The 72,089-nt window shown below is 34.5% G+C and overlaps 1 protein-coding gene across 2 annotated transcripts; it reads right to left on the reverse strand.

The window, feature by feature from the left end:
- Positions 1 to 18,500: 18,500 nt before the first annotated feature.
- Positions 18,501 to 53,402, reverse strand: LOC145689970 (uncharacterized). 2 transcript variants are annotated; one of them, XM_081764375.1, is made up of 4 exons: positions 53,009 to 53,402; positions 39,817 to 39,912; positions 33,273 to 33,997; positions 18,501 to 20,390 (listed from the first exon to the last, which is right to left on the reverse strand). In XM_081764375.1, exons 3-4 carry the CDS (start codon positions 33,827 to 33,829, stop codon positions 18,959 to 18,961), a joined length of 1,989 nt encoding a protein of 662 aa, XP_081620501.1. In that variant the 5' UTR covers positions 33,830 to 33,997; positions 39,817 to 39,912; positions 53,009 to 53,402; the 3' UTR covers positions 18,501 to 18,958. The 2 variants fall into 2 exon arrangements, with proteins under 2 accessions (XP_081620501.1, XP_081620502.1); XM_081764376.1 differs by lacking the exon at positions 53,009 to 53,402 and adding an exon at positions 52,208 to 52,698.
- Between the last annotated feature and the right edge of the window lie 18,687 nt (positions 53,403 to 72,089).

A 72,089-nucleotide genomic window follows, 5' to 3' on the forward strand; every position in this document is an offset into this window, starting at 1 on the left:
ACATGGACAATATACCGATTGTAGATTGGGTCTTAAGTGTGATAGTAATGCATACAATTGTATCAGGCGTATATTACTACACGCTAATGGGAGAAAGAAACGGACGTGGATGAGTTACTGGATCCGGCGTCATCATGGACACGGGATTTATTGCACTCTTTTTTCCAGAACTAAGAATACAAGGCTCATTATCGTACCAAATTTTGTTTTCGTTCCTTATCCATTAGTTCTTTTTCGTTTCTAACCAGTATTAACGTTCATTGCATCCATTTCTTATATGCAAGAGTGCATAAAATTATGTTTACTAGTATGATATGTCACAAAATAATAGGAGAGGTATCAAAACGGATATCACAGGAAAAAATAGATGTAGAAATGAGAAGTTCCCATCCTATCTTAGATTGTGGAGAATATAAATACTAACGTGTCTATACAAAAATTTGCTGAAACTACAAAATGTTGGTACTCACGACTAAAGCCAAACCACAAGTTATCTTCCGTAAAATAAAAGAGCTTGGGCCAATGTTAGAAAAAATCTTATCTATAGCATATGTACATATGGGAAATAGAGAACCATATAGAGCCAAAAGAGAAACAAAATGTAAAACTATCAACTCAGTTATTTTTTTTTTCACCTGTCAGTTATCCAGGACCGCAGTTAGGGGTTAGTAGACGGGGTACGTGCCCCGGGCGCCGGATTGAGAGGGTGAAAAACGAAGATTTTTTTTACTGTAGCTATATATTTACGTTTTACGTTGGGGAAGGGGGCGCCAAAACAAGATCTCGTCCCGGGCGCAAAATAGCTTAGTTACGTCCCTGAAGTTATCAACTCTCAGAGTTTAATGTCCCTTGCATTCTTCATTTACAGTTCTAGATCTGTAGTTCTATAGTGATTCATCATGCTGAATTGAAGTCTAAAATCAAAATTTCGTTATCATTGTTGCTTTTTCAGTAATACAGGGTGTTACATAAGTACAGACACATGTTCAAAAAAGTTCTCTGAGAATGAAATAGTGATTAAGAAGTTACTGGTTTATATTATGTTTTGTAGTGGGTGTCTTTGTTGTCTCTACTGATACATAAGCAGTCGCCTAATAACATACTGGTTCATGTTTTTCTTGATTTCTCATTCATGAAGACCTGAGTTTTAAGTAGGGGGCCGCGGTGGCTCAGTGGTAGAGCGTTCACCTATGGTGCTTGGGGTTGCGGGTTCGATCCCAGCCCTCGCCAAGTGAACTTTGTGGTGGACAAACACCGTGTGTGGGGGTTTTCTCGGGGTTCTCCCGTTTCCTCCCACTTTCTTCATTCCACCATTTCATTCATTACTCATCATCACCGTCTCCTTTTTAGCCTAACCGGCATAAGCGTGGGACGTAGACCTCAAAGATTTTTTTTTTTTTTTTTAGTTTTAAGTAAGTAGAAGTAACAGCTTAACCTCACAAGAATCAAAGTTAGTATTAGATTGGATTCATTGGAAGAATAAACACTGGTGGAAAATCTTGTTAATCTCTGAAAATCGAAACTGATAGTGTTGCAAGATATTACATTGGAAATTTCCTTTTCTAAATATACGCCGTGTTGTGTATATATGTATACATGAACTTAGGTAATTTCGTCACCGGAAATTTCACCACCGGAATTTTTGTCACAGTAATTTCGTCACCGGTAATTTCGTCACCAAAATATTAGCATGTAGGTTATTTCGTCACCAAAACATTCACTGCTCTTGTACCGTTCTGTGAATCCAATCTCTTGGACCTTTCTCCACGTTTAGTGAGTCAGGTGAAAAAAAAAAGCAATGCTGTATACGAGTTGAGTTTCCGAAAGTTGTCTTTAAAGTGTGCATTTCCGCTATCTCGAAATCCATAACCACAGTTACAGGGTCCGGGTATTCACTAAATTTACTGCACTGATGCACCACCGCACAAAACAGTTCTTCATATGAATGTTGTGTCTTGCTCTGCATTAAGGCATACACCTAGTAAAGGATATTTTTTTTAAGGAGCCATTGGAAAGTAGTCCATCCACCATCCATGTTTCACTTCTCAATAGCTCCATAAGGCTATATTTAAAGGAAATTGTTAGAAATATTTACAGTATATGTTTTTCTTCCTTTATATGAATTTGCTTTCTTGACATATATATCCAATAACAATTTGGCCAATGTTTAATCAGAGTTGAAATATTGAAATATAACATTCTTCTTTCAATAGCTCCTAAAAATGATCACTCTTTTCACATGACTCAGTTGACGTGGATGAAGGTTCAAGAGTTTGGGCTCAGAGAACGGTACAAGAACGATGCAAATTTCCGTCTAGTTTGCGGGAAAATGAACGGATTGGCATATCTTCCCATATTTGTTTGCAATTTTCTGTTCTGAAATTTTGATATTGGCGAAGCTTAATATTTGTAAATAGTGATACACCCAATAGTTCCCCACGTTGCCTTTGCTTTTAACATTTGCTGGAGCTGGCACTATTTTCTTGCACTGGTGCTTGCTCCTGCGTCGAGTACCCGAAACTTAAATTTTGCAGAGTTCAACGTCAACCGAATTGTTTTCCAAGTTTGATTAAAATAACGTAAGTTGTTTAGGTCATTTACTTTGCCTCTACTTAGTTCAAGAAAAATGAAAAAATAACCATGACAAAATTTCCTATTTGATAATATTTCTGACAGAATCACTAAAAACTTTCATCTCATATCTCAAATACGATATACAAAATATGTAACTATTTATTTAATAATAATAATAATAATAATAATAATAATAATAATAATTATTATTATTATTATTATTATTATTATTATTATTATTATTATTACTATTATTATTATTATTATATTTCGATTTGCTTCAGTTGAAGATTAAAGAAAGCAATTTCAGAAACGGTTTCTATTCATTCATTGTACTTGTGTTATGTTCTAAAAGACACTGGTGATGAAATTATCATGACAAAATTTTCGGTGACGAAATTACCTATATGGTAATATTTTGGTGACAAAATTACCGGTGACGAAATTACCCTGACGAACTTTCCGGTGACAAAATTACCGCCGCCCATGTATACATACCGTATATGCCGTCAATATTCTTAATACTTAGCAGTGTCATGTACTTATGGGACACCCTGTATTACTGAAAAACTATGCCTGGTAGCGAAATTCTAATTTCAAATTTGAATTTAGAGTAGTGAATTATTACATAAATATGACCCTTGTGAAACTGTGTTATTATTTAAGATTACTTTTTTCCACCAAAAAATCCTTTCGTTTTTTTCGCTCCGTGGCTTTTTGGTGGTGTCCTAAATTCAGTATGAGGACAGATTGTATTAAATTTTGCAGAACTACTCCTAAAATTAGGCCAAACTTACAGAAAAGTCGAGATTTCGTGGAGGGGAAACCGAGTGTCCAACACAGCATACGCCCCTGACCTCAGGCAATTTTCAAGAAATGTGTTATTTTCTTCCTCAACTCCCCTCAGCTCTAATTTTTCATGTACATCTGTAATTTTGTCAAATTAATTTCGACTTGAGAGCATCAAAGATGGATTTACGAGATGCTTACATATTTCACATTAATTACTATATCATCTATGAGGTTTCCATATATATATATATATATATATATATATATATATATATCTGTGAATTCATGTGCCAGTGTTATTTTAAATTTGTATACAAGCCTAGTATTAATACAGGGTGTCAAAAATCAACTGAAACTTCGGGAGATGAGTGTTTATATAAAATCAAAGTAAAACGTTTTAATACATATAGGTCTTAAAACGAGTTCTTTCAGTATTATAAGCCGAAAAAGAATTAAAACGCCCTAGCTTAAAAATAATGGGACTTTTTCGCAAGCGGTTGAAAAAATTAGGCAATACCTAGTATTCCCTCTTATCTAAATACCCACGTTTCACAATCCCCTGATATCAACGTAACAATTTGTAAAAAGTAACTTAGTGTACGAGGATACACTTTTAAATACTAATTGGGTACTCTTTTCGTGGATACCAGAAGACTGTTCCACACAAATAATTATTACTAGCGCATACGAGTTCCTGCGAAATCCGTCGAATCACGTGCGATAGACTCCATAACTTTTGTGCTAGAGTGTTTTTAAAACGTAATTTTCCTCATTTTTGGCGGATTATAAATTTGAAAAGAAACATTTTTTGACCCACAGTATGTTCATCAAAACTTTTTTTTTTTCATTTGATATAAGAAATAACGTTCCAAACTTAGTAGGTTGATTTTTTGACACATTGTATATTAAGCTGGGTAGTATGTGGAAATAACATATCGAATATTTTTTTAGGTATACTGTATTTCAAAGAACCAAACCTATTTCAAAAATACAAGGGTGGGGTGAACTGTCCCCTTTTGCTCTCTGCTGCAGGCAATCATAGTCGAGAGTCTCATATTCCATATAAACATTATATTTTTTTTCAAGTGAAGGGCAAGTTTTATTTTCGTAGACAGTCACAGTAGACACTGGATTAAGATTCAAGGCGGGCATTGTTTTGCTCGCAGCCTTTGTCATAAAGAGCCTTCAAAGTTCTGAAAAGAAAACTATTTTTATCTTCATACCAGAAATGAGCACGCAGTATAACGTATTGTTCCATCTGGTGGAGTATGAACCTTTGAGATCTAGAAAGAAGAACTTGAAAGTAACGTTATCGAAGTATTAATCTAACATAAATACGATGAACATTCTTTCTTTGCCGACAGGAAGACTTGGTGATTCATTCCGGTGGCACTGACAGAAAGAACTAAACTAAAAATACACCGATGACGAATTCCATTAGACATACAGAGGTAAAGGTTCTTTACATTGTACCTTCCCTTCCCATCCGACGTGTTTGGGCTAACAAAGATAATGAATGAGAGTAGTACAGAAAATGGGAAAAATTGAACGTGACTCTGTTGTTAAGCCAAGTTCGTTGTTTAAAACTAGCTTTAGTCTGTGTCAATATAGCAGTAAATCTATTTTGTAGCATGTATATAACACGTTGGCCGCCATGTGCATAATTCTGATGCACAAATAGTGGGGTGCTAAATACCCCGAAATATGGCTTGGCGGCTAACGTGATAATAATAATAATAATAATAATAATAATAATCATAATCATAATAATAATAATAATAATAATAATAATAATAATAATAATAATAATAATAATAATAATTAGTTGTTGAATCAAACAACTCAGACACAATTGCTTTTAATAGACCCAGTGAATAGGCCTATAGGTATTGTGACAACTTAAGTAACCTGGATTGCAATCAGGAGCGGATTAAAGGCGGAGCTAATGGAGCCCAGGCTCAGGGGGTCCCCTAAAATTCCCCTCTTTAATACTAAAATACATCAATCAACTTATTATAGTATAGGCTTCAGATCCATGCTAATTTCTTTTACCGCTCGCTAGGCTTGCGGTATCGCTAGAGTTAAGTCTTCTTCCACCAGCTTGGGCTCGTGCCTGCAAACATCAGACTTTCGTGGCACCGCCGGGCGTGGATAAATAAACTGATTGATGTGATGAATAAACAAATAAGTTCAAACATCATTCACACAGAAGACCTTCAAATTCGGAACTTTGATCACAGTGTAACCTTGTACAGATTTACTATTTGTATATGATTTTTCTCCTTTTACTCTATTAGTGCTTTTACAGGGACTGTTGACCATATGGCTCGTATTCGGCATTTATGTGTTACACTGAAGTATATAGGCATTTAACTGTTAATAATGAATGTAATTAAACTAATTATTGTAAACTTGGAGCACATTAAAATGTTACAGCATACTCCTCGGTGTTTCAATAAGCCTATGAGGCTGTGGAAGACAGCAAAGAAAAGTTATGCGCTGAAATTATTTGTAACATAGGGCCCTTTGAAATAGTCGGCTGCAGGGTCCCAAAAACCTTAATCCGCTCTCAGTGCTATGCACAGAGACGTACGCAAGAATTTATTTCGGGAGGGGTCCAAAGCATTTCGGGGGGGGATGTCCAAACACAATTTCAGGCTAAATTATACTAAACTTTGTATCTAAAATTAGACTAAATTTACAAAAAAGTCCGGATTTCGAGGGGGGTTCCGGACCTCAAGGACCCACCCCGTGCGTACGTCCTTGGCTATGCGCACAAAATATCCACTTTTATTATTTTTTTTTTAGAAATAAAGGGGACCGCGGTGGCTGTGGTAGAGCGTTCACCTCTGGTGCGTGGGGTCCCTGGTTCGATCCCAGCTCGCGCCAAGTGAGCTTTGTGATGAACAGACACCGTCTGCGTGGGTTTTCTCGGGGTTCTCCTGTTCCCTCCCGCTTTCTTCATTGCACAGTTTCATTCATTTCTCATCATCACCGTCTCCCTTAGCTTTGGCGCATAATTCTGGGACGTTAAACTAAATATATCATTTTATTTCATTTCATTTCTTTAGAAATAAAGCTTGACTTTTCGTGCCTTTCTTTCAATATGTCTGATTTACAATTGGCAGAGAACATAGATTTAAAAAATCTAAAATAATGGTTGCCAAATGTTTGTTGATATTCAACTTTTGGTGAAAAAAACTTAAGAGATGCAGAAAGAAGATATTGTAGTTATGACTTTATATAACACCATATTTATAAGTGAAGGACGGAACATACTTCGGATACAAGCAACTTTAAGGACGAATGAATGAAATTACTCTTCATTACGAAATTCATTCTCAAGCAAACTCATAATTTCAGGGAAGCTCAGGCCCCATGGGTATGGGCGTGATCTGTACGATCATTGACTGTTTGCATTCAACAAGTAGTGGCGTAACTAGGATTTTTAAAAAGGGGACTGAAAAAACATTTTGGGGCCAAGGTACCCAACACTCCAAAATTCCATTGTTTTGGTATTTTAGGTTTATCTTTCTTTAATCAAGAACATAACACAATTTGCGAGCATTTGGGGCAAAAGAATTGTGGTTACTATTTCAGTCTTGCACATTTTTAGCAACATAGTCATGTTTGTTTTATTCTTTATTAATTTAAAGCTATTGTTTCTCAAAATAACTCGACAAGATTCGAGACGAGACAGGGTCCTTTCAACAGAAAAAGATACATTTTTCGAGGCATCACTTTACACAACATATTTTCGAGGCGAGACAACCTCTAATCTTGTCTCGTGCGCACCCTATTTGCACGTAATAATATTAGAATACAGTAAAAAAAGAAAATATTAGTTACCTTATAAAGTAATCAAACCTTAAAAGTCACCTATTTAAAATTTGCCCTGTGAAATAGTTCATATTTTAAGGGGGCTATTCATATAGTAACAGATTATTAATAATCAACGATCAATTACTCTGTGAAGATGCTGAATTTTAAGGTGTGTGTGCACCTTCTGTTGCATTTGGGTGCAAATTCGGTAGATTTTCTTAGTATCCTCTTTTCTAGAAGTATGTAACATAGTGAAATTTAGCTGGGCTTGTAAGAAATTGGGGAGGCTTGAACACCCCAAATTAGACCTAGTAACGCCGCTGCCAACAAGTCACCAGTCACGAAAGACAAAGGGAAATATTTAATTTAATAATAATAAAAAAGTTGAACTGTGTAAATTTAGGACTATAATTGTATATGTAAATCATTATAAATATAATTATGTTTTATATTTAATTGAGCTTTTCTCCCTATCGCGGAACTTATGTCCGGTACGGAATCGAACCCGGATAACCCAAAGATCTCTGCTTCAGATAATCGCTGGGTAGAAATGTTCTCCTTCAAATAAAATGAAATGAAATATTCAGTCTAACATCCCATGATTATGCTCCGAAGCTAAGAGAGACGATGATGATGAGAAATGAATCAAATGGAGGAATGAAGAAAGTGGGAGGGAACGGAAGAACCCCGAGAAAACCACCGCATACGGTGTTTGTCCACCACAAAGTTCACTTGGCGCTCCTTCAAATAAAGTACAGCTACAAATAAAACATTTTCTACCCTAGAAGAAAGAATCTCCTTTACATTGTTCCGTCCATTAAATGTACATATTAACAATTACTCTACTGAAACCATCCCTGTAACTAGTGATGTGAAGTGGAAAATTTTCCGCTTAAAACTTCCCATTTCTGAAAATTTTCCATTCTAAACAAATATTCACTATCAAGTATTAACTCCACATTAAGCCATGATATTGATTGAATCCATGAATAGAAATATGACATTACAGCAAATTATAATCTTCCAATTTTCTAGGTACTGTAATGGGAAAATATATAAATATTACTGACAAGTAAACCTTACGTTTGGGTGAATCGAGTTGCTGACTGAGACACATATAAGAAAGTAGTACTAAATGTGGTCAGTATTTCAGTGAAGTTTTAGGTGCGAAGCTCCAGGGGTTTAGGAGATACAGCTACCAGAACATCACATGGAAGTACAGAATAGTCTTCGTACAGTTGGAGGTAAAAGCTCTGTAAGACCTCTTGTAACAACAAGAGGTGAATAACAAATATATGGGTACATATTAGGACTAGGGAGAAGTCAAATAGTAAGGGTATACCTGACGGCGGCCATCTTGAAATCCGCCATTTTGAATTAAGGTTAAGTTTTTAAAATAGGAATAGGGTCATGTGATACATGATTTAAGGCGCAAATTTAATCAGAAGAACAATGGTGATGTTAATTTTGATTTACACGCAATTGGTAAAAAGTTACAGGGAAATTAAATATTGTTGCAGCATATGTATTAGTCCTTTACCCCACCTTGTAAATTTTGTGTTAATGATAATAATTAAATAAAAAGCGGGTGGATAAATATTAGGTCTATGGTAAGAGTTGCCTTGATGGTGGCCATGTTCAAATCCGCCATTTTGAATCAGACAAAAGTTTTAAACAAAACGCATAACAGTGACACCTTATTAATAGCAAATTTTACCATAACTACAACGATATAACCATTTTTGCTTTATCATTAACCAGCACAAAATTAAATGGATCGCTCCTTACGACTACTGCTTTGACGGAATTGTTAACGACAAATGTGTCAAGTGTAACTCGATTGCCTTTGTCAGGTGTGCTCACTGTGAGCAGAGCATTTGTGCAAGTCATGCACTCTTTTTTGAACTACATACTGATTGTACTAATTGAGGACTTTTCTGGAAGAAAGACCCAAGTTCAATTATGACTCAATTCCACTTTTATCATTTTTCCTTAAATTAGGAACTTGTTTATGCGATAACAAATGCTGGTTAATGATAAAGCAAAAATGGTTATATCGTTGAATTTATGGTAAAATTTGCTATTAATAAGGTGTCACTGTTATGCGTTTTGTTTAAAAGTTTTGTCTGATTCAAAGTGGCGGATTTGAACATGGCCGCCATCAAGGCAACTCTTACCATAGACCTAATATTTATCCACCCGCTTTTTATTTAATTATTATCATTAACACAAAATTTACAAGGTGGGGTAAAGGACTAATACATATACTGCAACAATATTTAATTCCCTGTAACTTTTTACCAGTTGCGCGTAAATCAAAATTAACGTCACCATTGTTCTTCTTATTAAATTTGCGCCTTAAATCATGTATCACATGACCCTATTCCTATTTTAAAAACTTAATCTTAATTCAAAATGGCGGATTTCAAGATGGCCGCCGTCAGGTATACCCTTACTATATGACTTCCCCCTAGTCCTAATATGTACAAATGTATTTGTTATTCACCTTTTGTCATTACAAGAGGTCTTACAGAGCTTTTACCTCCAACTGTATGAAGACTATTCTGTACTTCCATGTGATGTTCTGGTAGCTGTATCTCCTAAACCACTGAAGCTTCGCACCTAAAACTTCACTGAAATACTGACCACATTTAGTACTACTTTCTGATATGTGTCTCAGTCAGCAACTCGATTCACCCAAACGTAAGGTTTACTTGTGAGTACCTGGTAATAAACCTAGTATTGATGATACAAGAATTATATGATAGAACAAGCGAGTATCGTTCTACAGTATGAAACTACGGTAAACTTCCAAACTAGTAGAACTGGAAATAGTAGAAACCTGAAGTAGTTTATTTCTACCACTTACGGTTTAAATATTAGGTTGTCGAAGGAGATGGGACCTATTATTGAAACGACGAATCGTTTTCCGAAAACCGTTTCTCAATAGCTCTTACCGTTTTTGAGTTATGACCAATATTGTTGAAACCAGAAGTGGTTCAACATAGCTTCTGGTTTAACTCGAAGATTGGTGAAAGAGATGGAACCTATTCTTGGGATGCTGAATCGATTCCCGAAAACCGCTTGTCGATAGCACTTACCGTTTTAGGTCTAGGAATATCAATATTGAGACCAGAAGTAGTAGTGAATTAATACCACTTCCGATTTTAGTGGAAATACAGGAGTACAGGTGGTTTGTCCCCTTAAGAATTAAATCGATTTCTGAAAACTCTTTATCGCTAGCTATGTTTTATATTCGTTTATGAGTTATGAATATGTCTGTTGAAACCAGATATGGTCGACTTCTACCACTTCCCATTTAAGTAAGATTGTTGAAAGAGATGGAACCTATTCTGGCAATGCAGAATTGATTCCCGAAAACCGTTTGTCGATAGCTCTTACCCTTTTAAGTTTATGAAAATAAATATTGAAACCTGAAGTAGTAGTGGATCCTACCACATCCAGTTTTAGTAGAAATGCAGGAGTTAAGGTGGTTCCATTCATATCCACCTATTTCCGAAAACCGTTTGCCGATCGCTATTACCGTTTTTTACTCGTGGTCTTTAATTTGAAACCGGAAACTTTCGATTTCTACCACTTCCGGTTTAACAGATTGACTGCCAAGGTGATTTAAGGGTACCTGTTAAGTAGGAGGTTGTTGAAGGAGATGCAACCTATTATTGGGATGCTGGATCGATTCCCGAAAACCGCTTGTCAATAGCTCTTACCGATTTTGATGTGATACCTGTTGACAGACAGACACACAGACGAACAGAGCCGTTCTATAAGACTTCCCTTTCATATGCATAGCGTAGTTTGGAAATCTAAAAGTAGGTATATAGCCAAAAGCAGGAAATATCTTTTTATTTGATAATTAAATATAAAGTTATTTATTGCGGCTTGCAGCTTTGTACTTTTCTTATATATATATTTCTCTTAGAAGAAGAAATAAAGCTTTTTCTTAGTTACAATTTCAGAATGAATGAATATATGAATATTTATTAGTTTCTCTTCTGAACGAATATATGAAAAAATAACATCATTTCCTGAGAACTTCTAGTATTTTTAATGAGTTACTTTCGTTAAAATTTGAAATTTTCGGTAGCCAAAAACTTGCAGTAGATATTTTTATATATTTCGTAATTATTGTTTCTATAAAGTGAAAAATATAAATACAGAAAAGTAATAAAGCTATGAGAAACATCTTGTCTTCGCGCATGAAAAGGGTATGAAACTGATAGAATATTGATATGACGATTTTCTGTGAACGACGATTAATTCTAAGAAAAAAACTACATTACATTTTCTAACATATTTTCCAGAAATGAAGAATTGCAAGATAATTAATTTTATGAACCCTTACCCTCACCCTCACCTCCCTCACACTCTTCCTCAACTGACACCCTCACCCTCCATCACACTCACCCTCCATTGACGCCCTCCACTCACCCTCCCTCACAGTCACCCTCCATTGACGCCCTCCACTCACCCTCAATTACTTTATCGCCCTCACACTCACCCTCCATTGACGCCCTCCACTCACCCTTCATTGACGCCCTCACACTCACCCTCAATTACTTTATCGCCCTCACCCTCAACTACTAAAATGAGGGTGAGGGCGGCCCTCATGAGGGCAAAATGAGGGAGGATGACCATCTCTGGTCTAGAATGGGGTATAGACTGGTTAGTTTATCGAAACATATATATGACATATACTTGCTGTTGTAATTGGATTTACCCTGCAGCCGAAGACGTTAGACGTATGGGCTCTTTCCTTAAACCTGTTTGGTCAAATTCAGAAAGATGTGGACGATGTGAAGGAACTGGAAAATGAGGACTTAGATTTCCATCACAAGGAGAAGGCAGACGTATCAGAGCTGATTGTGCAGATCGCTTGAATATCCTTGAAGCTTTGTCAACATATTTCGACCCCCTTGATTACAAAAGCCATCCACCTACGGATTTGGTTACTATTATTAGTGGTCAAACTGTGCGTGAGAGTGCACTAAACGTAGAAGACACTGCTAAAGTGGGAACCCAGCAGCTGACTAAAGTTCCTGTGTTTAAATGGGCTGGAAGTTTTCACCAAAGTATTCCCAAGAGAACTAAAACAATGTTAGACAGTATGAAATCAGCAAAACTAGGCTCAAGTGATAAGTGACCACAGTGCTATTTATGCTCTTATAATGCGTCTGCTCGTATCATCTCGTGATATTAATGTGGATAATGTGCTTGACTGAATTAGAGCGTTCCAACTGCACTGTTTAATGAGAAGGGAGAAATGCGAGAACCCCAAAAAAGTGTGCTTCAATACAAACTTGTAGTAATGAAATCACGAAGATCGTGCTACCTACAGTCTCCATTGGGTACTGGCTTCTAAAGTATTCCCTAAAAAATAAAAAAATTAAAAGTTGATAACTCAGGGCAGAGCTCGTATCCTGCTTAAGCATAAATTGATAGTAGTAAGATAAAATGAGCGATCTGATATGAGGTGCTTCAGTGGTTCGGGGATTTTGGTTTAATTATACTTACTTTTGTGCATATACTTGCATATATACGACTGGCAAGCTGACGATTCAAAGGATTCGCACACACACAAATAAAGAAGAGAATTTTACCTTGGATGAACTTCTATTTATTGAATAGATATATGTATGTACGATGTAAACGAAAAGATATTAACAATACACAAAATTTTTACTTTATGTAGCATGAATGCTTGAACAAATGAAATTATACACACACAAACTGAACGAATGAAATTGAGAAAAATAAAACACTTAATATCACGGAAATATACGTAGATATGTATATGGTAGGTAGATGAAAACACTAAGAATATAGCCCTTTAGTTATATTTGTAATAACTTGCACTAAAGCACTATTCACGTTGACGTTGGGCTTTCACTGCGCAGTAGGGGCAATGAGTGTGGGATTTGGAGATAACACCAATTTCCGACGATGCTCCGCAAATCAGAATATGCTGTACTTTAGGAGATAATTATTGGAACATCACTTTGTTCACTTTTCTTGTTCATACTGCAATAATAGTTTTACCACATACTTAATAACTTTACATTGTCGTCCTATATTAATACGTGGGTAAGTTTATCCGCAGGAGACTTTTCGTTCCTTCTTCACCTAATGCTAAGCTCCAACTCCTCGTTTCTGCCAACACTTGGGGAAAATCCCGATCATCGTGCCTCTGGTTGGCAGTATATTGTAAAAATGAATAAGAGAAATACCGAAGTTTGTATATTTTCACATAATACTTATAGAGTGGTGGTAGATTTAATAGCTCTGGCAACACATGTTTTAGTTTCGTGGGAACGAAAACTTGGAGTTTGCAATTAAACAAGTATTGCAGACCAACTTTGAAGGTTCAGTCCATTACTGATGGATTTTTCACCTTATAGTTTGATACAAAGCAGTTCAGTAAAAAATGAATGCACATTGGCAATTGTGTGGCTTAATCATTGTTTGCGACTCGTGCAGACTGTTGAGTACTGTTCCCACGATAGGTGGGATGATGAAACGTTAATGCGTGGGAATTCAACATTCAACGCGCACTTGTTTACACTGTAACAACTTTGTGATCAAAAAGATTTCCAAACTTCAATATTTGTTGTTATGAAAAATATATACAAAACAGTTTTAGTAGCGAAAACCATGAGTTGGTAACTTTACTCAGGGAAAGAAAAAAAGTTTGCTGTTTTAAAGCACTCTGCTAATGAGATGAGTCCGGTTCAGAAACAACGATTTTTTTCTTTTATTGTCAGAGGCGATAAGAGTGAGAAACACCTGCGGGTAAAGAAAGAACAGTTTCTCACCAGCTCGTAAGCGTTAAGAGCCAAGCAAGAAAAATAACTTTTTTTCCTTGAATAAAACAATAATTTTGCTTGATGAATAAAAGTTAAAAAAAATACATAGTCTGTTCAAAAGTGTAACCTTGTGGCCATGCTGACGGTCACAATCACTATTAAGCACCCATCGAACTGTCATTATTGACTGTTGTGAAATGTTCTGGCATCTATCATGGCCAGCACATCCGGCTACTATAGAAGAATATGCAAAAAAAAAAAAAAAAAAAAAAAAGTTCACAGCAACAGTGGGAAGTGAGCTCAAACAAGCCCATATTCTGCACGTAGTATTCGATAGATGCTGTGAGGACAGCATCAAAGCAGCAGCACGATGGAAGAGACAAGGCAATATAAACTTACGTTATCAATTTATTTACCCAAAAGAGCATTCGTATTGACGTCAATGAATACGAAAAAGCAACTTATTTCATTAATCATGAAATCGCTAATAGACATTAGCATAGATGAATCTCATAGATTGGTTATCACTGGACCACAACCATCCCCCATTGAAGTCAAGCCCATATTCTGCACGTAGTATTCGATAGATGCTGTGAGGACAGCATCAAAACAGCAGTACGATGGAAGAGACAAGGCAATATAAACTTACGTTATCAATTTATTTACCCAAAAGAGCATTCGTATTGACGTCAATGAATACGAAAAAGCAACTTATTTCATTAATCATGAAATCGCTAATAGACATTAGCATAGATGAATCTCATAGATTGGTTATCACTGGACCACAACCATCCCCCATTGAAGTCAGAGCATGACTATAGGGTGAACCAACAACACGAATAAGCTGACTTAAATATGTTACACATAGTTCTTAGGTAGGTTAAATATGTTCCTGACCAATTTATATGTGTGAAGGGTGATGATACGGGTGTACTAGTACTGCTTGCATATCATGTATATGTTCAAATTTTAACTATACCAATCGTAATAGAAAAATGCGTTGAATCCAGAGAAATAATTGACATAAATTAAGTTGCAAGACTGCACAGGCCGTATAAAGTGAATATTCTGGCAGCCCATGCTCTTACTGGTTGCTATACTACTTCATCTCTTGCTGGGATTAGCAACGGCCGAATGCTGAACATTCTACCGAAGTTTGAAGGAATACTTGAAGCAGTTGGCAATTCCAAAGCTGAAGAAAGTGTAATACATTTGTAGAGCAGTATGATACATTCATTGCTCAGTTATACAAGTCGGGAGAAACCGTTACCAAAAGATTACGAGCTCGACTCTGGAAGAAAAAATGGTTACAAAGAAAACCACAAGTCTGTAATCTCTTTCTAAGCTTCCTTCAATTGTTGGTGCACTGTAGGAACATTATAAGCTCACCTTCGAACAGCCATATGGAAATCAGCTGAACAAACTAATCCTCCTGATCTAGATCCAAAACATTTCGGATGGACATTTCTGCCATATGCTGCGGAAGAATGTTGCCCGCAAATACACCAATAGCGCCTGATGTAGCAAACTTAATTAGCTGCTTCCGCACAACAGGATGCTATCGTGGTTGTGGTTGTCTTAAAAGTTCATCGAAATGCACATCGTTGTGTACTTGAAAAAATGAGTGTATAAATGGACAAGAACAAACAGAAGAGAGGATGAAGAGGAGTCCATTGCTTTTCCTGTGCATTGATTCTGATAAAGGTTTGTACTGCGTTTTTCTTTTCTCCAAACAACACACGTTAATGATTTCAACAACATGTAAGTATGCAGATACTGTTGGGGAAACATAGTTGGTTTGTTTTTCGTTTACTGTACTGAGTGAAAAATTAAAATTAGACGATAGGAAAAATAATATTCCATTTTACGAAAGAAACGTTTTTCATATCGCTCTTGCAATTGTAGCTTTCCCGAATAATCAGTTTTCCTATGATTATAGAGTATTCGAAGTGACATAAAGAGTATATAAAAAAATTCCATATACTTTGCATAGATCTCTATTACTCTTCTTTTTTATCACTAAAATTCGGCACAAAATACGAAAAAAAGCATAATACGTGATAGTTGGCAAATATGACGTTCAAAATAGGAAGAAGCATTTTTACACTACGAACACGTTTAAGGCAATTCATAGACAAACCGAAAATAGTGTAGTATAATATGTATATGTTGGAAATATGTTTAAATTGTTCAGAAAGTGTTACTTTTGTACTAACCATATTCAAAATCAAAATTTGTACTTCCCAATTCCCTTCTACTGATTGTTTGACTATTATTTACAGCTCATATGAGAGTTTAAGGATTGTATACTTGCAATATATATAATACTTCTCTTATTCTTAACATTTTCTATATGAAAGTTTTGTAAAATAAAATAATATGTATAAAAATTATTTTTGTAAATTTTATTGCTAGTTGGCACCCCTGACTTTTGTGAGAAAATTATCAAACTACCTTAATTGGTTATTAGTATGGTTATTTATAACATATCAAAGAATTGGCATTTTACTGCCAGTAGGATATGAGAGAAATGAAACTAAGCGGAGATAATCCAGTAATCTAAGACAGAAAGTAAGAGAACAAGGCCCCCCCTTTAACCTTCTTTGCGAAGTTTCCCCAAAGTTCACAGAGTGGCACTCATCATGTTCGAAATCAGCACCTCAAAATCATATAAGATCAGCTGAAAAACCTTATATACGTAAAAAAAAAAAAATCATGGTTCATCAGCTTTTACCCCGGACTATATACTGAAGATTAATTCTACACAATTTTATCTTTAAATTACAACTTTGGGCAGAAAGGAAAGTTCATTGCACCTTGGTTAGCTCTCACGATAAATTTTAAACTACTCGTCAGCTCAAAGTGTGTGTTAAATTGTGTTGCCCACACACCTTCAATATTGACTACTGGAACATGTTCATGGAACTATTTCCTTGTTATATTTTGCGTTAATTATAATGAAACTATAAAAATTCTATAAAAGAGAAAAAGGAGAAAAGAATGGATAAAAAATCTTCGTTCATTTCGAAATTGTGTATGAATTTTGATGCATGTACCACGCATGGTAACGTCGGCTGAAGCTTAATCACACGTTTTTTGCTCCTTGTCAAGAAAGCTTACCGAAGGAATACGTAAAGAAATTGAAAATGATTTTATCGTAGCAATTGGCAGAATGGAAAAAACGTTAGAACAACATTCGACTTGTAACTATGGTTTATTTAATGTAAATTTTGAAGCGGTGTAGCGAGTTATGACGCAAATTATGCCACAAAACGCATCAGAATAGCTGAAATAAACATAATAATTCAATGTTTAATTCTTAGGGAGACATATGTTCTAATGCAAAATCTGTCAAAAATTTCAAATATTGTGAATTATCTATTTATATACCTCTGTTTCTTGTAGGCTGCCCTCTATTGCATACTTAGTTAGATATGAGCTCGATCGTCTTTATTATAAGATAGTATATTGGAGGGTCGATTAGTCTCTCAACAAAATATCTCGAACTACCGGAAGATTTTATAAATATCTAAGTTATAATCTAATATAACTATGGTGAAGAGCGACGAAATTTGGTGGCACTCAGTTCGAAGTAGCAGAAATGTAAAAGAAGGTTAATATATACAAAGACAACTTTCAGCAATTTAGAAGTGTGGTCGCATGTTTTAATAATTCAAAACTGTCATCCTCGAAGTATGCCATGCCTGCCTGGATCGAATTTAAAAGCAGGAAGTCAAGTCACAAGCAAAAGAATAGAAATAATTAACTTCATTTTCCTTAATTGAACATAGCCGTTAATTTCCTTAATAGCCGTTAGTTTTAGTTTACATCAAATAATTTTAGTAAAGGGAAGAATAATCCTTGTATCTCCATATAAGATTGAGAAAAAGGAAGAAAAGCACTTCGTGAGCAAAAAATTAAATCCTAGTACTACCTTTTTGAGAATCTGAAAACAACCATACCTATCTGAACTGACGCAACCTTTCTAATCATATTTTGAATTGGTTTATCTCTTAACAGTTTCATATTATCTCATATATTCGATTATTTATTTACAGTATTTATTATTTTACAATATATTACGCTTTTTAGCCCCAACATTCTGATTCGTCAAAACGTATGCATTCAAAGTTTCTATTATATCCTGTTACTTTTTTTTCCTGATATCTCAATATAATTTAGTCAGCACTCACAACAAATGAAACGCACTTCTGACAAGTAGACTTTTCCAAGAACGTTAACTCTTTTATGTTTCGTAACAGCTCATAAGTAACTTTTATTCTAGAGTAAGGAAACGATGAAAATTACTTTCTTTGATATCGATGAACGTGTAGAGTGCAAACATTTTAGTAAATCTTTTCTTTTCACCACTGCACAAATTTTATTTCAATATAGTTTCCAGGTTGGGAAATATATATATATATATATATATATATATATATATATATATATATATATATATATATATATATATATATATATATATTGTTCTAACGCAACTATTATGGACTGTCTTTTGCCTACATCGTAATTCTTCATCGGTAGTAGTGATTACCATTTCAAATCTAATGTTATTTCCAAAAGAATTCTGCTGGAACAAAATTGGTTTCGATTTTCTCCTTGTATGTTCCCTTCTACAGTCTGAGTATGTAATTAGTTCGCCAGCAGAGAATTAATAATTGCAACATGAGATGTATTTTACACATCTGAACTGCTTGCAGACCTAGAATTCTATATGATGAAGTGTTTATTTCTATTACCAGGTTTGTGGTTTCTTGCTTCCTAACCCACTATATTTTACCCAAGTTTGAAAATCATAGGATAAAAGCTACAAAATTAACAATATAGACAAATATGCCGACGAAAATCCTAGAATGTACTCAGCATCCAATATTTGTAGACATTTCTGTATTTAATGTATACTATATACTGAATTCAAATTACTCACATCAAGAGTGATTCTTGCTGTGAGTTCTCAGGTTAAATTTGGTCAAAAATAATCTTCCACATTCTAGACATTTAAACTTGTACTCTCCTCTATGAGTCTTCATATGCTCTGAAACACCATATGGTCTGGTAAACCTTTTCCCACATTCCTTACATTCAAAGGGTTTCTCAGTACTGTGTACTGACATATGATTCTGAAGAGCAATTTTCTGGATAAATTTTTTCCCACACGTATCACATCCGAAATTTCTTTCTCCTTTGTGGATTTTCTCATGTCGTTGTCTAGCAGCATACTGAGTAAAAGTCTTTGAACAATACGAACATTTGTATGGCCGTAAACCAATATGAATTCTAACATGCCTTTTAAGATTATGTCTGTCATAGAAAACTTTTTTACATTCATTGCATATGTAAATAGAGTCCTTGATATGACGTTTCATGTGGTTCACTAAGACACTTCTAGAATTAAAATATTTCCCACATTTATCACACTTAAAAGACTCCTCCTTAATGTGTAATTTTGCGTGCTTATTAAGATCCGTCTGCAGTTTAAAAGCGCCACCACATTTACTACAAATATACTTCTTGTCTGTGGTATGTCTTCTCATGTGCATATAGCATTGGCTACGTTGTGCAAAACATTTACCGCAAATATTGCATGCAAACCGTTTTTGTCCAGTGTGGAGAATCTTGTGTTTTGTTAAGCTTCCAGGCTCAGTAAACTTCGATTCACATATTTCACATTGATACCTTTTTTCTCTGGAGTGTACTACGAAATGTTTCTCTAAATAACTTCTTTGAGAGAATGATTTTCCACAATCATTACAACAATACAATTTCATTCTTGTATGATTGTTAAGATGTCTATTCAAATAGACGATGTTGGAAAAACTTTTTGGACAGTATTCACATAGAAAAGATTCCTTAAGGCAGTGTTTACTCTTCATATGTAGTTGTAAGTGGGCTTTAGCCAAATATCCTTTGCTACATATATCACAATTAAAAGGTCGCTTTTCACTGTGACTATATCTATGCGATTTCAGATAATATTCAGAGTTAAATGATTTGGAACAAATGTCACATCTGTATTTCTGATAATTGATATGCGAAGTCTTCATATGTTGAAATATGCGATATTTTGACGTATAAGATTTTCCACATTCATAGCACTTCACAGGTTGACCATCACTGTGTACAATCTTCTTGTGTTGATGTAAACTCTGTTTTGATGCGTACGATTTTCCACAACCTGAACATTCCCATGGATGATATGGAACTCTATTGTCAACAATGTTACCTTTCGGAATATTCTGTCCTTCGATAGCAATGATATCGCTGTTTCCAGTTATCGATTTTAAGTGACTAGTGCTCGTGTTATTTTCAGTGCATGTTGAGCGATGGTCTTCAACTGATTTCAGTGCTTTAGATGTCCCCCTGAAATATTAAAGATCAAATTTATTATTCTTACATTATTTCACAAATCATTTACTTACTTCCGGTAAGGAAATTCGAAATAGTACGTTAGAAAGTAAGTCAAAACCATGCAAAACAAAAAAAAGTGAATAAAATATTATAAAAGTTCAGGGACAAATGCAAACATAATAAAAATAGTAAACAATTTGGTATGAAGATGGTATGTTGGATTAAAAGGGATAACAAGAGAACAAATGTATAGCAAATGAACAAATGACGACATACATAGAACAAACAGATTGAACTTAAGAAGTAAATACGAAGATTTTCAGTAATCGTACATTATAAAGTATATTTCTAGATGTCAACATGTGCATCATTACTGGTATACTCTCCACCGTAATATTTTATGTAACCGAAACTTATTCTTTCTTTCTTTCTTTGTTTCGCCCCTACAATGTATATTGGAAAATAATTGTGTACGATTATATGATCATGGGGTGTTACTACTGTTAAATATAAATAATGAAGGACACTACTGTGTTATTATTTTTTAAAATTTATTTTCCTTTTTAGAGTAATGATATCACCTGAAAGTGTTTGAAAATTTTTACTGTTGTAATAACAATGAACATACGATATTGCAGTCAATTGTACTCTGTTTAGCCGAAGGGTACTTAACTTGGACAAGAGAAAGTTAGGCGACCAGTTGGTGTTATTCAATTCAGCTCAATCATTAACATACATGTTCAGTTTTAGTATGTTGAATTAATGTTGTACTATTGCCTTCTTTCACACAATATTACATACCTATATATTTGTCGTTCAATTAACAATTTAGGTCATTATGTCACACATTGGCTGACCTACACTTAAGAAACCTTTAAAATTTAGTACTCAAAACGTAAGTTGGTTTAAGTGTCATTCATTATACTACCTCGCACGAGGCTTCTAGCTAATTGATTTACATTTTGATGGATTATACAATTAAACAGTTTTCCTTTAACTTAGTAGCTACACTGCCTAATGATGAATCTAAACTATTATATCAACCATTTACTAGTAATGCTTGTCTAAAACGGAAATTTCATGTAATATGTTTCATATAACAGTAACGTATTTTAAAACTTGGAGCAAACGAAAGCAAAAGAACACTTGGTACAATTCCGTTTATGTAAAAGTACCATAACTAAGATTATAGCTACATTTTTTCGGTAAATCATATTAGGTCCCTCATACTATAAAAGAAACTTAATAGAACTACACCAGCTTAGCCAATAAGAACTTTATAGTTGGCATAAATCAATGTAGAATTTCTAAGTAACATATTGTAGCAATGATCTAATTTCTTATACTAAATGAAGTCTGCTATGTGTGATTGCTAATAGTAGAAAAAATACGTCACCTGTTACAGTTCTCTTAATATGTATATAATTTTATGCCATTGGTCGCATGTAGACAAAGGAGAAAAATGACATATTAAGTATATGACAGTATATCATTGCCGAAAATTATTTAACGAATGATGATTTTTTTACAAGGTGGTAGATATTTTTACTCCAGAAGTTTTGTTTTACTCCACTGACAGAAATCACAGCATAAAATAAGTTGCCTTTTACGAGTTGAACATGTATGCATTTCTGTGTGAGACAAAATAAATATTTATTTTCTTAGAGTCAATTTAAAACCGTAAAACACTCACTACAATGCTCAATATCCTATTGTAAACTGAAACACTAGAACACCTGCAATTAAGGCCTTCAGCGATTTTCATAAACTAAAGATGATAGTACCAATAAAAAATACCACCAACTCATACTGAGGAAAGCATTAAATAATCATTTTTTTCTTGGCAAGTTCTATCAACTAACTAGTTCAGCACCAAATAATATGGTTTTCCTATTTTTGAAAAACTGCGAAATTTGTAAATTGTTTAGTGTGAAGTCTTGAATTTGATACATTAGCAGATTTTTTAAAGCTATAAAGTGACTATTTTGAAAACGTTGAAGAGTGCATATATGTATATACGGTCCAGTATGGTACCAGAAAGATATTTAATTACATGGGGCAAAATATCTAAGTTTATAGTCAATATATCAGAATTACAGATGAATTACAAATAGTGAAAATTTTATTCCATATTTGGTCGATTCAGTTCATTATAAGTAGGGACACTCATCTGTTCCCTCAACATAACAATCATAATTTATTGCTTCCGTTGATCGTCATACAAAGAAATTGGACATAAGTTATTACATACGTACTCTCCTAAATTCACTAATTTACCTTATGTATACTATTTTGAACATATTCTTCAACGGAGTAAGAGAATTTTTCTCTCAAGTACCTTTTAGGTTTGATTTTAAAGCTGTGTACAGAAACTTAATTTTTTAAACATGATGGAAGTTGATTGTATAATAGAATACCTTTGTGAGTAACTGATTTGTACATTTGTTCTGCGTATACGCAAGTGAATTTTTTCTTTAACTTTTTTTTGTTGTGTCTGTGAATGTCTCTGCTAATAAATTCACTATTACATTTTTTCAAATATGTTAATGTTTCGAACAAATACATTGAGAGAAGAGTCATTATTTCAAGTTCCTTAAAAGTATTTCTGCAAGGAAAGTTCCATTCTACTTCTGCTAGTATGATTACCACTTTCTTCTGTAGCCTAAAGATCACAACACTTTTAGGTGCACTTCTCCAAAATATCAGACCATATTTTATAATACAATGAAAGTTTGAGTAAAATATATACTTAGCTGTTTTTTTTATTAATCTTGTCTCTTACACATTTAATTGCTTAACAGAGTTTACTTAACATACTCCCATACCAGTTCTCAATGTGTCTCCCAGTTGAATTTATTAGATATTTTCATTCCGAGAAAGGTAGCAATTTCTTTATCTGTAACTATTTTATCTATTCTTATTATTGTACTACCTTTAACGTTATGAAAATTTAAGGCACATGTTTTATTTGCATTAGTAATTAGGTTATTTTTATTCATCGAACTCTAAGGTTGGTTCATTGTTATTTAGCAATTTGAAGCTAATTCGTTTTTATCTTTCCCACAAACTATTACATTTGCATCATATGCATATAAAGTCACTCATGAAATATTTATATGTTCAGAATGGGACGCGGCACTAGTCCTAAACGGCCCAAGACCTGAAAATCATTTCGCGGCACAAGTTCTAAACGTCACTGGACCCAAAAATCCCTTGTGGCACTACCATCGCGTCCGTGCCAAGAATAGTGTCAATCTTTTAGTCAAAGTTTTTCATATTACGGAAGCAGATTCTAGCTTAGTTCTTACAATTCTATAAATCCATATTCTATCGCTCTGAAATAATAAATAAATAAAACCTATTGTCCTTTATTGCTGATTGCATGATAGCATTTGTGTGGTAACAAAATATTAACAGCCTATCAAATTGTAATTCCTGGATCTTTCATGATGCCCTTTTTTTATTCCCACACTATTGACCTCGTATTAATTATATAATGATGTGTTTAATTATATACATCATAAATTTTGCTTTCTTTGCGCTGATTTGAAGTAAATTATTTTTACACACATTTATCATATTCAACTCTTTCTGGAGCAAATAGTTGTCCTACTCGTAATTAACTACTCTTTACTCATTACCGTTATTAACAATGGTATGAGCTGTTATGCGACTAACAAGGTGTAACCGTTCGAATTATTTATTATTATTAGTAATAATAATAATAATAATAATTCAGGTATGCTACATATTTTATACCTGAGCCTTTATTGTATGTGAAGTTAAAATCAAATGTTATGTCACAGGCTGGCAAATGATGGCTTAACAGCCAAAACAAAGTCTTGGTCCCCCAAGTGAAAGTTAGTCTGCGTTTAATAATAACAGCAAATTAATACTGTTTATAACAGAATGTGAAAGTAACACTTTTTACAAAATTAAACTACGTCAACATGTTAAAATACTTAAAAGAACCTAATGAATCATCCACTTTGTACTCCCATTTGCTTAACTAGACGAACCCAGACCTAAAGGAAAAAACTTTTCTGCCCAAATGTCATAACCACTGGGAAATTTTAATACTATAGAAATTGACACTCTTAGAAATGTAATTTTCAAGACGTTGAAACAAATATTTTATTACTTTTAGTTAAAACTTGAAATACCGAGTTTCAAGAGCCCAGTTTAAGCAAATCCTTCTTTACTTCATAAATATTTTCTGAACAAATAATGAGGAATTCGAACATTGAATAAAGTGCACCCTTTGTTCTTTTCCTTTTATGTGTTGAATTTTCAGTTTCGTATGTTTGTTTGCTTTACAGTGGAAAGTTTATATGTGAAGTTTCATTTTACTAGCTTCAGATATTTACAAGATATAGTACTCTTTAAAAAACAATTTTACCCCACCCTTTTTACAATACGTATCTCAAAAAAAAAAAAAAAAAACTTATATCCTGCTTTCGTAAGAAAAAGACTTTTTAAAATTAAAATTTACCGACTCTACTGTTAGTAGTATGCCCAGAAAGTCACTTAACTCTTTTACATAAGAATACAGAACATAAACAGTCAAACTCACGAACTCTCATGAAGAGTTTCCGATTTCTTTTGACTTGACTTATTCGTACATTTCCCACACGGTGTTGTTTTAAATTCATGCACCGTCAAGACGCTGGTTTCAAAAAGGTAACAAACTGAAAATATAATAATATATGTACGTGTGTAATATGTATATAGTTATTGTCTTATTGAAGTTTTCCTAATTTGGAAATATACCTTTGGTTTGCTTTTAATATGTTAAAAAGCTAACTTCCCAAGAAAAATTGCCGGCCACATCCCTAAATGACTATGTAATGGTTTCTTCAAACATATTTTGTTGCATATTACATTAGTAATTTAGCGTTATTTCTTGATTTTTTTCTGGCTTATACATATCAGCTCTATCAAAACACTGTAAAGGGTCATCTTTCTTTGGATCCTGGAACCCACGAAAAATGGACTCGTTCAAGAACGTTGAAAGGAAAAACGAAGGAAAAATACATGTAAAATAATTGTTTATATTATTCAGGTTAATGCTGTTTATTCTCAAAATTGAACTGTAAAAATATTTATTCCTATTTGATATTATTTTCTTTCTCGATTTAAGAAAAAGGAAAGTAAAAATTGTAAAATCAATAATTGAAATGCTCAAAGGGTTAAACTGCTGAAGCTAGAAAAGAATTGCGTGATTGGGGGCGTGGCTTCTCGTTCGATGAAGGCTACGTGGCAGCGGGCTTCTCGTTGCTCGCTGACTGTTGCCTTGTTGGATTTAAGAGAAAGGATCGGATTGCCTTTCTGTCTATTCGTAGTAGTTTGAATGTGCCTCGTTTGTAGTGATTCTAAAGGGAAAATTCACGAGTGTTTGGTTGTTAGTGCCAGTAAAGACAAAAAGAAACTTTTACTAGTGCTCATAATAAGAGATGTAGGGCGGTATTCAGAGAGAATTCATTAATCGAAGGTTAGTCACAGACTAGTTAGTAAGCATACTAAATGTTTACTAAGGAAGGTGCATTTTTTGGTATTCAGAGTCTACTTTGAGTACAACTATAATGTTGTTTTGGGTATGATTAACTTATAGAACCCTAATGCATCGGTGAGTAAAATAAATGTGGCAACTACGGAAAAGCAGATGAGCGCATGCGTAGTTTGTAAAAATGAAAATACATGAATTACGATATACGAAATAATGTGTCGCACGCTAAACCGTAGGTAAAAGATTAGTCTCTGCTCTAGATTAATTAGTCAGATGTGATTAACTTCGTCCGATACCATGTCCTAATCAGAGTCTCTGAATACAATTTTGATAACCATCCGTTAGTCAACCCCGTAGTATGGTGTTAATCAGAATTCAAAACGACTCCGCATAAGGTCCGATATGCCTAGTTTTTGTGCTTAAATGTGGTGAAGTTAATTTGTTAAAAAACGGCATTCTCTAAGATTGAGGAAAAAGCCGGATCAAGGAGCCTTCTCGGGGGACTCATTTTAAGGCTCCTGAAGAGTGAATTCAGAGTATCTAAAAGTGGATATTCTAATTGTTAACATCTTCTTGAAGTATTTTTACATTTGAGACGTGTTTCTGTGAAGGTTTTATGCCCACAATATTTTTCACCCATGAGCTCCATTATTTGTTTGCTCTATTTTCGCCAGTTTAAACTGGTTTCACTTTTGTTTGTTGAATGTTTCTAGAGGAACCTTACATTTGCATAAGATTTCCACCTCTTGTTTTTGGAAACTGGTAGCTTGTGGTTAGTTGCTTCTGTGAAAAGTGGGTTAAATTACGGACAAACTTCCGTCTGGTATTGAGCAACCAAATTAACTCGTATTAATGGTTAAGAAGGTCCGGGCGAAGGAGCCCAGTTGAATGTGTGACTGGTACGTTATTAAAGGTAACAAATCCTATGTTGTTTGATTGAGGTGAGTTGAAATTTTCTATTTATAGATAAAGTAGTTGTGTCACGTTAAATTATGTGTATGTGGGGTTGTGTCGTCGCTTCTCACTGTTGTGGTTAGGAATCTTTTTCGCTCCTAATTATTACCTTTAGTATGGTGACTTTCGTGGATGCCAATTTAACCGGAATTCCTGACCGAATTTATGCCGTGATTGAATGCGATTCTTTATCGTGGAAAAATTGAGTATCCAATATTTCCAGTGAATCTTTTTCAGGTGTATTTCTTACGACAGAGTATTTTTGGTAATTAGAGTTGTTTGGACCCGTAAAATTATGTCTCTTCAATATTCATTTATTCAGCAGTTAAACCCTAGAGTAGTAAAGATATTGAATTGAGATCTGGTTCAAATAATTTGTCTTTTGAGAAATAGAAAAGAATTTGAGAGAAAACTGATTTAAATTATACAGACGTTTGAAATATTACGTAATTTAATTATATTAGTAAAATTTATAGGAATTTGACTGAATTGACTTCAGTTTGAAACTTTATAATTATTAAATTACCAGATTTTTTACGTTATATTCATTCTTGCTTATTTAGAAAGCGAATATAAAGTAGGAAATTTTCTTTGATAAGGATTCTAGTAATTGCTGCAACGAAAGAATAAGATATTTGTTGTTGCTAAAATCTAAAACTTTGCATATATTTGCCTAAGATATTTGAATTATTAAAAATTAAATTCATTAGATTGTTTCATTAACAGAGTTGCCGAATTATCATATTGTTATTGAAGTGTATCTGTATTATTTTAACGCAATAATATACATACACAGCCACACATTTGTTGCAATAAAATTGTTATTGCTTATTCGAATTTTGAGTATTTGTTTGACTAATGATATATTTTTTCCTATTTTTTCTGTGTTATCAATTGGAAATATTGGATCAAAACTCCGACTTAGAAATTTGAGTTAGGCGATCTGGTCCGTCCTTTCTAGACCTTTCTATTAGGGTTGACTTACTTAGTTCGAATTGACAGTTTTTGAAATAATTTGTTATTATTATTATTTTTATTTCTGAAAACTCTCGGTTCAAATTATATTCGGTTTGGCCTGATGGAAAGGGGCGTTACAACACACTTTGTAATATAGTAACTGTCTGCATTCTTAATATATAGTCGGTATTTAGTGTTCAGTTGTAAAATATTTAGTGGGCTTTTGTCCCAATTATGCAAACTTTGGTGGGCTTTTGTCCTATCTTTGGAAAGTCGGAGTGTGCTTTTGTCCTTCTCTTAATAAACTACACTCCACAGAGTATACATATATTGCAATTCTGAATGCTCGCTTGGATTCAGAAGAGTCTGGTAAAATATGCTTTTTAAACATTTTTATTTAATTCTTTTTTTAGGAATTTGTCATTGGATTCTCGTATCTTCATTTGAAAGAAACGAATTTCTTAATCAATTATATAATTAATTCCTAGAATGAATTAGGTTATATAATTTAATTCATATAGCTGCAGAATAGATAGTGATAATAATAATTTAGTAGTACAAAATATAACTGTTACCGTTGGAATTAGCTACGCTCGTAACATTATTGCCAACTAATTACCGCATCATCGCAATTTCGTGTAGTGATGGCGAATTTCAGAACTAAAGCAGGTAACTGGAAAAAGCACAAGACCTAATAATCGTGGCACTAGTCCTAAACGGCACAACTTAAAATTTAGTTCCAATGCCTATATTTTTAGGACTTACGCCGTTTAGGCCTTGTGCCGTTTAGGACTTATGGATGTTACCCGTTCAGAAAGATTATTTATACGAAGGAGAAAGAGAAATCTTGAAATGAAATATTTGTTTTACATCTCACGATTTTGCCGGCCAGGCTAAAGCAGACGGTGATGATGAGAAATGAATGCAATGGTGGAGTGAAGAAAGTGGGAGGGAACATGGTGAGGGAAAGTGGGAGAACATCAAGAGAACCAACGCACATGGTGTTTGTCCAACAAAGTTCACTTAAGGACGAGCGAGAACTGGTCCTAGAAGTGATCAATGTTGTACTCCACGATTAATAATTTCCTCACTTAACATAAAGGGTGTCCGTTAAATAGGGACGAATATTAAATGCTATAAAAGTAATATAAAATATATAGATCTTTTTTATAATCACATTGAGTAACTTCTCCCATTTATGTATACATATACATTAGGTTATTTTCTCACATTTATGTATTGAAAATTGTATCCGGCATATGACCACTCAAGGCTGCACGGCAATGAGCAATGAGTTCATTGAAATTTGCGATGACGCGTTCACAAACATCTGGTGTGAAGCCGTTAATAACCCTCTTAATTTCATTTTTCAGTTGTTGTATTGTCTGTGGTTTGTTTACGTATACTTTAGATTTTACAAATCCCCACAAGAATAAAGTCACAAGGGGTAAGATCGCATGATTTGGCAGGCCATTCCTGATTTCCTTGGAAAGAGATAACTTTTTGAGGAAGCTGCTCATTCAGCAGACCAATTGTTTCACGGGATGTGTGACAAGTCGCACCATCTTGCTGAAACCAAAAATCGTCATTTTCAATTTCCATTTCATTCAAAACGAAAAAAAAACCCTGAAAACATGTGTCTGTAACGGTCGCCGTTCACAGTGACGCCATCTCCCTCATCGTCTTCAAAATAGTACGGGCCAATCACTACTCCTGTCCAGAACCCACAACAGACAGTCGTGCGTTGAAAATGCATCTGTTTCTCCACAGTCACTTGCGGATTTTCTGTACCCCAAATTCTGCGGTTTTCCTTATTGACGTACCCATTGAGATGGAAGTGTGCCTCATCTGAGAAAATGATTCTTGTCGTGAAGTTCTCGTTTTCCGCTTGTCGACCCAATACCCATTGAGCAAATTGGTCTCTCTTTCCATGATCTGTAGGCTTCAACTCTTCTGTAAGTTGAATCTTGTATACATGCGTTCTCAGATCTTTTGATAGGATTTCATGCAGTGAACTTGGTGATAAATTCAATTGTTGAACTCGTTGGCGAACTGATTTCATGAGGCTTACGGTCACACTGTCACGCACGACGGCTATGTTTTCTTCTGCTCGAACAGAAAGCGATCTTTCAGTTTGCTTAACATTTAGCACTGACCCCGTGGTCTCAAACTTCAAGACCAACTTCCGAACTGATGATTCAGTAGGAACAACATTTCGTCCAAGTGTCACAAGCAAATCACAAACGGTTGCCGTGGGTCTTTCCTTGTTTTAGTAATAACTTTTAATCAGTTGGATGCGTTGCTTTGTTTTCAAACGCTTCATGCCAAAATAGACACCAAACAACAATGCTCACCACACAGGCTATTAATCGGAAGGATAGAGTATAACAAACATGGTAAACTCACGGCTACCAGCCGTCATATGACAAAATGGTGCGAAATTCAAATTCGTCATTATTTTCCGAGCACCCTTTACATTTCCTATTTTTCTTATTGATTATTCCTCTGATTTTAGTTAATTGCCTGCGATCTTTAAGATATGATTTTAACTATTTATTTACTAGTCGTCTAATTCCATACCAGCGAACTTTTTCTAGCAATATATTACGATTTACTAAATCAAAGGCTTTTATTAACTCAAAAGTATTCCTACTAATTCCCATCCAGCAACTTTCTACAGGTTTAAAAAAATGAAAAACAGCTGTCTCAGTATATTTACCTTCCAAGAAACCACGTTGTGTGTTCGATAAAATGGAGTATTTATAAATGAAATTCATTAGCAGATTGAATATTATTTTTTTCAGATTTTTTCCTATTATGGGTATCAATAACATCGGTCTATAGTTTTGTATTTCATTATTCTAAGAGCTTTAACAAGATGAGTAACAAATACTCATTAAATTCTACTCATGAAACATCATTAGATCTGAAGTAGATGTGATCTGCATCGTTACTCATTTGCTTGCATGCTTTCAATGAACCTAACTAGCGGGCAGTAAAACAGAAGTATAACATCTTTGTCAAAATATATTTTGGTACGGCAAATTGATTTTCGCACTCAGATACTGTATTTGATCAACGCATTTTTAAACAGTAATTGCAGCTTAAACATATCCTAATACTAATATTTAGTATATCTTATACCTTTAAAGGAAAATTTATCACTCTGCTGTAATACAAGGCCAGTAGCTTCTCTCGAGAAGAACCACATCGGTAGAAATAAATATTTTACCGCTATCAAGTACCAAGAAAACGCTCGGGTAGAGACAGGAAAATTTGTTTCCTTTGATTTAATTCAGCACAGAAATAATTACTTCTGCAAATTTTCGTAACTCGAATGCCATTGGTTTGGGAATAAATTTTCTGTCCTTTAGAAGATGTTTTTAAGCAAAATTGTATACTTCTACTTCAACTCATTTCATTCTTAATCATACTTAAGTTGAACTGTAATTAAACAGCTTATCCTCTGCTATAAGATTATTTCGATTACTCGTGAAAACAGAGAAAAGAATGTAAAATTTCCCGAAAACTATCTGCGTTCCCTGGATTAATTCACTTGTAACCTGGAAACTCTGCCTATGAGATAAGCAACCAAGAACTAAAGTATACCCATTAGCATTTGAAAGAAACTGTGTGAAGGTTGTGCTCACTGTTACAGTAGTACTTGAGAAAAAAAGTGCATCTTCAATTCTAATATAAAAAATAAGAAATTGAATTTAACAATGTGGGAAATAATATTAATTTATAAACGTTCCACTTGGAGTCCTCTACAAGCTATACCGTGTTTAATTTTCAGTTAAGTAGGGTTCCTTTAAATACACGTTATTCGTAGACCCTACCTAAGAGAAGGAAGTAATACAGAAATATTTTTAAAAAGTCCTTAAAATTTCAGGTTTAAAAGTCCTGTAAGTTTTAAGTTTGAATTCTATCAGTACCTAAGAAAAAATAGTGTTGAGACTACATGAATTATTTTCGTGAAAATTTCCCGAGGAGGTGGAATTGATGTTGAAAGTGGAACACTCACTGGAACTGCAATTCTCGCATCAAGAACTGAAAATATAACTTTTCGCTGTTAATGAAAACTATAGTATTCTAAGATATATTAAACGTATCTCATGTAATAAGAGAATAACATCTGAAAACTAACACTTTTTGCGGGAATAATTCGAAAATTTCCACCTGCTAATTCCGTGTTTTCGGTAATATTCAAAATGGATTTATACCAAAAGAAAGGCCACTTAACGCTGATCAAATCAAGGTACATTCCAATTAAAACTTATCAATAAGCGTTATCTTCTATTTTACTAAATTAAATTTTCTGCTTTTTCAATTCAAGCGACAAAATAATTTGTTTTAATTGTGGACATTATTAAAACAATGAACCCAACATTCTCCAAGTACTTTTGAATTGTAGTGGGGTATTATTTTAAAGAAAGTTTTACAAAGTTATAAGTAAATGAAATCACTAACAGATTTTCTTGGAAAATTTTCAAAAGATTTCCTCTTATACTTCACTTTAGAATAATTGAAATTAACTTGTACCGAAAAAAATGAAATTTTGAGTTTTACGTCCCACGGTTATGCCAGTTAGGCTAAAGGAGACGGTGATGATAAGTAATGAATGAAATGGTGGAATGAAGAAAGTGGGAGGAAACGGGAGAACCCCGAGAAAACCCACGCACACGGTGTTTGTCCACCACAAAGTTCACTTGGCGGGAGCAGGGTTTGAACCCGAGACCCCTAGCACCAGAGGTGAACGCTCTACCACTGAGCCACCGCGGCCCCCAACTTGTACCGAAGTATAAGCTATTTGTTTGCAATTTAATGATTCTGTGTATTTCTGGTTTGTTAGGTCTTTAGTTATATGAGTCTAAGTCTACGACTTCGCGAAAGGAGGAAGTGGAAGTATATAATACATATCTGTATCAAACCAAAGGCGGAGTTGCAAATACCTGCATGAACACATATTTTACATTTGAATCAAATAAAAGTTCTTTCATTTTGTCCCGATCCCAACATTTGTTTGTAAGATAAATATTATGCACTTTATCCCAACAAACTTTTTTTCAAGAGAATTATTATGCATTCCATCCCAACAAAATATATATAAAAAGAATTACAAAATATTTTAAGTCACCTTCCTAACCTGAAGACGATGTGACATTTTTAACAGATGATACTTCTCAAGATCTGCCACTGATTCACACTAAGTTCAAGCTGTGTAATCTTGAACGACTTTTCTGAAAACCATTAAGAAACTGAAACCACTTTATCATCTTCAGTAAAACTTAACATTCCTTCTCTGCTATTGTTTACAGCGGAAAATTGAGACATATCCCCCTTCAGAGTAAAACGCAATTTTGGAGAAATTTTGGAACTTTCTATGATCCCTAAAATTTATGTAACAATTTACTAAAAACGTTAAGTCAGGTTAACCCTTATTACTTAGTTTAAATACTGTTGCCGTCATGCCATACCTTTCTGGGAAAGAATCCGTCAAGACTGCATCATCATCTGTAGTTTTAAATTTCTCCTTAGCTCTCAAGTCACCCATGGATTTATTTTCAATCACTGAATTTTGAGAAGATCGAAACTGTAGTAAAGATATCTTGATCGAATTATCGCAACTGAATTCTAATGGAAAGCTTAAATTATTAGTTCTGTCAGTTTCTCGAACATTTCTGCTTAGCAGGGATACATGTTGATCTGACGATATTTGGCTTCTCATTTCCAAATTTCTACTGGAAGAATAAGTTCTATCATAAGCAAAGTTTCTCTCATTGTGATTAATGAAAAACGGAAAATCAGTATTAGGGACAAAGCACTTCAAATTCTTCACTTCAAATTTTGTTTCGTTTTCAGCAGACGACGAGTTATTGTTCCTATTTTGGCTGTCAACAGCAAAGATCTGCTCTATATCTTTCAGCTCTGAATTTTTAATCTCAATGTCATTTAAATTTTCAGGAGTACATTGAATACTTAATTCAGGAGGAAGCCGCTCACACAAAACAATAGCTTTCTTAGTGAGAAACATTTTGTTTTCTGAAAGAAAATTGAATTTTCAATACGAGAAATAAAAACAGTTCGCTCAAATCTGTACTGATATATATTTTCTAGTGAACAGTATATCCAAGCGAGATATCAATTCACGTCTGTAAAACTTTGATTGCAGCCAGGAAGTTCCTCTATCAATTTCATAAACCTGCAAAAGATAATTATAATAGTTATTTTCAGACTAATGGTTCAAAATTGTTTGTTGGAACGTGTACATACTTTAGTAATTTAAATATTAGCGTTATGACTGCAGCTTCCTCGAGGATAAGCAGTTAGTGTCCACACCTTTGTAGGATCAAAGGAACTCATGTGTTTCGGATTTTACGTTAACTGGTAAGTTCATGTCTCGTATAGTCTCGCTGCTCAAAGAACGCTACAATGAAATAAAAATAAATGATATAATTGAGTGAAAAGTGGATTTATTGTCATTGAAATATTACAATTTTAAGTAAATGTTGAAATTTCTACCAATTATCTAAAGCAGAGTTTGCAATACAAACCTTGTAATTTTCCACATTTGTAAATAATATTTACATAAACGTTGAAACTTTAAAGACATCAAATTTACTTTTATTCCCTAACAAAAATTTCAATCTTACTAAGAATATAAAAATAAATGAACATACTTAGTGGAAAAGATTATTAGCTGGGCAGACAGCAAGCATCTTAATATACGGACATAAATATACAATAAATATATAAATAAAAATAAAAAAATAAAAATAAGTGTCGACCTCGAGAAATATACTTTTTTTTCTAAATCCAGAGAAAAATCTTGTAACAAATATACGCTTCCATGACATTTACCCAGATGTACAGTATATTTTAACCTCCATTTATTTGTTCGTAACATTCTCATTTTGTGAGAGAAACGCAAAGACAAAACCTTCTGATTATTTTTTTTCCATTCGCAATGAAAACATACCTTTGATTCAGCAAAGCAGCTAAGAGCGTCTCCAGACGTTAGTTTCTAGTTAACTGTAGAGAAGACACTGAAAGTGTATGGGAACATTTTATCAATAACAAACTGTAACTGGCAGAAACTTAAATCATCGATAACACAGTCAGCTTTGAAAATTTATTATATTCCTTGAACTGTTTTTTGTGTATAGTTAACGTAAAACATCTATCAATTCTTACTTTCCATTGTAGTCAGTTGGAAATATTTATCAAAAACGATGAACAATGAGAAATCTTTGTTGAAAGTTACTAAAAGAGGTAAAACCGCGTAGTAGCTTACAGTGTTACTCGAGCTAACACCAACCGGCCGGAGCTCATGTGATTCGGATTCCACGTTAATCAGTAGATCCACGTCTCATATAGCCTCGCTACTGTACGTGACGTTAAACTAAAAATCAACTCAACTCGAACTAAGACCATACATGTAAGAGCGAAGACCATAGATTCATGTATGTGTTTTTATATGTTGACAAGAAATATTTTAATAAGGCTATTACCAAAACTTGAATCTGCCAGTTTTAATGATAACGCTGAGAAACTTTGTACTTCTCATGGACAGTGTATCTCTGTTTTCTTCGATATAGATGTCTCGTTAGGCAGTTATTCATTACAATATAGCGCAATAACGCTCAGCTTTTATATTTTATATAATATATTGAAAAAACGGTAAAGCGGCAATTAGTGGTTTTTCATTGCGGAAGAAGGTCAATAATTTTCCTGCGTTCTACACCAGTTGTATGTAGCGAAATCTCCGTCGGGCTGTTAAGACAGTTCTAATAGTCCAGCCACCCAGTTTCAAGCTGCTAGTAGTGAAATTCATCGTAGTCTTGAATAATAAATTTCCCTACGCCAGTGACCCCGTAAATTATATTCCTTGCCAATTGTTAAGTAAATGTCAGTGTATTCAAGTGATTCGAAATGTGAGAATCCATACTAAAGTAGGGAAATTAGTGATAAAATATAAGTGTTGCAATTATTTCTAATCTTAATAACAGGCTTAGTGCGTGTAAGTATTCATGTGTTATATTTTTATATTCAGTTTCTGTGAAAATATACAATATTGAGTATACAGGAAACGAATTCGAATTTCTTTTATATTGTTGTTGACATTTCACTCACATCATACATCGTCGCACGTAAGACATTTACCGTTTCGGAGAAAATAGAATCTTGGAATTTCCATATTTAAAATTTGTATTGACAGATTTTTCTCTGTATTACGAGTATTAAAAATATTCAATTGTCCGACCCCTTAAGATATTCTTTTTTTTTTCCTTTAGCATACTAAAGACTACTGAATCGTTCCCAAACAGAAATTATCTTGACCGAGGAACGTAATAATTACTAAACTAAGAGGCCATCTCTCAATTTTAAGGCTACTAGAGTAATTTGAGTTTCACGCTTATTCAGAATTCTGTTTCTAAGGACTGGAAAGTAGTCAACGATTATAACCCGCAATTTTAGCAAACGATCTTGACACCAAATTACAATGATATAACATTTGATACAAAGATAAATCATCAAATATGTTCTAATTCCATGCACACAATTCTTACGTATGCAATCTCCTCGTAGAACAAATGGCCCGATGTACATTCCAGTGTGCTTATCCTGGATAAAAATTAAATTAGTAGTCCACAAACTACGTTAAGCAGTAATCCTGATTTCAACTTCAGGCCTGAAAAATTATTTTCAAATTCCACCATGCAATCAACCCAACCATTATATAATTTCTAAAATCAAGTATTTGAATTCTTAGTTGACGACTTCAAAATCATGTTCCTGCTCCGCTTGTGTCGTTCTCATGTACATATTACCATCTGGAACGTTCCTTTCTAATCTGTGCTTTCTTTAGCATTACGTACAACTATTTTCATATTAAAAGTTTTCTCATTTACCATAGGCTTTGCGTTCAGTGTTTTCAGTATTCTCAAAATTTGTCAGACTGCACACTTAATAATATTCTGTTCTGTAACAAACTATATTCGTAGTATTGAAATATTACTCAGTATTTGAAATTAAGGTGTACTTTCTGCTTTTGTATTTCAGTCAAAAAATATCTTAATAAAATACTGTTTGGTTCTCACTCTGCATAATTTACTGAAAAAACAAACTTATTTTTTAAATATATTTTTCAGCAACGCTCAGTTTCTATTTTACGTGGGTCACTGTAAATGCTGAATAAGTTGGATTACATAGTCCATTCTTGTCTCCTCCTCCAATCGCCATATATTATTTTGTCCTTACGTTTTAAACGAAACTTCACTTGTTATAATATTTATAGATTGCGAATGAGTGGTCGGTCTCTTCATTTTACCTCAATTACTTCATGTAATTTCAGAAGCTTGGTCTAATTGACCCAGTGGGAAGCTTTCTGCCAGCCGATGAAGCACAAACATAATTCTTCGCTTACGTCGAGAAATCGTTCTGGTATAATTTTCAGAAACTCAACAGCATCTCTCGTGCCTTCTTTTTCCCCGCAATACAAATTTAGCTACCTCTCCAGCTGCTTCTTCAGTATGTGCCCAATAATATTTCAATGTGGGAAATAAAGCTCATGGTTCTAAGATCACTGTACTACTCTGCTTGACTTTTCTTGAGAATGGAACATTTTAAATTCAAGAAAATGGTCTTGTCATTCTAGAATCAGGTAGATCATGGTAAAAAGTGAAGTTAGTACCTTCGTTCATTGTCTCCGAATCCCTTGAGGAAATTTGCTGGTTTCTCCTCGTCTCCAGTAGCTTTCTTCCTTCGTATATCTTTGGTGGATTATGCAACTTGACTTTTCAATATAGTCTGTCCGTTTTCTTCATCGTTCGCTTCTTCCTGTCCTTCGATCGCAATTTCTTTGGTTCGGTTCTTCTGGTCACTGAGATCCTTTAGGTAATACTCACTGATTCTAAGGTTCTTTGATGGTAACTGATTTTATGACTTTTCTGATCTTCGACTGCGAACTGTGTACAATCTCGCTAACTTTCCCTCCTAATTCTTGTGCTTTCTGATACATCAAATTATTTCTGCCGCAAAGCTAAAGATTTATTATTCACATCTGTTCCATTTACTTTTCTTAGGCTTGGTCGGTCCCTCTTCTCAATTCGTTTTTTACCCTTCTGTAGTCCTTGATGATTGTAGTTTTCACCTTTCTTCGTTCCTCTACCTTCTTAAGTATCGCTTCAGTTACCGATATTTTCCTCAGTACTTTTTCCATACTGCCAATGTTGTTACGTAGTGATTCTAGTATAATGTACTTTACTTTTAAACAACTATTTTCTACACTGCCTACAATACTGTATATTACACGAAATTTTTCTTTACTCTTTTCTTTCACATCACTGTTCATATTTCCTGGTCGCTCTAAGTTTCATTTTCAATTTCTCCTCTTTTTTTTTTTCTTAAAGAACTTTAACCTGATTGCCTCTTTCGCCACAAGAAAATTATGATCTTAATCAATGTTCGATCCCGGTAGTGTCTTCACGTGTCGTATGCTATACGCTACTTGACAAGAATTAATCGATTAGTTATCTTTATTTACTTTCTGGACTTTTCCACGTGTAAAGCTTGGTTATGCTTTTGTTAAGCCATACATTCGTCACCACGATATTACGTTGCCTATAGAAGTCGATAACCATCTGGCACCGTGCTTCCTACTTCATTCAAATGATTCCATCTATTTATATATAGGTTCGTCTCGGCTTACGCTGTTGAAATTTCCCATTACTATGGAGATAACCTTACTTCTTCTTTTAACAAGCAATATATTATTAATCGCGTCACAAATTAGCTGTACTTCACCACCACCATTGTCGATTGCTGACATATACACTCATTAAATTATACACTGGTTTTCCACTTAGTTTTACCAATAGGGAACACTCAATGCAGCATTCCACTTCAGTAACTCTTTTTGCAATTTCATTCATAATTGATATCCAAGACAATTCCCGGCCTTAACTTCCGCCCGAATAGAATGTTGTGTCATTTTCTGGTACTGTCTTACCTGTTTGTGAGACTTCAATCTTCAATTTTACACAAGCCCACAATGTACATTCATTGCCAAAATGATTGGCGCATATGTATAACTGTTTTCGTGTAAGAGTATAATTTGACAACGATTTTGCAAGGTACTATTAATAGTGATACTATGTGTACAATTGGGAAATTAATATTTGTGGTAAATTTCATAGGAAAAGAATTATAAATACAAAAATTAGAATGAGTAAAAAAAAAAATGTTGCTGAATGGTCAAGGAAGTTTTATTTTAGTTTTATTGTTCTTATTTACTGCTCTTTTCACACAAAATTTACCACATACATATCTTTGCCGATTATACACATACTAACATTACTACATAAGAAATATCGGGCGAATTCGTTATCAAATTATATTCCTACAACAACATATTTATAGACATGCAACAATAATTTTGGACATGAGTGTAAATTTTAGACTATTGCATTTTTCCTTTTAAATTTCCAACTTTACCCGCAAGTCGTAAATCTCGTACGTTCCAGGTTCCTGTGTTGAATTGAAGATCATTTTCTTGTTTGCTGACACTACCCGGAGTAGGACTCATCCAACGATCCGAATATGGGACTGTTATACATACAGAGTGTTTTAACTCAGGAAGAACCACCATTGTATTTATTTTTCTTCTTCCTTCTTGAGGATAAAATAATCTGGTAGTATTTCCATTTCCTTTCCACTTCCCCTTGCTGTTGAGCACTTTGTGGTTCATCTGCCTTCGTCTTCGTTTCCTTCTTAAGGACAAGAAAGTGCCCTAACTTCTTTTCGCTCATTCTTCCTCGAGGAGCCCGATCGCATCCGGCAGAACTTGACTCTTTAGCCCGGAATAAGTCGGCCTTTAGCTACGTTGGCCATCCAAGATGTCTCCTGCCATCACCATTGGGATTTTTTGTTCCATTCATTTCTAGCCATACATATATATACGAAAATATTTTGATTATTTTAGCTAAATAAGGATAAAAATAATCATTTTTATCTACTTACGTTAACTACGTTACTGAAGTGAGGCTGCCCTTCGACATAACACCACCTGTTAATGCCTGTTTGAAATGTCGGTAACATTACGAACCTGTATATTTCCTGAAAAAAAGAAAATAAAGAAACACCTTTCGAGATCAGATAAGTTATTGTTGTCACAATAATTGCAAATGATTAACACATTTTCTGACGGTTTTTTCCACGCTTTACAAATACCGAGTCAGAGTGAAGAAAAAAAATCTTTTACAACTTGGGATTACAGTTAAAGTATTCCTAATTATTTATATTTTGGTAAAAACGTTGCATCCTTGTGGCATTCATTTATTATCATCAAATCAAACGTACGTAGTATTGAAGATCTCGAAACAAATTCAAATTTAATGGCTTCCGTTTCTGTAATCGGCAAAACCGGGATCAATTCAACTGAAAAAAATAAAGTGGATTAACACAAAATTTTGACATAGCAATACAACCAATTATGTTATTTGCAGAAATGGGTCACTGGATATTTTAAGGAATTTACATTGACAGAATGCTAGTAAATCTATGATCCGCTATGACTACGAATAACGATTCCAAAATTAATATTAAACGGTGAAAGAAAGCAATGTACAAATTGAAAATAACCGTATAAGATAGTTTTGAGATGTTGCAATCCAATGGCACTCAAGATTTCTTTGAATCACAAAATAAGAACTGAAATTGAATTGGACGATATAGTTGAATTTAGTGAAGGACCAAGAATTAGTACGAACAAAACACTGGGTTTATTTAAGTCCATAATAGGCTACGATCTCGATCTATTTTCCATAAAAACTGATCCATCTGTGAGCAGTTGTCTTCTTTCAAAACGAAAGTCGACCAAAATAATTTTAAATACAAGTCTCAATTACAATATTTTTAAAAGGAGTAGCAAAACAAGAATACGAGGTGTGTTAAAAAAGTAATGAGACTGATTTTGTACAAACTCAAGTTTGTATGTTTTTCAAACAACAATGTTATTCCTTTCGAATTACTTTTCTTGGGCAGCTATACATCGGCGGAGTCGATGTTCTCACTCTTGGTAGCAGCGCTGGAAGTTTTCAACTGGTTTGGCTTTTAACTGGTCGGTCACAGTCTTGTGAGTGTTTCCAGACATCCAAAATGACGTCCTTTTAGGATATGTTTCAATTTCGGGGAAAGGAAAAAGTGACAAAGACTCAAATCAGATGAACAGGGGGTTGAGGAACAAGAGTGATGCGTTTTGAGGTCAAAAACTGACTGATGGAAATGGCCGTGTGACACGGGGAATTGTCGTGATGAAGCATCTACTAGTCCTGCATGTCTGGTCTCACACGATTCACTCTTTCAAGGACACTTTTATAAAAAAAATTTCGTTGACTGTTTGTCCTGATGGAACAAATTCTTTGTGCTCGATACCCATACTGTCAAAAAAAATCGCACCGTCTTGATCTTTGATTTGCATATTGGACATTTCTTCGGCCGAGAAAAAAATGAAATCTCTAAGTTTTACGTCCCACGGTTATGCCGGTTAAGCTAAAGGAGACGGTGATGATGAGAGGTGAGTGAAATGGTGGAATGAAGAAAGTGGGAGGAAACTGGAGAACGCCGACAAAACCCACGAGCACGGTGTTTGAAAATGAAAAATGAAATGAAATTTTTGAGTTTTACGTCCCACGGTTATGCCGGTTAGGCTAAAGGAGACGGTGATAATGAGTAATGAATGAAATGGTGGAATGAAGAAAGTGGGAGGAAACGGGAGAACCCCGAGAAAACCCAAGCACACGGTGTTTGTCCACCACAAAGTTCACTTGGCGGGAGCAGGGTGAGCACGGTGTTTGTCCACCACAAAGACCACATGGCGCGAGCTAGGATCAAACCAGGGAACCCAGGCACCGGAGGTGTCTTCGGCCGAGAAGATGACGGAGTGTGCTGCTCTTCGTTTTGCCGCTTTGTTTCAGGATCGTACTCGAATATTCAGGATTCATCACCAGAGATCACACCACTGAAGGATTCTTGGTTATTGGGATTCCACTCAAGAAGATCAAGGCACTTGTTTCTCGATTGTCCTTCTGTTCACTTGAGGTTTTTCGGCATCATTTTGGCACAAATCTTTCGCATGCCCGAATCGTCTGTCAAAATTTGATGTACGGTGAAAATCTTTAACTGTTCACTCATCATCCATATTTTTAAACAACGGTTTGATCTCACACATTCAACGTTTTCGTCAGTTGTTGAAGCTGAAGGTCTTCTTGAGCAAGGTTCATCTACAACGTGTTCTCGGCCTTCTAAAAATGACTTGCGCCAGCGGAAAACTTGTGCTCTTTATAAGCAATGTTCCCCACAGGCCTGTTTCAATTTTTCAAAGTCATACTCGCAGATTCACCAAGTTTAAAACAAAACTTTACTAAACAACGTTGCTCTACATTCCGATCTCCATTTTTTTACACAACAAAAACACAACTTCACTGATGGCGCTATCAAAAATAATGTGTTAGCTGTACGGAGTTGTAACTCGGGCTGAGGAAGTGCAAGGGATAAACAAACCGGTCTAGCACTGCTCGGTATACACAACGTTCCCAAATCGCCCTCAGTACAGCCAGTCTCATTACTTTTCTCATACACCATGCAGGGGCGTCATTTCGGACTTCGCTTGGGGGGAGCAAGAGGACCATCGACAAAAGACTTTCACGTTTTGTACTAGTATATTAGTACGCAATCTATTAAAGTACATGTATTACTAAAAGTCTTGGGGGGCAATTACCGCCTTCTGCCTCCTAAATGACGTCCCTGACACCTTGTAAATAATTTTAAACTACTGTGTAAGACTGATACCTGAATACGTTACATTCGCTAAGAATCCTTAATTAAAAGCATTTTTTATTATTACTGACTTGTAAGTTCGTAAATGTTCGATCCCAGGCCAAGTTAGTTTGTGGTGGACAACACGGTGTCCCTGGGTTTTCTCGGGTACTCTCGTTTTCTCAAACATTTTCATTTCACCGATTCATCATCATTCACTTGCTTTAGTCATCCGTCATCCTAGTCTAAAGTGCGTAAGGTTTAGACCTTCAACTGAAAGATTTCATTTCATTTCACAATTTCGTAAGTTTGCATTTCTCCTAACATTCAGCACATGTTCTCATTTTCTATTCACAGTTTTAATATTCGTAGCTTACAACGAAACAAAACCCCTGCAAATAATAAACTTTCATTGTAATTCATATGCTTACTCAAAAAGAATGTGTCATCTCTACCTAGCAAAACTGACAATTCATCCGCATATACTCGCAAGCATTTTTTAAATCCTTCAAATATATCTTGTTAAAGCATTAAGCTACACTGTCATATATATATGGTCTATGCATTACTTTGATAATTGCTGTCTAGCGAGTTATGCATCTTTCTTGAATGTAAGTTACTGTAATTGGGTCAAGAGAAACAGCCAATAAAAAATGTATACTTAAGAATACCTTATCTATTATTTTCGAATATATAAAACAGATAGTTATTTCTTGAGAATTGCTTTTATAGTAATGTAATTATAATCATTAGTTATGTCGAGGAAAACTACTTTTAACTGATCAACATATACCATAGAATATACTCGTCATTTTGGGTCAAAATTGTTCCTGATAATATTTTTCGAAAGAGAAAATGTTCCTGCCGCAAGCTGTTCGTTATACGCCTTCTTTTTTTTTATCTTCTGGAAAACCTAAAGACGGAAAACAAAATGTCAAATTTTAAAAGTTTTGACTAAATTATCATCAACAATGTACGATTTTTCTAATACTCTATTCGTTCTTTCTCCCTGATGTAGTTTAATTTCCGTAAGAAAATTGCTTTGAAGGTAAAAAAAGAAAATACTTTCTATAAGTGCTCAATGTAAATCTTTTGTTTTCTGAACGGAAGATAAAAAAGAAAAAAAAGTAAAGCAGATATGCTGCTGACTACATTAAATACTAATACATATTTTTCGTGGTTCTAATTAACAAGATCACAGAAAGGCTGTTTGCAACCAGAATTAATTTACCTTTTGCTTTTATTTTTGAAGTAAGGATTAATGTGCTTTTTGGATAAAAAGATCAATAATTTTCAGGCAAAAATTTTCTTGCAGGCCTAATATCTGGAGAACTACATATCGTGTAGCTAAACACGAACTATCACTTAACTTAGTATGATGTGTTCGTTACGTAGAAAGTACGGAATCTCAATTTAGAGCCGTTGAAATATTTTGTGGTCCTGGTCCAAAAATGCGTCAACAAATCCGTCATATATTTAAATCAATAATTTTCTTCTACGCCCTTATATCTCGGGAATTGCATGTAGTGTGGAAAAATCCAAAGTAACACTTAACTCAGTGCGATATCTTATTTCGCAAAATAATAATAATAATAATAAGAAGAAGAAGAAGAAGAAGGAAAGGATTTCGGAGCCTTTGAAAAAAATTCTGAGACCTGATCTAAAAATTAATCAAAAGATCCAATATATTTCAATCAAACATTTTCTTTTATGCCTTATATCTGGAGAATTACATATAGTGTACCAAAACCAAAACTAGCAGTTAACTCAGTACGATGTGCTTATTTCGTAGATAATAGGAAACCTCGATTTAGGGACCGTTCAAAAATTTTGTGGCCCATGATCCAGAAAATAAGTATTCGACAAGATCGCAATCTTTGGAAGCATTTTTTGGGATCACTACAAAAAATTATAGGGCAAGAACGCAATCTTCTGATCATTTTTTTTTTTTTTTTTTTGTATCATTCCCATTTTTTTCTATCTTTATTTTCGAGACATTACTCTTACTGTGAAATGCTTTAGGTTAGAGAAAGCAGCAAAAGAGTCCAGAAAAAGGGATTTCCATCTAGCAATGGCTTCATATGCTTGAAAGTTTGTTTATCAATTGCTAGTTTCTAAGTACAGTGCATGTTCTGCATGTTATGGTATACGATCTCATGTAGAAGCAGAAGCTAAAGTTTTTTTTTTTTTTTTTTTATTTTACCGTTGCATATTTCTGGGAATCCAGTATGCACAAGTAGATGTGTAAGTTGCTTCTCTTCCCGCTGTGAAAAGTAATGAAACAAGTGACAATACAAATCGAACTACATTCATATTAAAAATTTTAAGAAGTAAAATGACGTCTACTACATCAAACCATACATCACTCAACATCATCTTTCTTTCCTTCATTTTACCCTGTTTTACCTCGATGATAGTTATTTTCATAATTTGATCTGTACTTACAAATAGACACAAAAAAAGTAGCTAAAAAGAAATCTACCACTGAAAATAGAAGAATTCTGAGTAATTGTTATAACAAAAAATATATATATATATATAAAACATTGATTTTAATCAAAGTTACGGCAGGAGCAACTTTTAAGGGAAGTAATTATGATCGAAGGATATAAGTAAAAAAATACTTATTTGAGTTTTACGGCCCACGTTATGCCGGCTAGGCTAAAGAACGGTGATGATGAGGAATAAGTGAAATGGCGGAATAAAGAAAGTAGTAGGAAACGGGAGTACCACAACTCACGCACACGGTGTTTATCCACCCAAAGTTCACCTGCGCGAGTTCGAAGGATAGAAGTAATTTAAATCAAATGACATTCTTGAGTTTTACGTCCCCTGGTTATGCCGGCTAGGGTAAAGAAGACAGTGAAGATGAGAAATGTATGAAATACTCGAATTAAGAAAGTGAGGAAACGGGAAAACCCCGAGGAAAACCACGCACACGGTATTTGTCCACCACAAAGTTCACTTGGCGGGAAAAAGAAGTAATTTAGGACACTTCATGTAAGCGGCTTAGTGCCCAACATAAAGAGAACGACAATGCACTACATAAAACAACAAAATGTATGCACTTCTCAATAGCATGTTCAGTGAGAGGCTTTCATTTTGTAGTACTTTGTGTTAAATCAAGGCAGTTTTGGAATTCAGGTTTCAATAATTGGCATAGGAGTCGCAATCGATTCTTGGTCTTTTATGATTGTGTTGCGGTCTGCAAATTTGCGGCGACCAATATGGAGTGATACTCAATGACTTTACATGTCGTACCGAACTTTGCAAACTTTCAAACTTCTAAACATAACAAGTGCAATAATTAAAATAAATGCTATAACTTACTGACTGACCTGGAGATGCCAAAAGAAAATTTACTGTTATGCATGCTAATGTTGCTCGCTTCTTCCGAAAATTGATGAAGTAAGATCTCTTATCGTCACGAATGAATGTGCTGTATTTATTGTAACTGAATCATGATTAGATAAATCTGTTAATACTGAACAAATTGATGTACAAGGGTATTCCGTTTTACGAAAAGACACGGGCAGGGGTGGGGGGATAGTAGTATATTATCTTAAAAATCTAGAACTTAAGTCTTTTGGATCCAGCTCTGGTGCCGGGTTACAGAGACCAAATATATAATTTCTTAACCTTAGTGTAAACATAAACTCTTATTCATAAGTTTTACTGCATTATACAGATCACCCAATATATCGTATACTTCACTATCAATCATTGCAGATATTGTCGTCGAGCTCTATCCACAGGTCGATTCTCCATATTTATTTGGCAACCTAAACTGTCACGAAACTTGCATAAACAAACCTGAAACTTTTTTTTAAACTCAATATTAAATAGATTAAATGTTATTCAAATAATTAATGAGCCTATTAGGATAACTGAAACAAGTGAATCTTTGTTAGATGTTATTGTTACTGATAACAGAGAGAGTGGCGTTGCATGGTGTTAGTCCCCCTATTGGAAATTCTGATTACTGTGTTATATACATGGTTCTTGATATTAATAAACCGCCTAGCCCGAAACCTGGATTCTTAGCTGTCGGGATTATGGTAGTTTTGATGAAAATCTTTTCTTTATCGATGCTCAATACATACACTGGGAAAACACTGAATCATTTGAATCAATGGACAGTAAGGTTTAATTTGTACAGGACGCATTAACACATACATTCGATGCGCATGCTCCTATTCAAAAGATCAAGCTTTCTAAAACTAAACTCCCATATCTTTCATTTAATACCAAGCTATTAATGAAAATGCGTGATCGAGTAAATCTCAAGTTCAAGCGTACCAAAACCCAACATGATTGGAAAGAGTTTAGAAGGCTTAGGAACTTCACAACGTCAGTGGTTCGACAAGAAAACATTGCTTACTTCTCTTGTCGTATTAAAGACTGCACTGGAGATAAAGACAAATGGAAAGTAATACAAAAGGGTCTTTGTAACAGGAACAATGATGTAGCACCTTCCAGTGAAATCAATGATCCAGATATTACTAATGATCATTTCGTCAGTCTTCCTGGTTTGCCTCCTATTAATACTGAGAGAGTTGACAATCAAACAAAGACATTTCTGTCTAAAATACATCCACAGTTGCTGACAACAATTCTATTCAACCCACCAAATGCATCTGATGTGAGAAAGGCGGTACAGAGCATAAAATCAAACTCAGCTGACCTTGATACAATAAGCACTAAAATGATCAAATTATCGTTGCCATTCATACTATCAAAATGAAAATGAAATCTTTGTTTTACGTCCCACGTTATGCCGGTTAGGCTAAAGGAGACGGTGATGGTGAGTAACGAATGAAATGGTGGAATGAAGAAAGTGGGAGGAAACGGGAGTACCCCGAGAAAACCCACGCACACGGTGTTTGTCCACCACAAAGTTCACTTGGCGGGGATTCATACTATCACCTCTAACAAAAATAATTCATTCTTCACTAGTTAACGGCTGCTTTCATACTGCCTGGAAAGCAGCAAAAGTGGTGCCGGTTCCAAAGAAACCCCGCTAACTTCCTTAAACGAGCTGTGTCCAATTAGTACCTTACCAGTAATGTCAAAGGTTGTAGAGTAATTAGTAAACCAGCAATTATACGACTATGTAAATCACAACAATATTATCCCTTTTATTCAATCCGGTTTTCGTAAGCATCATAGTACTGTCCCTGCCATGCTCGAGGTAACAGATGGGATATTAAATGCAGTTTATAACTCTCAAGTTGCAAACATAGTCCTCTTAGACCTAACCAATTCCTTCGTTCTAGTTAATCATAGCCTCTTGTTGGCTAAACTAAGGTATTATAAATTCTCTGATACCATTATAAACTGGATTGAAAGCTACTTACTAGGCAGGAAGCAATAAGTATATCTTCGGACAGTTCAAAATCCCTTATCTTCGTCACTCCTTATAAACAAATGATGACCTTAATGATCAATCTTGGGTCTCCTTTTATTTTCTATTTACATTGCTGACCTCACAGATTCCATTAAATACTCTACTGTGCATTGTTACGCGGATGACACAACTTCGCATCACGTCATCACCACAAAATATTGAACACACCGTAGAACTTGTTAATAGAGATTTGACCTCTACATCTGAATACTGTACCGATAACGGTCTTGTCATGAACTCCCGGTAAGAGTACATTTACGCTTTTAAGAACGTCACAACAGTTGTGTAAAATCAAGGCAACGAATCTAAAAATAAAAATTATGGACACTTATATTTCTTACTCTACACATATGAAAAGCTTAAACCTCATATTGGATACGGAACTAAGTTATAATAATCATATATCTACTCAGTGTAGTAAAGCTAATACTTTATTACGTCGACTTTACAAAGCCAAAGACTTTCTATCTCACAAGTAAACCTTACGTTTGGGTGAATCGAGTTGCTGACTGAGACACATATGAGAAAGTAGCACTAAATGTGGTCAGTATTTCAGTGAAGTTGTAGGTGCGAAGCTCCAGGGGTTTAGGAGATACAGCTACCAGAACATCACATGGAAGTACAGAATAGTCTTCATACAGTTGGAAGTAAAAGCTCTGTAAGACCTCTTGTAACGACAAAAGGTGAATAACAAATATATGGGTACATATTAGGACTAGGGGAAAGTCATATAGTAAGGGTATATCTGACGGTGGCCATCTTGAAATCCGCCATTTTGAATTAAGGTTAAGTTTTTAAAATAGGAATAGGGTCATGTGATACATGATTTAAGACTCAAATTTAATCAGAAGAACAATGGTGACGTTAATTTTGATTTACGCGCAATTGGTAAAAAGTTACAGAGAAATTAAATATTGTTGCTGCATATGTATTAGTCCTTTACCCCACCTTGTAAATTTTGTTTTAATGATAATAATTAAATAAAAAGCAGATGGATAAGTATTAGGTCTATGGTAAGAGTTGCCTTGATGGCGGCCATGTTCAAATCCGCCATTTTGAATCAGACAAAAGTTTTAAACAAAACGCATAACAGTGACACCTTATTAATAGCAAATTTTCCCATAAATCCAACGGTATAACCATTTTTGCTTTATCATTAACCAGCATTTGTTATCCCATAAACAAGTTGCTAATTTAAATAAAAATGACCAAAGTGGAACTGAGTCATAATTGAACTTGGGTGTTTGGTGTTTTCCAGAAAAGTCCTCAATTAGTACAATCAATATGTAGTTCAGAAAAGAGTGCATGACTTGCACAAATGCTCTGCTCACAGTGAGCACACCTGGCACAGGCAATCGAGTTACACTTGACACATTTGTCGTTAACAATTCCGCCAAAGCAGTAGTCGTAAGAAGCGATCCATTTAACCTTGTGCTGGTTATTGATAAAGCAAAAATTGTTAAAAATGGTTATGGTAAAATTTGCTATTAATAAGGTCTCACTGTTATGCGTTTTGTTTAAAACTTTTGTCTGATTCAAAATGGCGGATTTGAACATGGCCGCCATCAAGGCAACTCTTACCATAGACCTAATATTTATCCACCTGCTTTTTATTTAATTATTATCATTAAAACAAAATTTACAAGGTGGGGTAACGAACTAATACATATGCTGCAACAATATTTAATTTCCCTGTAACTTTTTACCAATTGCACGTAAATCAAAATTAACGTCACCATTGTTCTTCTGATTAAATTTGAGTCTTAAATCATGTATCACATGACCCTATTCCTATTTTAAAAACTTAACCTTAATTCAAAATGGCGGATTTCAAGATGGCCGCCGTCAGATATACCCTTACTATATGACTTCCCCCTAGTCCTAATATGTACCCATATATTTGTTATGCACCTTTTGTCGTTACAAGAGGTCTTACAGAGCTTTTACCTCCAACTGTATGAAGACTATTCTGTACTTCCATGTGATGTTCTGGTAGCTGTATCTCCTAAACCCCTGGAGCTTCGCACCTAAAACTTCACTGAAATACTAATCACATTTAGTACTACTTTTTCATGTGTGTCTCAGTCAGCAACTCGATTCACCCAAACGTAAGGTTTACTTGTCAGTCTATGAAACTATATCTGATACAAGTTCTTATTTTACCGTTATTAGACTACTGTGACGCAGTACAAGGACCATCTCTCTTTGTTTATAATTCTAAAACTATACAGAAAATACAGAACTTGTGCATTAGGTTTGCTTTAAATTAAAGCAATCGTAACATATACTACCAGTGCTAAATAGAAAGGATATTTTAACAATGTTGAGAAGAAGATACCTGCGCTATAGTTGTGTGATATATAAAATCCTTAAAACTCAATACCCACAATATTTATATTGTAAATTTACAAAGCGGTCACAAATTCACTCTCACGTTACGCGTAACAGTGAGGATCTCAATGTACAAAGACTTAAACTGACGATAGTGGAAGGATCATTTTCTAGAGCAAGTCCAAGAGTATGGAATGCGATACCAAAAGCTCCAACGGAAATAGAGTCATTTAATTCATTTCGAAATCCATTAATATTACATTTGATGAAATCCCAGCAACTTTATGTAAGAAGTTAGCTTAATCCAACAATATCGATACTTTTTATTGCATATGTGACTTGTTTATTTTCTGATTTATTCTTTTACTTGTATTTTTTCTTCTTTCCGTTCCTTTTCATGTGTAATGTTTAATATGGATTAAGTTTAGAGTTAACCCTCCGCTTTTTATAAAAATCAGAAAAATTTACAGGAGAAATGAGGTAAAAGAAATGATAATTTGAAGTTTTTATTTGATGTTTAGGAATGTAAGTTTGGCAGGAGAGTTACGTTTAATACGAGAAAAGGTATGTGGAAGTTAGTACTACTTGCGGATGCGGAAGCATTGCGAAAGGTTTCAGCAGCATGGTAGTTGTAATATATGGCGAATATGGCGAACAGGTGTAACGGATGCGCAAAAATAATGAAAACATTTTAAATTTTTGTGAAGCCCACGGAGTACTGAAGTTAAGTAAAACGTAACAATTTTTAATACTTTAAGCATTGTTTTTTGTATGTTGCAAAGTCCAAGGGCACATTCAGACTGGAGGGGCAACGGGTTAAACTTAAGCCTTTTTTTTTTTTTTTTTTTTTAACAAGGGTTAGCTGGTAGAGCAGCCATGGCTGAATAAAGACATTTTCGCCCGCTTCAATAAAGACATTTTCATTTGATTCATTTCATATCGGACAAATAAAACGCACGTTTTGCATTGTGTTGACGTGTCTGACACGCTGTTGGGTTTCTAACCATGCTTTACCCATTCCAAGACAAATACTTGATGATAGCACTGTGTACTTTCATTTATAAGGAGGCGAGTTAAGAAAAGAAGACACTTATGTCCAAGAGAAATTTGCAAGAAAAACACTTAAACTTTAAATGTTGATTTCTAAACATTAGATAATAAGTTTCATTGCGGAACATGGATGTATATTTTTTAGAACTCGACTTGTGATCACTATTTCCACATACAGAATTGCTTAAGAGTAATACTTTTGTGAGAAATCTATTTCGCGAAACCATAATACCTTGATAACAAACATTAAAGAAAGAATGCTATGGCATATTCCACTTTCAAAACAGAAAAAAAAGAAAGAAAGAAAAGAAAGAAAAAAAGAAATAATGTCTAGGATAGAACTTCCGGAATAAAAAAGTTAGCAAAACCTCTGTTCTATTAAAACAGAACCATTTTTATTCTTTAATTTAGTCACATTCGTTAATCAGTATTATCGTATTGAAAAGCTGGCAGGGGTGAATAGAATAAATGCCTGCGACAGTGATAAAAATTGATTGTTGCAAAACTTTTTTGAAAGTCTATTTGTTTATCTTGTAATAAATATAGTCAACATCTATTCGTGCAAGTTTACTTTTGGCACACCACCCAAAACAATTATGAAAAATCATATTTCTTTCAGAAGTTTCCTGCTTATTGTCCTCTAAATGATTGGCGGTGGGCTATGTGAAAATATGTCACTTGGCATAGAAAAAAACAAGGGACCCCCAGATGTAATCGTTGAAAAATTAAAATTCTTCCACAATTTCTAAATAAGTACTGTGTCCGGATATAGCACATAAATATAACAGTGAAAAAGCAAAAACTCACCTTTGCTAGATGGCCTCTAAAAGCACGAATGCTGTCCTACCAATTCACCACAAAGTGAATCTGGTTGGCCCGCGCAGTGGTGCATCCAAAGGGAGCATTTGCGTCGAAGACTGTGAGTGTACACGTAATTGACCTTAGTTAAAAGGGTAATAGTATAGGCAAGGGCACTACACATGCAGATATAAAGTACAGGTACGTTCTTTTTTGTTTTCGTATCAGTCGATAAGTAAATAAAAGTCGCTTTGTTACCCCCTTTGTAAGTTTGTACATACTCAATGAATAATCCCTAAAAGTATGAGCGTCCTGCTCCTTCGGGAACTCATGCAGCTTCATGTATACTATATCCTGAGTTTCAATATCAATTGTCATGGTTTGATCATTGTAACGTTACGCTTTCAGATTCGAATACTTTCTGAATACCGTGCACTAATATATCGCCTACTGAAAATAGCATGTTACATACTCATGTTTTATATAGGCCTACACTCATTTCATCCGCTGTAATGTACTTTTAATGATTTTACACTTGAAACCCTACACCCGTAAACATACAATACAGTTGTATTTCTTTGTACTTAAATGTGTCACCTGCAGAAATATCTTTCTTATCAATGTCTTTTCATGCAAAGTATTGAGTTTTAGGTGGAAATTAAAAAAAAAAAAAGTTAGTTCGTCTACCAAAAAAAAAAAAAAAGAGTTCTTGGTGCACCACTTCTACGCACATTATCAATCTCTACAGAATTATTTAACCATGCAACAGGTAATTAACATTCGAAAACTCTTTAAAGGAAGAAATCTTACTTTTTCTTACGGATAATTATATGACCTCACGTTTGTGTAAAGTGATAAAGAGATAATTGGTGAAGAAGTTGAATAATTCGACGATTAAGTATTTCAAATCCAGGGAGATTCCTTCCACTGTCACCGTTCCCAGGCTGAAACAGTTATTTGCGAATTTAGAAATCAAATATTTTTACTTTCTTTTTCTTTTCTCTTCTTCTTTTTTCTTTTCTTTTCTTCTTCTTCTTTTTTTTTTTTTTTTTTTTTGAGTAAAACGAAATCAACGTATAGTGGTTTCCAAAGTTAAACCAAGTTTTCTTATCAGCAGTAAAACTGTGATACGGTTGTAAGCGGCCACGTGCGGTTTGTCAACCAGTTGGATGTTGCCGGTACTACAAAAGCTTAGCCGCTCTCCCTGTCGCCAGGGTAAACAATGAAGTCTCGAACTATTCTTTCTGAGTGTTACAAACCAATAAACAGATACGTAAAACCAGAATAACCATTTAAAATAGGGATAAAATACGTAGAGGCCATTCAACAAGGAATTTTCTCTCCTATTAATATAATAATAATAATAATAATAGTAATAATATAGTTTTTACGTCCGAGCTGTTTCGGGCTACTGTGCATTTTCGGTAATGCTCGGAAAATATAATAGATCCTGGACCGCACGTTGGACCGATATTGTATTTTTACCCATATGAATCGGGTTTGCCGATTGAACCGTATGAATAGGGTATAGGGATGGCCTGATAATCCCGTTTTTATGAAAACAAGCTTAGTCAGTCATTATTGTAAATCATATGTTGTTTCACTTTATTATCATAACACAAATTGTTCTAATTATCATGTACGAACTCATAACGAGTCTATCGGGTCAAACGGTCCAAACAGGCCAAACACGGGTCAAAGGGGTTGATCAGGTCTAAGGATCGAGTAAACCAAACGCAATGGGTATTGGGCGGGTACAGTTATCCGAAAAGTTCAAGCACTAATTATAGGGTAAAGTCAATACGGTACTTAAGAACTCTAATTGTTTGCATTCACTTTTTCTTTTTTATTTCTTTTTTTCTTTTCTTCTTTTCTTAGTTAGCCGACCAACGAACTTGCGGGTACATGTTCAATTCTAAATTATTGCATTATATTATTGCAATGAGCATCAATGTGATTTACTATTAGGAGTTAGCGTGATGCACTAATGTTAGTCTTTTATAATAATATTATTAATAATAATAATAATAACAATAACAATAATAATAATTATTATTAGTAGTAGTAGTAGTAGTAGTAGTAGTAGTAGTGGTAGTAGTAGTAGTAGTAGTAGTTGTTGTTGTTGTTGTTGTTGTTGTTGTTGTATTTGTTTATGCCCTTCATGCAAGTTAGAATCAATCTCACATAAAGCACTATATCAGACCTGATTGAACATTATTTTGAAAATTCTCACATAAATAGATAAAATGAACAATTGGAACTTAACACTTCAAGAGTTCAAAAACCTGTCCTCGTTTTCGTTTTCCTCAGTTTCTGAGGACGATTGATCTATCTCGATGACAACATGATCTTTGCAAGACACGGTAACTTTGTTCAATGTTGTGTGAAAACATTATTATTATTATTATTATTATTATTATTATTATTATTATTATTATTATTATTATTATTATTATTCAATAGGCCATCTGTCTATAATGACGATTTTTTTCTTTTTTTAAAAAGAGAAACGATTAAAAAGCATTCTATTAAGTAGGCCTACCTAAATCCTGATATGTATTAATGTATGCAGGTTATTATCTGAGTAATAAAGCTATCATTATTAATTTCCTGTGTATAGTATCCTAATTTGTAGTTTGTCCAGTTTTTGTACACGTGACGAATCACATTAGAAAGAAACTGATCAATTATATATTGACCTGTATAACTATATCTTAAAGTTAGAAATAATATACTTACAAGCAGAACAGATAAACAGGCAGAATCTTTATTAAGCCTATTACTAATATTACATATTATTATTAGCAATAATAATAACGATAACTAAATTCCTGGCGCAACAGCCTTTAGAAGGCCTGGACTTCTGACAATCATTTTTGTGGGGTAATGTGTTTGAGGTCTGCCCGGGCTCGGGCTACTATGATAACCGTAATGGGGTTAGCCATACTGAGAGCTTTATATAGTTCTACCTGAGTTGGAGCGGCAATGCCGGAATCTAGTTACAATGAAGGATTTATGGTAGGGACAAGTAAACTCTTAGATCTTGACCTTCGAGGAAAAATTTGGTTATGTTTTGTCGCGTACTATATTTACTGTATATACATAAAAGTGATCAGATCTTCCTTTTGTAGAAAGCGGTCATCGTATGTGAATTTAGTGTTAGAATACAGTTTCGACTCTCAGAGGGAGGTCATGGGATTCGAATTCAGTAAATTGTATATCAATGTTTAACAATGGCGTGTAGTTGTTTGACGGCTTTGGCTACCACTGACTTTTATAACATTTGTATATTATTGTTATCTGAGTTGGCTGGTTTAAACCTTAATATAGATCACTACAAATTTGGATGATTCACCTCGTTTCCTTTCGAGGGTAAACGAAAAATTGGCAAAACGTTAAATTTCGGGGGGGTTTGACCTAATTTATCCCCTTTGATGAGGTCTTATTACCCTATATGGTTATATGGGCGTATACAGAGGTCCATTCCCATTTCATAACACATGGGTATGTTGATGCACCCCTTTAAATAATGGGAGGGGTACCTTGGCCCACCCCTTCAGTTTTGGAAATTGCCCAATTTAAACATTTGGTATAATAGTATTGGACTTTAATATTATCATGATAATTTTGGTGGTCCACCTTGTTCTCTTTTAGTGATGCAAAATTGCCCAAATATAAACGTAAGCAATACGTTGTACCACGTGTTTTGTTTTGGGTCAATTTTATCCCCTTTGATGAGGTCCTATTACATTATATGGTTATATAGTTATGTATAGGGGTTCATTTCCTATCACAAGATATAGGTACATTCGTGCACACCTTTAAATTTTTGGGAGGTGTATATTGACCAACCCCTTTAAATGTGGAAATTTACCAATTTAAGCATTGGGAATTATAGCACAGGACCATAATATGTATTATGATAAATTTGAGTGGTCCACCTCGTTCCCTTTCATGGATAAAAAACTGCCAAAATATAAACATAAGGAATATGATGTACCACGTGTTTGGTATTTGGCCCAATTTATCCACATTTAATGAGGTCCCATTACATTATATGGTGATCTGGTCATGTAGCCTATAGGGGTCAATTTCCTATAAAAAGACGATGCACCCCTTTAAAATTTGGGAAGGGTACCTTGGCTCATCCACTCAATTTTAGAAACTGTTCTATATAAGCACTTATTATCATAGTACAGAACCTCAATATGTACCACTATAAATTTGGATGGTCCACCTCGTTCCCTTTCATGGCTACAGAACTACAAAAAATCAAATTTTGGAGGTTATTGACTGAATTTATTCCCTTTGACAAGGATTTAGCACATCATATGGGTATGTACAGAGGTTATTTACCTTTATATGATTATGTTTCCTTTGAAGTTTGGGAATTATCAAATAACAAAATTCAGTAAACGTCTTCTACGACCCATTCTAAATGTTGGTGTCCTACTTATGGCCAAATATTTAAATACTAAATGTTATTGAGCTATTTTATCTTTTTGATACGGCTTTATTATTGAATGAGTACAGGATTTATTTTTTCATAAGACACATGTGTATTTGTCTACCAATCTTAAATTTTGGGAAGGGTACATTTCTTATTGTTAAATTAATAATTAGTAATTGTTCTTAAATTTGGGTAGTATCTAATTTTTTTTTTTTTGTAGATCATTGTCAAATACCAGTTGGTCACGGGATCTGTTATTGACCTGTGATGGGATTAGGAGTCCAGACAATTGTAGGCCTACATATAAACTTTGTAGGATAATTTGAGAATTGTCAAAATATAATTACGTCATTGGTTTTGATTATTCCCGCCTATGGGCCAAATATAAACGTAAGCAACACGATGTACCATGTGATTGACTTTGATGAGGTAGTGTACATGGATTCATTTCCTTTTCAAAATTCGTAGAAGTTATCAAATAACACGTTTTTAGACAACAGTTGGTTCTGCTAAGGTAAACAATTGACCTAATTGAGACCTAACTACAACATGTAATTATATGATTAATTCTAAGCCTTAGATATATCGAGAGAGGTACAAAGGACTATTCTTTAAATTAAACAAAATTTTAGTATGAAGCGCGAAATTTGAAACAATACTTTGAATTTTAGTCATAGCTCATAGTCTAAGATCATTGGTGGTGGTTGATTTTACCTTGAGTTTTCAGAAATTTGATAGGTAACCTTATTGAATCTTATAACTCATAGACGAAAGGCAATATATGCTACAACACTTTGAAATTTAATCACAAGGTGACGTAATTTGATACTGGCAAAGTTATTGTTGATGCAATTTGATTGGCTGTATAACCGCTACCAGGTTATAGAAGAATTTTTTGTGGACACTCTCTATATTTCGTAAAGACAGTGATCATTAATTTCAATTTGTACTTTATTCTGCAACGCACATAAGTTCTTTCTTTGGTGAGAATTGCTTCTTTTCCACACAATTGGACAAAGAAATCCTTCATCGTTTTTTCATATATATATCTAAAACGTTGCTTTTGGTGAGAACATTTCAGCGAATGACTAACCATTTCAGTGTTTCTGAATGACTTATTATATGCACAGTATATATTCTATAGTTAATTGGAACTGAATTAAGTGTTTTCTTTAATCGCTTATGGAAACATTATAATAGATTAGAGAAATACGGGCTGACCAGACGTTCAGCAACCAAAGTGGCACCAACTGCGTTGTTATATACGCGCCTTCCCACATCAGCATTTTACTTTTATCTAACTTGATGAAGACTCATCCTTACGCTGCAGAATTGTCGGCGCAGCAATTGGATTCATCGTGGGACGATCCAGACAACTTTTCCCCAGTGCTAATCCCGCAAGTGTGTCAATGGTGCGAGAGAAGTATTTACAGTGAAATCCGAATTATAATCTTATATATTTAAAGGGCTATCGCGCACTGAAAAGGCAAAGTGTGATTTCAGTGACGAAAATTATTTTGCATATTCAGTGTTCAGTGTTGTGTTCATTCCTCTTCGCTATTTTATTTTTATATATATATATGATAGTGTTCTAATAAATAAGTATAGTGTCATTTAATCCAGTGTGTTTTCGTTGTTTGTATGAGTGATGTTTGTGTGCGCTATGGTCTGGATGACCGTCTAACCGTCCGTGAGGTTTTCGAGACGAGACACCCGAACCTCTCGGTGCCTAATGCTCATCTCCTTATTGAGACCGACGAGCGATTTGGAAACAGTTTGTAACTCTAATTGGAGAGGTCCCTCATCATCCTGTCCAGGTAAGTTCCAGCCTCAGGAGAATACTTATTTGTAGGACCACGAACAGCGACCAGAACTCCAGGCGGTTACAAATAAATGTTCACCCAAATAGAGATCTCGAACTCCAGGGCGTTTACAAATAAATGGCTGCCAGAACAGTGACTTGACACCCTGTCGGTTACAAATAACTGGCCGCCCGAACAGCGACACGAACAGAACTCCTGCCGGTTACAAATAAATGGCGCCCGAACAGGGACCCGAATCGAGACCGTTGGTGCTCGAATATACTTGTAAGATCAATATTTTAATACATCATTTCTTTTCCAGCTGAGAACCAGTAATCCGAAAAAAACTTTTTCAAGTGATTTTAATAATGTTTTTGTGATAGTTCATTTTATTTTAATCGTACGTTTGAAGTTCATTCTTGTCCAAGATGGCATACAACGAAGCAGATTTGTTTACTAAGATAGCTTCAGTTTTTCAAAAGCATTTTGATAGATTAGAAAAGATATATGATGAGGGCTTTGCTAAATTATTAAAGCAAAGCGAAGAGCTCTGCGCTGAAATTTAAAGAAAACCTAGCTAGATTAGAACAGGGAAATAAAGAGAATATTGATGGATTAGAAAACGAGTTAAAGAGCGAATTAGGGCAAAAGACAGACGCTCTACGGGATGTGTTTCGTGAAAATAACCAAGGAACAGATAGCGCCGGAAACGAAACACCGGAATTTGAGTCTCAGTTAGTGACTGATATCCCTAGTGTAAACAAAACATCGGAATCGGAACCTGAACCAGAGACAGGTATCCTAAAGCAACCTCGTAACATAAAAATGATTTTATTCGTTCAGAATCTAATAACATCCCTAATAGTAGTAGTAGTGACAATCGCGAACATATGATTGTAGACGACAGAAGTCGTAAGCGCACAACAAAAGCTGTCACAAACCACAGAGTAAAAAAGCAAAAACGAGGTTACAGTTATAGCAATAGGCAAAGATACGCAGACCGGAGCGTAAACAATACGATATTTAAAGGGAATCAGAACCAAGACCGCACTCGAAAAGGCAGTAACAGAAACAGAAGGAGTCTTAAATCACGGCCACGTAACCTGAGTTATCACAAACTAGATAGGAACCGCAACTTGTGTGAAAACATTAAGCATAGATTTGTACGGAGAGGTAACCGTCGTAGAAATAAACGAACAGACGGCAGTTATCAACATAGAAATAGTTATCATAGGAAAAAAAGAAATAAACAAGACTTTGTATGCTGATACGAATTTTTCCTTCAGGAAAGCCACACATTTCTTTTAACCTTTCTTTTAACTGTTCGGTGATAAACACTCATTCATTTTCTTCCTTTTTGCTTTTAGTTTTTGATCGAAACACCTGGAATCGAAAAGAAGAACTACGTATTTCTTTTAAAACTCCTTTTTGCTTCTAGGTTTTAACTGTTCAGCAAAGAGCAGATAACGCGTTTTTCTTCCTTTTTATTTTAATAACATAGCCGCTGCAATTTTCGATCACCTGTTTATGTCGACGAATAACAGACGACACACAGCTGATTGATTCTTTGTGTGTGTGTGTGTATGTGTGTGTCTTTGGTCAACGTAGTACTTCATAATTCAACCAGCTGTGTACTAGTGTTGCAAACCTTATTAATAATTTACTTTCAGTTTAATGTCATTTTTTTAGATGTTTGATTTTAAGATTTTAGTAAATAATTACGTCACATACGTAGGGAGATTGCATTTATTCAAAACCAATTCGAGCTTGTAGCGCAGCTCCGTATCCTAGCTAGTGGGAAGATATTTTGGTGTTATAATCCATTTTACAGTATTTTAAATTTTAAATTCCTTTTTAGGATCCCTTCCCACTTTCGAAATTCTTAAATATGTTATTACATGTTATTTACAATTAATGTTTGCTTTTCTTTTTTTAAAAAAAAGAATGTATCCAGATGCGCAGAATCAGAAAAATTTTAGTTGTTACATATATATATATAGTTGTATCTTTATAATTAAAATTTAGTATGTAATCACATGCGTAGGGGAACCGTACTTTTCTGAAAACGGTTTGAAATCTTGGCGCGGTTTCCGTACCCTCAGCCAGTGGGAAGATATTTTGGCCTTGTAACATATTTTTATTAAATGTTTTAATTTTCTTTTAAATTCTATTTAGAATCCCTCCCCAATTCCGAAATTCTTAAACATGTTTTCATACGCATGACTCTCAATTAATGTTTGATTTTCTTTTAGAAAAAAAGAAGAAGAATGTATCCAGATGCGCAGAATCAGAGAAATTTTAGTTGCTACTTATATATATAGTTTATGTTTATAATTAAAATTTAGTATGTATTCACATACGTAGGGAAATTGCATTTATCCAAAAGCAATTCGAGCTAGTAGCGCAGCTCCATATTCTAGCTAGTGGGAAGATGTTTTGGCGTTATAATATATATTTTTATTGTGTTTTAAAATTTTAAAAATTCTTTTAGGATCCCTTCCCACTTTCGAAATTCTTAATTACTGTTATTACATGTTATTTACAATTAATGTTTGGTTTTCTTTTAGATTTTTTTTAAAAATGTATCGAGATGCCCAGGATAAGAAAATTTTTAGTTGTTAATTATATGTACATTTGTATATTTGTAACTGAAACTTAGTATGTATTCTCATGCGTAGAATATGAAACTTTACACTTATAATCAATGTTAAATTTATTTTTCAGTGTTAATCTTAGATTTTCGTTTTCATTTTAATAGAAACCCGTTACTAAGCATGTGTATTTTTAGATTAGATTTTTTCAGAATATTTATCGTCTAGTGATATATCAGTAAATATTTTAGTGTTTATGAATCGTAATTTTATTATGTGCATTTGTATGCTAATGTGTTGTAATGTTTATTTTAAGTATTACTTTTGAGAAAATCGTATATTTTAGTCACAGTATGGCCCAAAACTATTTGTAATTTATTAGTAAAATTGTTTTTGTTATGGAGGATTTTTTAAATCAACATGGCCAAAGGTTTTGAAATATAAATCTTTACGTTTCAGCCATAACAAACAGTATGGAGGATTTCCTTCAGAAATAAACATGGCCAAAGGTTTTGGAATACAAATCTTTAGGTTTCAGCCATACTACCAATGACAGATGATTTTCTTCAAAAATCGACATGGCACATTATTTATGAGGTTTCAGCCGTCTTTCAGATATCGATATAGATCCAAAAAAATAAATTTATTTTCTTTCTTTCCAACAGCATGAAGGCATAACGATTTTTGAAAATTATTTTGTTATTTATTTCATATGCTCGATGACTGAATTTTAATGTGCTAATAAGACCATTTTGAATATTTGTAGTGAAGATGCCTAAGGAAGCTTGTTACAGCTGTCTTGTAGGAAATTTAATCTTGATGTTTCAGACCAACCAGAAAGTTGTAATGTCGTTGACTATATTCTTGTTTGTATCTCATGTTTGCTTTTCACAGGTCTCATGCATTTTGTCTTATAGAGACATATCTTTACGGTGCTACGAGAGCATTTGTATTTTGTGGGTTTACACATCTTTTCTAGGTCGAAGAGGTATGTTATGTTCCAGGGAACATACGCGTAGTTTACTGAATATTAATGTTTATATTTCAGTTTTGTGCAGAAACATTTTGTAAGTACCTATGGTTGCAGGCCTATTCACGTTTCTAGTTTTGCCTCACAAGTGTCGATGGCATATTTCGTGTGTAAGTACGTGTAGTATTACACATTTTTCCCACATACGGCTTTGGTCAATTCATGGCGTAATGACCATTTATTTTCAGGAATGTTTGGACTAATGAGTCAACTTCCTTGATTCAGACCTTTGAAAAACTTGGATCCATATTGAATAGTTTTCAACGCTTTATTAATAAATTTCTTGCAGATAATACCCACACATGCTGGTAACCCTACAATATTTACGTTTTTGGAAATGAACAACAACCACTATTCTAGGCCTAAGCTAATAACAACTTTGTTTCAGAACGAAACCATTTGTTACATTGAGCATTATCGAACTGAAATCTCGATTTTTTATGACGAGCAGATGACATTTGATCTTATGGCGTGCCAAATTTCCTTCATACATGTCAACGAAATCACGATCTTTTTCTTGATATATAGAATCATGCTTGTTTCTTGGAATCACAATTAACATCATCTTTGACACTTGTTTATTTTTTTATTTTTGAATAACGATATTTCGTTCTTTTCTGCCAAACAACACGAGGCACAGTTTAAAAAAATAAATAAAAAGGGACATATATGTGAAAACCTTATTTTGTTTGTATATTGTCAGTTTATCATGTGTTTACATTTACATTCATTTTACTTTTTCAATGATTTTCATATTTTTCAAATATATTTTAGTGATATCGAAATTTTGACAATAATTTTAATATTTTTAGTACGTTTAACATATTTGCTATTTGCATATTCATTCATATTTTGATATTTTAAATAAAGATATCAGTATATTTACTAATTTTTATAGAGATATTTGATATATCTTTAAGTCGATGTTTTCTTGAATAGTTATTGAGTTTGCATATTTACTTCATATTACACAAAATAAAGTGATCGAAACGGAACACTTAAACATTTTACGAAAAGTATTTAAAAAAAGAGTAAGAATTAAATAGCCCTATAAACGCTTCCTACGAACTTAAAAAAAAGTTATCATACAGGTGTTTCAACCATATCTCGTTTCTCACACCAGTGTTAAAAAACTCCCCTTCTCCCCTCATCAACTCGTCGTTGGAGAACTATGGAGGGTACTCACACAGAAAGACAGCATGTGTTCAACATGTGAAGAAACGGGAGATAAGGAAACCAACTGCACCAATTGTTCAAGAGGATCTTATTACCTCATGGAACACTTGGATTGGACATTGCTCATGCAGGAACCTCATCATATTGTAGTGAGTGAACAAGTTATTTACCTATTTTAAATAGCCCTTTTTCAGGTGAAAAACCATTCATCGTCTATGCACGTAAGTCTCACACCATATGACAGTGTTGCCAACTAACTAATTTTAATTCTTTGTTGAAAAACCTAATTTTATTCATATTCTATTAGACGGCCAAGGGTTCTCAACCTGTCTACGTGCGCACTTAACAGGTTGTTCCCGCTCGGACAAAATATATAACCGCTACAAGGTTATAGAAGGATTTTTTGTGGACACTCTGTATATTTCGTAAAGACAGTGTTCATTATTTTTAATTTGTACTTTATTCTGCAACGCACATAAGTTCTCTCTTTGGTGAGAATTGCTTCTTTCCCACACAATTGGACAAAGAAGTCTTTCATCGTTTTTTCATATATATATTTAAAACGTTGCTTTTGGTGAGAACATTTCAGTGAATGACTAACCATTTCAGTGTTTCTGCCTGACTTATTATATGCACAGTATATATTCTATAATTAATTAAAACTGAATTAAGTGCTTTCTCTAATCGCTTATGGAAACATTATAATAGATTAGAGAAATACGGGCTGACCAGATTTTCAGCAACCAAAGTGGCACCAACTGCGTTGTTTCGTACTCGTTATCTGTACTTTCTCACGCCAAAGTTATCGCCCTGTCTAGTGCATTATGGGCAGTTGACTAAAATTAACATAAATTGTTTTCTATATTCTGTTTGTATGTGCATACAGGTGAGTTAACGGAGTGATTTTTGAAATGAACTGCCAACACTTTTAGTTGATCATTGCAACCCGAACCTTGAGTTTCGATGCTCAGGGAGTTTGACTCCAGGTTTAGAAGCCGTAACCACGCACATCGCGTCGAGCTTCAAGTTTGACTTTTTGTTAAGGGGCACAAGCTATTTAGCCGGTGAAGGACGTTTTCTTACGGCTAACCCCAACTGGTGAAGTCCCAGGTTCACAAATCTAGTGCGCTAAAAAGTTATATACGCGCCTTCCCACACCAGCATTTTACTTTCTTCTAATTTGCTGAAGACTCATCTTTACGCTGCAGGATCGTTAGCGCAGCAACTGGTACATCGTGGGACGATCCAGACAACTTTTCCCAGTGCTAATCTCCCAAGTGTAGAAATCCGGAATATAGAAGCAGGGTTGAGTAAGTTACTTGCCTCCAAAAGGTACATGTTACCCTACTTCGAAAGTAACGCGTTACTTTTATATCCGAAATTTTCAATATGTAAAAAAAACTTATTACTTGAATTTTCCGTAGTACTAATACTACTACCATTGTTATTATTATTATTATTATTATTATTATTATTATTATTATTATTATTATTATTATTATTATTATTATTATTATTATTATTATTACGCATTCTGATTCTCCCCAACCATCGAAAATGTTTAGAAATGTAGGTTGATAATAGTAGCGCTGCTATATCCTTTCATTCACTTACTTCACTGGAAATTTGATATGCATTGCTGACCTTGTAAACATAATATTGTACCTTTCTGAATTCCATTATGTACATCCAAGAACAAATTCTAACTTGACAGTTATATGAACATTTTCTTATAGTGTAACACTGACTAAAATGCCATACTACGTTAGAAAAAATGGCTGTTTATTATTATTCTGATAAACTAATTATATATCAGTAACAATGTTATTATGTAAAATTAAAAATACAGAATATAAAAAAGCATTACACTGCAACTAATCAATGAGAACATATAAACGGGGTGAATCAAAACTTGTTACCGGTAACTCTAAAATCGATTGATGCTCTTTAAAGCTAGTTGTTCGAAACTCTATAATCAACGGGACTCTAGGATACCCAAACTGATCTGAAAGAACTCCAATCTTACATACCAATCAACAAACTATTTTCTAGTAATAAAGTAGGTCTGATCATTAGAACACAGGAATCATATTAACCCCTTAATGTATATAGTTAATTATGGCACCCTTTCCCACCGAGGAACTTCAGACACGTTACTTTTAAATTCTGTCTACCGTTATCCTCAGCTTCTAAGAGAAAAGTTTTTTTTCAAATGTTCGAAAGGTAAAGTAGTTTCGTTATCCTGTCATCAAGATCTTATCTGTTTCTCTGTGTGTCGGTGACTGACTGTCAGCCACTGACGTAGTTGATGCTTCATTGTTCCATTCTGAGAAATTCACTTACAGGAAAGAAACATGTTTCCGAAAAAAATATCATGTATTGTAGTTACTCATCCGATGTGTAACACAAACAAGGTAACTCAAAATAGGACGTTCCTTAAAAATTTGTAACGCGCTTCCGTTACAGTTACTTTGGAAAAACGTAACGCGTTACTAGGAAACGTTATTTAAAAAGTAACGCGTTACTTCCCAAGACTGCATAGAAGGTCCAGTGTTTCTTCCAGACATGATTTTAGCGGCGCACTGACCACGGAAGACTGAGAATGCCCCCGGAGGAGACTAAATAATACGTCTATAATATAGTAATAAAGAGAATGGTACTCTTAGTATCCCCTGAAATACTAACAGTGGACCTGGAATATTTTTTCTGAGAGAAACACTGATTGGAACTATCCTGCGGTACTTTATGGGAAAACGTTCTCAAAGAAAATGCACTTTTGTTGCTTTTGGTTGCATGTGCGCTGTGAGTATGAAGAGCTGTTCAACAACGCATTGGAACATTTGATTCCTTTCCCTGCCATTTACTTATGTGAGCAGACCTCTTCTCATCTTTGCAGTATTAAAACCTTAAAGCGAAATCGTCTTAATGTGGAATCGGACCTAAGATTGATGGTGACAAAACTTATTCCAGATTTTAACGCAATTATAGAAAAACACAAAATATTTCATTCCTCACATTATTGGCATCACATTTGAGAACATTGTTTCATCAAATGGAGATTTCTTTTTAGAAAAACAATGATACTCATTCTTGAAAGTTATTGTATTTTAAATTCAAATTTTGTTGACTAGAAACAATCATGGATCTTTAGAATAAATTTCTTATTCTATTATTTTTCTTGATCATTTTCTTGACAGCAATAATTCTAATTAGTATATGTTTTTAATACCATGTGAAATTACAAATAGCATTACAAGAGGGTCCGCAGACCACTTTCCGAATGAATAGGTTTTTTGCGTTATCGGAAAGTTTGAGAACCACTGCTCTAGAGTAATTGTATTCTTGGGCGTCAGCGAAGGGTAAAGGGAAATTACACGGGCAATGACAGAGCATATTGCGAGTGTTTTGGAATTGTCTCGGACATTGTGAGTCCTTTTCCGCAGCAGTTTGTGTCGACGCTAAACATTTTTTTTACAGTATTTTGCGATAGTGGACATACCCGTTATAATTATCTGTCGCATATTCACGTTACGTTGCGAAAGCTCTTACAAACTGAGGTTCCTTCGTTCGCTAATCACATATTTCAGCGTTCTTTTGCAAACATTTCTTTAGTCTGATGAGTAGAGCTACCACCTATCCAAAGCAGAATATAGAAACACTTCACGCAGCACATGAAGTTAAACTGTGCGATCTTTATTCCATGATAATTAATAAGATGAAATAAGACTTTGTAATGAGGAAATCATATTTATCTACTTGATAAAAGGAAAGTATGCTCTAACATTTTCTGTTAATTGAAGACTATATAATAGCATGGAAATTAAACTATAATAATAATAATAATAATAATAATAATAATAATAATAATAATAATAATAATAATAATAATAATAATAATAATAATAATAATAATATGACAAGAAGAATTAATATTATTAATGTACAGGTGTTATTAAGGTTAGTGGTATCCCAGGCCATCAAACCAACACAAGAAACAGGCAAAACTTATATACTACCTTGTTAGTGTTACGCAGCAACGATGGTATAATTCTACCTTTTTTGTTCCTTGAAGTATTTTTAACCCTACATTTTGCTTTAGATAAGGTAACTCTACTCAGCAGAGAAAATGGAAGCAAATCGAGTAATAAAGAACAATGAAATAGCCGATTAGTAAACGAAGAAGCATCTGTCTGTAAAAGCGTAAAAAAAGAAACGCATATTATGAAACAGGTATTTATGACAGCTATCCGAACTTTTGCAAAATACTGTAAAACACAAAAGTTTTGTTGCGTTGACGCAAACTAGTACCAAAAGAGGCCTAAAATGTCCGATCAATTTCCAGCCCCTATAAAATGCCTTGTAATTTCTCATGTAATTTCCCTTTACGCGTCACTCACGCCCAGGAAACGGAGTTCTCTAGAGGAAACTGGTGTTACCTGGTAGCCTGTTCCTACGCCGTGTGCAGAGATGGAGCAAAAATAAATCCCGATACGATCCTTGCTGAAGTAGGTAAAGAGTGGTTACTGCTGCGTTGTCATGTAAAAGACTTCTTAAGAGAGCGAGATAGACTGCGCGCGAAGAAGTTAGTGGACCTTTCTCAATATATCCATTTCTCAGAAACTTGTATTATTGAAAGAAGATACTGAAGTATAAAATTATCAATATAATTTAGTTTACATTATAATAACTTTTCTTTATTATATTTCGGGGCTACCGCCGGTACGTCCGGTATCCCACAAAGTACACCACTGATGTCTCATATAGCCTCAATGTTCAAAAAAATGCTAAACTCAAAATTAAATCAAAATATAAAATCAATAAAAACGAAAACCACGTAAAATACTTATCTACTCGCAAAGAAACATAGTGTCCCCTTCCATATTTATTCCCCTCCTTGAGATTTACTTATGCTTAATTTTGAAAAATACGAAAATTCTAAGGGGAATAAAAGAATCACACACACACACACTTTAGTCGTTTTACTTATCAGTTACGCAACACTATGCAGCATACAGTACACATTGTAATTAGATATACTCAAAAGTCTATTGGAAATGCTAAAGTCTCTGAAGAACCAATCATGGTTCACAACATGATATCTAATTTGAAGAATTTAAAGAAAAGTATTTCCTTCGAAAGAGTTAAATTACAAACAGACCAATATGAGTATGAGAGTCATTTCATCTCGGTTTGAACAAGATTATGACAAAGTTCAGTTGTTAGTGGGGTGTAAAATTTATTTATAGAAAGACGAATATTACATGTAAAGATGCCCATTTACAGTCTTCACAAGAAACAGACAAACATACAACTATAGGATAAACATACAAGTGACAACGTTAATAACTTGGTATCCATCGATACTACCACATAAAGAATTTAGTGCTCTTGAATTCAGTGAAGGACAAGTTGAATATATAAATATGGACATCAAAAACTGTTGTGGAGGTCACACAAACACCAATAGGTAAGCTTTGCATTATAGTAGATCAAACAGATTACTTCAAACGCACTTTCCTTTTTCACACATTTTTGGACAATTACAGTTTACAAGGTTTGTTAATTAAGGTAGGTAAGTCGGGATTTCTGCGCATAGGTTTCTATGATATATAACCATAAAAACGTATATTTTCTATTTTGTTTCAGCGCAATATTCTAACTAGATTTGCCCCTAATACGCACTTTTGCACATAGGTAATGTCATTACTCAACACTTTTTTTTAATGGACCACTGTGCGGGTGCACACACAAGTTCGATTTTTGACAGCTCTAACCCAGACAACATGTACGTGTAAGGCACATGTGCATTATCCATGCATAAGCCGTTAATGTGCACATGTGCATTTGTGTGGATGAGGCACACATTTATATAACCCGTGTTAGGGCAGCTGCTAGCAGTTTTGTCACCCCCGGACGGTACCTTCACATGCCGCCCCTTTAATCCGCAAACTTTATTTTGCCATAGGATGTTCAAGTGTCACGGAAAAGTAAGTTGCCTCATTTCAAAACATGTCTGGAATGAAAACGTAAACAAAAAAAAATGAATTATCTCTCTCGAATGCTTACGTAATATTTCAACGACTCCATACATGACCCAATATTCAATATGATCGATTTCGCTGTATCGTGATATATAGCAGCGCAGACAGAAAATAAAATTTAAACAAGAATACGTTTTAGTCACGACTAAGAATTTTAATATAGTGAATCAGATATTACGGCAAAACTAAATGATTAGCCTAAGCCTTATAATGTACTATAGCACAATAGAGATACATAAATTTAACACACCTTAATTGAAAGAAACTTTCCTTGCTTTGATATAAGCAAATTCCTTTATCACATTCGCGTAGTCCAATGTTTCGGCCAATTCGTGTTCTATTGATATAATCACTAGACCATTCAAGCGTGTTTCAGACATGGAAGAACGTAGATAGTTTTTAATAAACTTAAGTTTCGAAAGACCTCTTTCTCCACTTGCCACTGTTACCGCTAAGGTTAACAAAATCGTAAGTCCAACACTGACATTGGGAGCAATGTCATGTTCCTTAATTAATTTTAAAGTCTCTTTTGGTGCAATTTTAGGAATAATTATAGCGGATAATGCTTTCAGTTGGTCTTCCATATTACTGGAATTAATATCTTTTGATTCTTCGTGTGCTAAAATCCTTGCAAGTTTCGTATGCTTTTCAGGCAAAAGTTCAGGTGGCATATATTTAAGAGTACTTATGTCTTAACGAAAATCGAAAAACTCGCTGTGATGTTTAAGTTGCTCAAACCTTTTTCCTAAAGCTAACACAATCACGTCTAGAACTTTGTAATAAAAATCGACCTTTTAACTTGTTTGTGGATTTTCAATAGCTTCATCTTCTACCTCGTACTAGAATTCTCTTCTTCTTTCGACTTCGAGCTTGCACTGCATTACCTATCCGTGGATCATTCATATGTAATGATAATGGCAACTCCATCGCACCAAGTAAGTAAGATTCAAACTTTGCCTCATTTCTCCTCCTCTCAATGTACTCAGATATATTTTCAAGAAACCTGACTGCAATCCAACATATGAGAATCAATGCTTTGGATACTTTAGCTTCCTATGTCTATGTGGAGTAAAAAGTCATACTAGATAACGAGTGAGCAAAGGAAAGTCAAGCAGATAGTTTGCTATACACAGAGTATCGTAGGGACCATTCTATCTGTTCTATTGTCGTTATTTCTTTGAAGTAAGACATCACATACCTCCTATTTGATATATAACTGCAGTTAGAGCATCAATTCGGATCTCCCACCTTGTGGTGCTTAATGGGTTCCTTTAGTGTGGCTCAACGTTGAACTGACGCAGAAAAAAGTCAAACTTTTTTAACTATACAAAAAATGAAACGGCATACTGAGATGCTGTGACTACATTGTAAACGATAAGGATGTAGTGAATGACTACTACAAAGAACATAGAAGGCTCGGGAATTTACTTATCAAATTTTCTTCTGAATTCCTGAATTTTTGCCTTTCATATTGGAACTCTTGTCATATTCTTGGCCCCTCATATCTACAATAGCAATGTTCATTTTCTATAACTGTTTAATTATTTCTTCTGTCAGTCCTAGACCAGTGGTGTCTGTTACCGGTACGAAACCAAGAAAGTGTTCGCAAATTTTTACAAGGCATTCTCCCCTATTGTGTGTAATTTGTACAAAACGAACAATTATTGTCATTTGCTCTGTACCAGAAATATCTACGCCACTGCCTGGGAAATATTGAAAGAGATACTAGTGGTAAGCAGTTTGATAAGTGAAAATGAGAGGGAATGCTCTGAATTTCCTGAGTGAGTATTTTTCTGATCGTGTGTGAAGTAAGTTCAATTACATTCTTAGGTGTACAGAATTTTATTTTTCCACGTGGGCCTATTACGGAGCATTATATTTTGATAGTATTCTTTTTTTTCAAATTTTACTGCCCATTAGACTTACCGCCCTGGACGGTGGCATGGCTTGACCAGCCTCGCGCCGGCCCTCACCCATGCTGAGCCGTTATGTACACATGTGCATTTGCGTGGATGCAGCACACGTACATAACCCATGCTTAAGTCGTGCATGTGAACATGTGCATTTGCGTGGACGAAGCACATTAACAACAGAAGCAGGTATAGTAGGTATGACCAGACAGTAGGTGCTTGCGAGGAGTGCGCCCCAAAGTAGTTTAAAATGGACAACAGAAACAGGGTGATGAAAATGCAAATTAAAAGTTCAACATTTTTTTGTTCTGCAACATATCACCAGTATTTTGTATTATTTAAATGTTATACTCATTAAGTGTATCATTATTGATTTTTATCATATTTTAAGCATTTTTTCCAAATTTAAGATCATTTTCTGATTATGTTTAGGCTTATAAAAATATTTTAGGTAAGTTCTTCAACTTCCAGGCTCTAATGGTACGACACTCAATATGCTGCATAGCAAAATGAAAAGTCTATAATAATAAATGTGTAGCAACAAAGAAAAATATTCTCTAAATGCTCGTGACATTGGTTTCTTAATACATACAATGCTGATAAACAACCTTTCGACACAGTACCACATTGTCTCGTCTTCAGGCGACCAGAATATGCTGTAGACAGACAATATTCTGTAGCTGCTTTGTGAGGGGGCGGGGGATTGGAACCTAGAACTTTCAGATTAATGGCCTGAAACGTTAATGGTGCGGTAGAGTAGTGCACGAGTCAGTAATTTTGGGTAAGAATATAATTGTTTTTTCGTTACATGTAACTCTAAGTAACTTTTCAAGAAGACGTTTACAGTGTTGTATTTGAACTGCGTAAGACACCAAATATATAAACTCCTTC

The sequence above is a fragment of the Thermobia domestica genome, chromosome 7 (genome assembly GCF_964235325.1).
Source record: "Thermobia domestica chromosome 7, izTheDome1.hap1.1, whole genome shotgun sequence".
In the NCBI taxonomy this organism is placed as follows: Eukaryota; Metazoa; Arthropoda; class Insecta; order Zygentoma; family Lepismatidae; genus Thermobia; species Thermobia domestica.

Coding starts and splice junctions, on each gene's coding strand:
- LOC145689970 (XM_081764375.1), bottom strand. CDS start 33,829: ATGTTTCTCACTAAGAAAGCTATTGTTTTGTGTGAGCGGCTTCCTCCT. Junction 20,391..33,272: donor ACGGATTCTTTCCCAGAAAG/GTATGGCATGAC, acceptor TTAATATTTCAG/GGGGACATCTAAAGCACTGA.